At 42.0% G+C, this 72,089-nt stretch overlaps 1 protein-coding gene across 2 annotated transcripts; it reads left to right on the forward strand.

The window, feature by feature from the left end:
* The first annotated feature begins 1,378 nt into the window (after positions 1–1,378).
* On the forward strand, positions 1,379–57,442 carry NETO2 (neuropilin and tolloid like 2). 2 transcript variants are annotated; one of them, XM_084756014.1, is made up of 9 exons: positions 1,379–1,604; positions 21,608–21,664; positions 26,559–26,699; positions 27,496–27,744; positions 33,567–33,611; positions 33,693–33,820; positions 43,765–43,993; positions 51,738–51,851; positions 52,882–57,442. In XM_084756014.1, exons 1-9 carry the CDS (start codon positions 1,571–1,573, stop codon positions 53,460–53,462), a joined length of 1,578 nt encoding a protein of 525 aa, XP_084612140.1. In that variant the 5' UTR covers positions 1,379–1,570; the 3' UTR covers positions 53,463–57,442. The 2 variants fall into 2 exon arrangements, with proteins under 2 accessions (XP_084612140.1, XP_084612141.1); XM_084756015.1 differs by having other exon boundaries at positions 33,567–33,590.
* Positions 57,443–72,089: the final 14,647 nt, after the last annotated feature.

The raw sequence follows: 72,089 nt of genomic DNA on the forward strand, positions 1-72,089 counted from the left end.
CCTAACACAATCTCTCCTCTTCACTTGCCATCCAAAGCTTTACATTCTTTTTCCCCCCTCTCTTTCCTGGAGCATTCTCTGATGACGTCACACATGCTGGGTTGTTGTTGTTATTGTTGTTGTTTTTCTTCAGTCAACCACTATGCATCATCGATCCAGAAACTCAAAGGGTTTCCCCATTCTTTGTCCACTGTTACCCAGAACTTATCCTGAATTATTACTTACCATTATCCTATTTGTGGGAAAGGTTCCAAGATGCCTTATTCGTTTGTTCTTGGGTGCAGTTTTAATTTAACTGTGGGTAATCACCCTAGAACCCCAAATCACACGTCTCTCATAACCACTGAAGCACACAGCAAAGGGCGAAACAACTTTATGCTAATTGGTGTGCGTTCTTTTTATTTATAAACTTGTAAGTTGCTTATACTTTTGTGCTTTTCTTAGAGAGAGCCAAGAAAAGCAAGAACTTGACACCCTTGGAATATTTTGTTCAGTTGCCGCACTCAGTTCTAACTTAGCTGTAATTTGCTAGATGAACGAACATCTATATATCAGGTCGATTGCGGTAGGGCCTTTGTATTGGTTTTCTCCCCAACACCAGTCATTGTTATGTGCACATAGCTCATACCGATGAATATGCGATGTGTGAAATATGCATTCAAGTAAGTAGTTTCTATTTCAATGCGATGGAGCTTAGGGAGCCCTGCCAGCAAGGCAATTTCAAAGCACAAGCGCTGGAGGAAAACGGGACAGTGCACAAACCATTCAGTTGTTTAGAGATGTGGAATTCTTTTCCAGTGGCGCCCAGCAGTCCGTCTATATGTCTGTGCTTTGGGGTGGCTTTGGGGTAACCCACCCTCTGGATTCAGTTCTGCCTCGGGTCTTAAGTGCAGCTAGGACACAAAGTTTCACTTCTCTGGCCGGCGCGTGGAGCTTCCAGCTTTGTGTGGTGATGACGACTTAGAAGTAATGATTCCTCAAGCATCGCTGCGCCTGGCAGCTGTTAAAGAAGTGTCAGCAACTGCAAGGACCCGTTACTGCTGGTCCAGTAAACTCACTGGGGCACATCCAGGGGTCCCCGCGGAGGTCTCCCCTCCACCGAGATCAGCGAGCCTGAGCAGACCGTTTTCAAGCACCTGGGCTTAAAGGTCCTCGGAGAGGGGACTTGGAAAGATGCGACCCCGGGAGGGAGGCCTCGAGGAGCCACCCGCAGGGAGGGGCCGCTGGGCCGCGCGTGCGAGGCCCCCGGTGGCGGCGGAGTGGGCGGGGCGGAGCGGGGCTGCGCGTGCGCAGTGGGCGCGCGGCCGGCACGCGGCGCTGCGCTCCCCGCTTAAATGAGCCGGGGCTCCCGGCGCGCGCCACTTCAAGGGAGCCCGCGGCGGGAGCGGCCACCGCCGGCTTGCCTCAGCGCGCCGGGGAGGCGGCGGCGGCCGTCGGGGACCCGCTGCGCCCGCTGCACGGAGGCGGCGGCGTCCGGCGATGGGGACCGAGCGGAGCCGCCGAGCCGAGCCGTGACCGCCGCGCCGCCGCCGCCGCCTCGGGCGCTCTCGGAGCGCCAACGCTGAGGACCATGGCCCTGGAGCAGCTCTGCGCGGTCCTCAAAGGTAAGCGCGGGAGCCGGCGCGGAGGGCGCCCCCTTGCGGGCCACGCTCCACTCCGCCGCCGCCTTCGCGCCCTTTGTCTGGCCCAGGCCGCCCGCCGCCCCTGCGAGCGAGCTCTAGGGGGAGCGGAGGCCGGGGGACGCCGGCCACTCTGCGCTGGCGCCGCGCGCACCGCAAAGTGCGCGGAGCCAAGGCCGGCGGTCCCCGGTGGCCACCGCAGAAAGTGATCGCGCACACACACACACGCACCACCCCAGCCCCAACTCCGACGCGGTGCAGCGGCTTCCGAGGAGCCCCGCGATGCTCGCGCCTCTGGCCGGTCCCACCTGCTGCGGCCGGGAGGCTGCGGCACCACTGCGGGCTCCGGGCTCCGGGCTCCGGGCTCCGGGCTGCGCGCGGCGGCCCCACGCACCCCACCCGCCCCGCGACGCCTTCCCCGGATCGCGGGATCCTGCTGCCCGAGAGTCCTGGGCGGAGGGATGACCGTGGTGTTCAGCTGGCCGGCCCGTTGGCTGACAGCATAAAGCTCGGAAAGCCACTCGGCGGGATGGCTGCCCCTCCGCGGAGGTGTTATTTCAGATAAATATTCCTAGATCGTTTACATTGAGAGGCAAAGTTTATTCCGGAGCTCGTCCTGGATTGATCCTTTTCTAAATCTCAAGGAAAAAGCACCGCCATTCAGTAAATGATTGTCTTTTCCCCTAATTGACTTAGTTGCAAATGGAATATATCCGAATGCTTCTTTTAAAACCCTCTTATATTGAGAGAGACGTTAAGACGATGTTAAATACTGGCGTGTACAGTTTTAGCACTGAATCTTAATATTTGCACAGTTACAAATGTTGGTGTTTTCCTGGTCCATGCTGACACCCTATTTTCAATTTTTGTTTTCCTTGAAAGTTCAATAGAACTTTACTTTTCATTGTTCCTGAACTAATGACTTTTTAGACAAACTTCGTAATTGGGCAGATATTCACAAATTCTTAATTGACATTACAGCCATAATTTTTAAATATTTACCTACCCAACTATATGTATCAATACTTGTATGTTCAGATTGTGCCAAAATAACCAATAAACTTCTAGCCAGTGAATGTTTCCGTTAACCTATACATTCTTAGTAATTCCCTTATTATAAAAAAAAATCAAAATTCTGTAGCTACTTGCAATTACTGGTTTGTGTAGTTATTTCCTTGGAAATTAGCATTTCGTTTCACTCTTTCATCATAAATGCACAGCTGGATTTCTGCTGCCTAGGGGGAATTTTCTTCATTCTAAATGTGAGCCCACCATGGTAGGGTTGCCAGCATCAAAATGAGAAATCCATCTGAGAGCGGTCCCATCCCCCGACCCCGCAAGAAATCGCTGGCATAGTGCACAGCCTCACCTTTACCTGGAGACCTGGACCAAGCTCCCTGAGTACTCAAGGAATTGCAGCTCGCCTGCCTGTGCCTTTTCAGTGGGTACACACTGCCCTCTCTGGCCAACGCCAAGGATCGCACCTATCCGAAAAAGATTCTGTGCTGATGCCTGAGCTCTAGTGAAAACAGTGTAGTATCTGGCTTTTTTTTATTATTTTTTTTTCAAATATTATTCAACCTGAACTATTTTTACATGCTGATGTATTTTTGCAGCTTGAGATAAATTGTGTTGTTGTGGGCTTACTAGGAAGAGAACAGTCCATTTTTAATTCTAATATACTATGATTTGTAAGCATTAGAATTTGGTCTAGAAAGACTTTTAAAAAAATGTTTAACAGAATTTGAACCAGAGAAGGTGGTATGGAGGTTGAAAGAAAAGGGAGGTTGGGTTTTACTACACATATTAAGTCTTTTGCTTTTTAAATCAAATGCACATATTTCCTACCTAAAATAATATTATTTAAAATGTACTTTAAGACAACTACTCTTTTCCAGGGCTGCTATTCATTTGTGTTCCAAGGCATGAAAAAGCGCCCCTTAAGTGTCTTATAAGTGAATGTTCCCACATCAAGAGGTTCTTCTCTTAAGTAGCCATTTAGCACTTGTGTAATTATGCCTGCTACTTACTCAGATCCTTGTTTTGGAATATAATAGTTTTCAGTTAAGTAAATACCAGAAATGACTGTGAGGTTTTGAGTGGAAAGTTATTTTTAAAATTGTCATCGTGTGTGTGTGTGTGTGTGTGTGTGTGTGTATGTGTGTGTGTGCGCGTGCATATGAGGTAGCATACATGCAGAGGTCAAGACATGTGGGAAGTTGGTCTTAGGGACTGAACTCAGATTGTCAGGTTTGGCAGCGAGTGCTTTTACTAACTATGACATCTTGCCAGTCCCAATTTTATTTTTAAATAAATAAATATTCTTTTTCTAGTTTGCAGCAATTAGGACAAAAGAGTAATTCTGTTAGGTAATTTAAGCCTTTCTAATATTAGTGAAAGTGAATATACTTCCCTTCTGTTTATGGTAGCTAGGCATTATAATCCTATGAAAATCTTACATTGAAATTATGAGCAATGGTTTCTTCTCAAATACTGCACATTTGCTTCAGAGAAATTCTCTTAGACCCGTTGGCATCCAAAGCTATATAATCTGAGGTTAAGCTTACAACATATGAGGCTCAACTATGCCTTAGCCTTATTTAAAAGTCTCGTCTGAACTGAGTATTGGCTTAGTCTTAGACTTCATCAAGGAAAGATACAGGAAGCCATCCCTTTAACAGGTAAGCTTCTTCTTAACACGGCCTTCTTTAAACTTGGCTGTCAGAGGGAGAGAGAGATTGGGAAAAAATGTTTAATTATCAATTGAAAATTTATATCAAACAATGGTTTTATTATAATAAATCTTGAACTAGAAGCCAATTTACATTTTAAAACCACAGTGTTCCTTAAGGAGGGGAGATTGGGTACATTACAAAGCCAGCTTAAATCAAAGCCACTTTCGCCCTTTGGGAATAAGGTAGGAAAATAATTGACTATAAATTTAACAACTATTTTTCAAACAACATTTCAAATTTTATAGGCGTTACCTGTTCGGCATAATCTATCACCTTCCTATTTATTCTCCTTCAGAATAATTATTAATGTGTTTTAATGTGTTTCTGGAGTACTTTAAGGTTGGGTTAGGAACGAGGCTCTTAAGGAGTAATCTAACCCTGAGTCCTAAAGTGCCCTTAATAGCAGAGGCAACAACAAACCCAGAACAGCAGTCAGGAGCAGGGGGGTTGCTGTAACTGCGGTGGAGGCCACCACTTCTCAGCATGTTCAGCATACCTTCTTACTGAATGACAAAGTAGCATACACTAATCTGAAAGTTTCATTCTGTTCTGGTTAAACTAGCTTGGCTCAAGTATGCATTGAGTAATATATTAGAAATCATCCTGGTGATAGCAGTCATTCTTTCAGATGTGGCTTCTTCACATGAACATTTGGTGGCAGTTTCTTTAGATGTGGAGAGTTGACTCCTTTAATCAAGATGCATACATACAAAACTGCCCTCCGAGCACTCACTAGCATCATTGTGTCCATGGAGCAGGAAAGAGGAAACACTCCCGCTGCAGTCACTTTCTCACAAATGTGCCTGGAGGGACGATCAGCATCTGCAGGCTGCAGGGATGTAACGCCCGCCAACCATCTTAATTGTCCACTAAGAATATATGAGATTTTAGTTTGGGAATTTTTGTGTGTGTGTGTGCTTTGGAATATAGTTGTTGTTGTTGTTGTTGTTTTTTTAAGCCATCATTCTGTCATCTTGTGTTAAATTTAACAAACCTAGTTTACTGCCTAGATGCTTACAACAGGAATACCTAGAAAGAGACGTGTTTAGTTGCTAGCAAAGATACGTTGAGCTAGGTTGATAAACCAAGAGTAGTCTCTGGCGTCTGACCAGAAGGAAGGGAAAAGACTGCTCTTTTCATAGCCTCTCTGATTTATGCTCAAATAAAAAGCTGGGCTGTGTACGTGCTACTTTTTAAGTGGACTGTGAATCTATCGACCAGTACAGCTCTTTCAGTGCTGTGGGCAATCAGATTCCTGCTTAGTCACTTCGAGTATTCATCTAATTTGTATGGAGTGCTATTATGGGCCAGGCCAATCTTCCAGGCAGTGAAGATACGCCAGTGAACTAGACAAACATAGCCTTTCTTTTTAGTAAGAAGAAACTAAATAAGCACACATACACGCGTGGAAAAAAAAAATCAGGCACTATGTATAATAGTGACGATTGAGTAAGATGATAAAGAGAACAGAGAGAGCTTCTTTAGAAACTGGAGAAGGCTCACAAAATCAGAAGGAATCAGCCGTGCCGTGACTGATTTGAGACAGACAACACGGGTTAGTCCCTAAGACGAGAGATTCAAGTTTGGGACACTGAAGTAATGAGAAGGCTGAGAGGTGGCAATCAGGAAACGGGAGAAGTAATCAGGTGTCAGGTTGCACTGGGCCTCAGAAGAGCATGGCTGGTGGATTTAATTTACGTAAAACGGGAGTCTTTTGGAAGATTTTATGAAAAGCTATGGTGTGATCTGAATTACACTTTGAAAAGATAATTGGCTGCTGTATGCACAGTAGTCCACAGAGGACTATAGCATAAACTTCAGACTGTCACCAGATAGCCATTTTACTCTTCTTCAGTAATTCGCTGAGTTTTAGTTAAAAGCACAGTTATAATAAAAATTGTTCTCAGATTCTCTTAGGGTTAGATATGGTCATGTGATTCTGTCTAGCTGGTAGATATAAAATGTGTACATCTTAAGGAAACTGCTACTTTGTTATTTATAATAAAGTTTACAATAATTTTAGATTCTGGGCAAGTGTTTTGTTTTGTTTTGTTTAAGGAAGAGGGATATTCTGTGCCGTGTCTTCCTGCATGCTGAGTATGATGCGGGCATGGTAAATACGAAAGTTGTAATGGCTAGCAATCTGATATTTACTTACATTGAGTCATGAGGGCCTTTGGAAAGAGAAAATAGCCTTCACTTTGCTTTGACTGTTTATCTCAGTGTTTGTTTCATGTCAGAAATATGATAGTAGCTTGCTTAAAGAGTTGGTATTTCTGATTTTTCTACATGCAGAAAGATTCATAGCAAGCATGGATAGTCAGAAACAATGAGAAATGTTTGTAGGGGCATAAGAAAAGAGTTAAGCAAGTCACCCAATCAACATTACAGAACCAGCTCAGCCCACCACTGCCTCATCTGTTATTGGCCCAGACTTGTCTCTGTCAGTATCAAAGAAGAGGAAAAGCAACTTCTCTGTTTCTTTCAGGAAATTATACTCACCCTAATGCAGTGGTCCTCACAGTATGGTATCAGGTCCAGCAGCACCAGCATCAGTAGGTGATTGGTTGATACAGACTCCTGAATCCTACTCTATACCTCTAGATAGCTAAAAGTAAACCCCATTCACCCATCACTGTGTAATCTGATAACCTTAGAGGTGACTGGTGCACATTGAACTTTGAAAAATACTGTCTTACTCATTCCTTTTCTCAAACCTGAAATAAAATGACAGGGTAGGACCTGCACATTTTTAAAACCATAACGTGTTATCAGATGTAACATCCAAAAAGTTGTACCGCTCAACATTCCAATGGCGGAATATAATATATCCTTTCTAATAGTCTCAGCAACACCTAGGTGTGCTTCCTAAAAAGCTAATTATTGTAGAAGCATCCCAGTAAGATAACACAACTTAAATTCAAAGTGGATCTCGTAACCATTTGTTGCAGGTATAGGGTGCTCATCTTTAGTCTATGCTTAGAAGAACCACATGCTGGGTTTTTTGGTCCTTGCCTGAGTACGTTGCTGTTACAGCTGTCGAGATAGATAACCCCAAGGCTGTGAGACGCTCAGTGGTTAGGAGGACTTGTTCTTGCAGAGGCTTGAGTTCAGTTTCTGGCACCAATATGGTGGCTCACAAACATCTGCATATCCAGGGGGTCTGATGAAGACACCAGGCACACATGTGGTACACATACATGCATGAAAGCAAAACACACATAAAGTAAGTAATTTTTAAAAAGATAGCCCCTAAAATAATTCTTGGTTTTACTTGCCAGGACTAACCAATTAACTGTGACTGAAAACAAGTTTAAAACCAGCCAGTCAAGCCTAGCACTGCCTTCATGCTGCCATTCTTCATCTGTGTTTTGTTTTGTTTTGAAGGCAGGATTTCTCTGAAGCCTTGACTGTCCTGGACTCACTTTGTAGACCAGGCTGGCCGCAAACTCACAGAGATCCACCTGCCTCTGCCTCCCGAGTGCTGGGATTAAAGGCGTGCGCCTCCACGCCCGGCTGGCAGTCATCATCTATTCAGGACTAGAGCCAAAGCTTTGTCTCTACCACTCAGCTCTGTCTTTGTCCTTTTAAATTGTACCAAAGGCTGCTGTTTCCTCCGTTTGCAAAATATTGAAATACAACCCCCTTATAGGTTTAAAATATTTTTTTAGCAAATTTGTATTGACATTCAATAGTATCAGAATTGAGATCCAAAGGGTTCTCCCAGTTTTCATACAGTATTCTGGACCAACACATATGCAAAAACAAGGCCACATCTGTTCAGCTGTCTCCGCGGCTGGAGCACGCATACTGGGCATGTCCCTCTTGTTTCATATCTTCTCTGATTCGTGCAGAGGTCTCCACTGTGTGCACACAGGATGGGTAAGCCAGGGTTTGAGCCCTCTGCTGGCCAGTCACCTGTAGCCGCTCCAGCTTACGTCATGACTAAAAGTTATATCCAGAAAAGCAGTTGGTTAGGTCTCTGGATCTAGATAACCCACAGGAACTGAAACTTTTCTATTTGCACGCCCAGCAAAAAAAAAAGATAAAAAATAGTAAACCTAAAGCACTGAGAAGCATTTTAATGCATTTAAGTATAACAAGTCTTACAGACCTAACAAGAGTCCACTGCTGCTTGTCTCAGAATAATTTCAAACCAAAGCTCAACAAGTTTAACAAAGAAACCGACACCACCAAGGTTAAAGCCTTGAATGCTGCTAAGGCAGATAAACCCACAGTTGCTTCTGCTTGACAACAGTCTACATTTTTTTCCAGCCACCTCCTTTCTACCTTCCACTCCCCTCTTCACACAATCCCTTTATTCCCCAGGATTTTTTTTTTTCATTTTCCTCCCTGATATCCCACTCCTTTGCACAGACATTGAAGACTTCTTCTTTTTGGTACCCTTTAAAATTTGGATAACTAGAAGCATATTGCAGACATGCTTTGTACTAACATGTATGTTCAGCAATTGTCCAACATTCCCCAGCCCCCCGAACTGATATTTCTAAATTCCAAATACACTTTACCACCTCTTATTTGTAGGAAATGGACAAACTCAGGAGTAGAAGCTAGCTGCCTAAAAAGATTTTAAGCTAATAAGAACCTGAGATTTGATAATTCACAGGGAAAAGAAGAAGGGGGAAAGCAGTTATAAGACCTTCCCAGAAAGCCATATAGCACTGTGCCCTTAATTTGGAACACACCTTTTGTCGAAACTTAGAAGTTAAGGAATTGTGAAGAGACTGTAATCTTGTTTAACTTGATCTTTGCTTAGATTCAGAAGCCATCGACAAACACCCTGGTCAAACAACAGGCTTTCAACAGGGCAGCAAAACACCCCCATGAAACATCCTCTTTTAACCAACCAAAATTCTGTCGAAGAGGTTAAGAAGCATAAAACCACTCAAGCCTTTTCTAGGAGAAAACAAATCAAATTAAGGACCCTCCAGTTAAAAATTCCCAATGGCCTCCACATCTCAGTTAAAAGACCTGGTTTTGACATTCTGTTTGCTTGGGTTCTGTAAACTGACTGTTTTACCATCAATTGCCTCAAAATACAAACAGTTGACCCCTGATAATGCTGCTTCACTCACCTTCAAGCAAAACTAGGGATGTTTCATGGTCAGTTTCCTTATTTAAAACCAACCGACTAGGGAAATAGGAGAGGAAATTGTATGGTGGTTTGGATGTAAACCCAGGGCTGATGGGATGGCTCAGTGAGTACTGTGCTTGCCATATATGGTACAGGGAAGTATACCTCTAATCCTGGCACTGGAAAGGCTGAGACAGTGGGATCACTGGGGCTTGCTGGCCAGCCAGTCTAATTGAGGGACCTTTCAAAAAGTAAGGTACACAACTCATTTCTTGATAAGCTATACCATTGAAGAAAATGCTGTCCCCCTCCCTCAGCATCCGTTAACTGCTCACAGTCCCTCAGGAAGAGGTATGTCTTTATGAACCCTTTCCCCGTGCATGATGAAACAGTGGTGGGCCCAGTCTTGTGCAGGTAACCCCAGCTGTGGTGAGTTCATGAGTGGCCGTGTCCAGAAGACTCTTTCACAGTACTCCTTCCTAACCTCAGGCTCTCCTGTCCTTTCACCTCCTTTTCTGTGGTGTTCCCGAAGCCTTAGAGGGGGTGCTATAGATGTCCTCTTTAGACGCAGACATTCCACAGTCACTTATTTCCCACAGTTTGGCCAGTTGTGAGTCTCTGCACTAATGAGTTGCAGCATTCATGACCACCCACTTCACATGAAGCGTCTCTAGTAAAGGCTGAGAGCAGCACTGAGCTATGGGTGTAAACAGACGTGTTTAGAAGGTTTAACACAACAACCCCTACTCATGCTTTTACAAACAACGGTATTTAAGCTCATTCCCCACCCCCCAAAAATAGAAGACATTTTAAAAAAAAAAAAACATCACAGTAGGAGGAGGCTTATTAGGAGAACCAGGGTTTCAGCACTGTGGTATATATGAGTGTGTGAGAGTAACAACCTAAAACTCAGTTTATACACACGTGAAGTTATCAAAGAGTTATATATACCATATTTTCTGGCATATAAGATGACTTTTTAACCCCGAAAAATCTGTGCCAACGTCAGGGTCATCTTAGGCCACTGGGTACTTAGTTGCAGCTTGCTTCCCCTTGCTTCATAAGTCCGGTGCATACAGTGAGGAGTGCTGTGGCCAATTCCTCGCTCTTTGCAGGGAGGAGCAAGCTGCACACATCTTCCTGTACCTCAAGGAAGAGGAGAGCGTGAGCATGGATTGGCTCTCCACCAGAACCCGCCCACTTGACTCAGAGGACTGCACATCTTCAGGTTGAGTGTGGAGTGTGCCTTAAAGAGGCTGTGTAGGCTGGCATTGGCTGTCTGCTTGCATTTAATTAAAGTGCTTGATTGTCTGTGCCCTGCCTACAAATAGATACATGCCTGCTGCACAGGGTGTGTATTGGAAGAGGGGTAGCCTTATATGGAGAGTATATTCCAAATTCTTTATTTTAACTGGAAAAGTTGGGGGTTGTCTTATATGCTCAGTTGTCCTGTATGCTGGAAAATAACACACACACACACACACACACACATGAGTGAGAAAGACACCTGGCATCATGCACTTACACAAAAATAAATTGTATTCCTATACACAAAGACACATACATACACAAACTTACATTATGGCGCTCATGAGAGGTAATTGAATAATAAAGTGTCTTATTTAGGTTTTTATTACAGTGAAAGTACACCATGACCACAGCAAGGAAATGTTTTCCTTATAAAGCATTTCCTTATAAAGAAAAACATTTAATTGAGGCTGGCTTACAGTTTCAGAGGTTTAGTTTATTATCACCATGGCAGGAAACATGACCACATGTAGGTAGATATGGTGCTAGAAAAGAGCAGAGGGTTCCACATCTTGATCTACAGGCAATGAGAGGAGACTGTGTGCTACACGGGGCATAGCTTGAACATATAAGACCTCAAAGCCCGCCTCCACAGTGACATACTTCCTCCAACAAGGTCACACCTCCTAGTAGTGCCACTCCCTGTGGCCAGGCATTCACACACATGAGCCTATGGGGACCATTCCTACTCAAAGCACCACATAAAGGCATTAACTTTACCAATGAGTGATTGTTTACTAGGCTTATTCTGAATGAGCTATGGAGAAAATAGTGCGTGAGCAGTGCCTGGTTGGAGGAAGGAGGCCACTGGGGTTGGCCTTTCAGGGATATATGCTATCTTAGCCCCTTACTCTGTTTCTTCTGCTGCCTCACTGCTGTGAGGTGAACAACTCAACCATACCCTCTCTACCATTCTGTGCACCAGTCCAAAAGCAATGGACCAGTCTACCCATGGACTGAAGTCATTGAAACCATGATCCATAAGAAATCTTTCTTTTTTCTCAGGTATTTGTCAAAAAATCTGACTTCTGAAGCTAATTAGATCTCTGTTTGACATAGTGTTTTAGTTACTATCCTAATTCCTTGAAGAAATAACATGACCAAAGCAACTTATAGAAGGAAGCCTTTAATTGGGGACCTCCTTAACAGTGTCAGAGGGCTAGCCCGTGATCATTATGATGGGCACTGTGGCATCAGGCAGGCAGGCATGGTGCTAGAGCAGTAGCTGGGCCTTAATTCTGATCCACAAGCTCCAGACAAGAGAGGAAGCAAGACTGAGCCTGGTGTACGTTTGGAAACTTCACAGCCCACCTCCTGTGACATAATTCCTCCAGCAAGGTCACACTTCCTAATCCTTCCTAAACAGGCCAGCAACTGGAAACCAAACATTTAAAAAATATGTGCCTTTGGGAGCTATTCTCGCTCAAACCACAATACACAGCATATTCTGGTCCTTATTAACTTTCATGTCTCTTCCCTAGAGTTCCATGTTTCTTCAGATGAGATTCTTCCAAATCTTAACACTTTTCTCTCTAGTAATACTCCCTCTTGGAACGTGACTATGCAGCTTACTGATTGCTACAACCCCCGTGCACCTTTAGGGAGTGTTTTTATGGACACATAATCAAACTCTTTCTTCCCAGAGAAACAGTAATATAATTAATCCTACCAGAAAGCCATGTTCTTATACCACCACACCTGCCTACATGCCAATAATTGACCAAGAATCTCTGGACTCATTCCAACACTGATGTTGGTCATGACCCTTCAGCACCTTCAGTTACAATTTATCTCATGTTGAGCAGCAGCCATTAAGTCTCTTGGTGGCATACAACCCATAATAGATGACTTCACACATAAGAAATGTGTTTCCTCTACCAGCTCTTGGAGGATTTTTATCCTCCCTGTACACTAACCTAATAGAAAAAGATGGGAGATTTCTTCAAGATCTGATGGCTGTTAAGAAAAAGTTATTTCTCAACAGCCAGTGATTTCTGGCTTTCATACTTTGTTGTCCAGTGTTTCCTCTGAGAAGCTATTGGCTTCTGTGCTGCTTTTTTGTTTGTGTTAGCATAAGCTTATTGTGTAGTTCAAATGCTGATTTTTTTATCCCCCATATCTGGTTGCAAGCCTTGTTCTGAGAACCTCCTGTCTCAATGTAGTATAAACTCTGCTCCCCGGTTGTACCCTTATATGCCAATAGAGCAGCTTACAGCTAATTAATGAGCAGGGGAGAGAATAGGGCTGGACTTCCTGCCAGGTATGGGAGGAGGAGTTAGAAGAGGAAGTAGAGGACTCAGCCACAGGCAGAGGTGCAGGAGACATGAAGAGTCAGCTGAGCAAAGAAAGAACTAAAAAGCAAGTAACTTGGGGGTTTTGGCAAAGATGGAGTCAGTATAACATGGAGGGTAAAGAACAGACTTAAACTGCTCAAGATTGTGTTGTAAAGCCTTATAAACAAATATAAAGGAGTCTCTCAATTAGTTGTGTGATAGCTGGTTAAGAGAGAAACTAAGAAAAACAAACCGAGTTTAATAAAAATAACCTTCAACATTTTTGTTTCTGTTTTGCACGTCCTCATAGCCAGTATGTCTCCACTTGAACATGAAAGGATCTGCAATCTACCTAGGAAGGTAGACGGAAAGCCCCACCGAATTCTTTGAGGTAGTTCAGGCTGGATTAGTTAATATATCCTTCCAATGTAGTTCACATTTTACTTCAATATTAACATAATCTGTTTTTCTATGCTTCATCCCAAGGAGCCTGTACTGAAAACCTCCATTTCTGCCCCCAGCCTGCCCTCTAGGAGGTTTAAGGACTTCAGTTCTGTCAAGCCTCTGTCATGTGTGGGAGTTATCTCCTCACGCATAAGGAAGGACTCAACCTTAGTGCCTTAAGACGTTTACCTTCTCCTCCTCCCTGCACCAGAAGACAACTCTGGGTATTTTTAGAACTTTCTAGTTAGTTCCGAAACTGGTCACTAAACCTATCTGTGGTCTCCTAATCTCTCTACAATTTGCTGAAAAATCCCATCTCTAGTCACCTAGGTAAATTGCTCACACAATGGAAAGATGTAGTTGGTAAGAATTCCTGAGATATTTAGTCTGCCACTGCCCAAGGCCCTTTCCTTAGTTCCCCCTCCCTCCACTCTCCCCCCCTTTGTCTTCCCCCCCTCTCTTTCCCTCTCTTCTCTCTCTCCCTCTCTCTCCCCCCCCTCTCTCCCCCCTCTCTCTCCCTCCCTCCCTCTCTATCCCTCCTTCCCCCTCTCTCTCTCCCGCCCCCCTCTCTTTTTTTTTTTTTTTTTTTTTGGTTTTTTGAGATAGGGTTTCTCTGTGTAGCCTTGGTGTCCTGTACTCGCTTTGTAGTCCAAGCTGGCCTCGAACTCACCATGATCTGCCTGCCTCTGCCTCCCGAGTGCTGGGATTAAAGGCGTGCACCACCACCATGCCCAGCCCAGTTTATCCCTCCACTCTTACAGGAAAACATTTTTATCTCCTTTTGAAGTCATCACTCAGTATTCAATGCACTTAGCATCTAAGTGTTAGACAAAGTACTTCACCGGCCTGCGCTCATTAGAGGATATGAGCATTTACTACAAAGGGTCACTTAACGTCCAGCAATGTACAGCCACCTTTGCTAAATATTACCTCAACTGCATGCTTCCAGGAGACAAAGCTCACTTTCATGTCCTAGAGCCTAGAGAGTATATTAGAAAACGCATCAGTAGCTTACATTCCGTCTAGTCCCAAGTACAACTGCCTAACCTGTGTCTCTCCCTCTGGGGAAGCTTTTTCCAGGCTGGGTACAGTTAATCTGAAGAGCATAGCATAGGGTCGTTTTCTAGGGTTGTGCTGCTTAAACAGCCTCCTGACCCTCTGCTCTCAGCCGACAGTCACCAACTCCTGCCTCTAGAACCAAAATCAAGTTCAAAAGAAAGCCAGCATTCCACAAGAAATGAGATGGAATCGGAGAGAATAGCCTCTCCCAAGAACCAGAACAAGAACAGCCGAACCTCAAAATGACTTTGCATCCAGCTGGAAACTTGTGGGTTTCCTGTACACTTCTTCCCGGTGGCGTATTATTTTCTTTCTTCATAGTCCTCTAATAACAGAGCAGTGGCTCTGTTTATCACGTTGACTGGCGTCCCTACCAGTTCTTTAATCCCCTTGCTACCTCTCTTCCCTAAACGTCTTTCCTACCTAGACTAGCTTGACTCGCCATGAGAGGAAGTCATAAACAACCTCTAGCATCTACTTGGTCCTTACGTCTTCCCCACTCAGTTTCTCCGGCACTGAAATATACTGGTGACTTTGGTTAGTGCTCTGGCTTTGTCCTAGCCATGCCTACTGCCCTGCACAGATCACATCTTCCACCTCCCAGGCCTTGTCCACGGACAGAAACTGAATAGGATATTGGCTATGCCGTCACACCTCTGCTGAGGCCTTGGGTATGAGCAGCCTGGTGATGCTCTGTTCTCTACAACTGCACCACAGCCTGTTGTACAGTGCCCTGTCCTGAAGCCTTTCGGGAATAAGTCTGCTTAACACGATCTGTGCCTTATTTCTTCCTTTTTTCCTGCCTCTAGATTTAACTTTGTATCTTGAGCAGATCTTTAAAAAAAAAAAAAAGGAAAGGAAAAGAAAATCTATTACAAGGTAAACTTTGCTGTTACCAACATGAACCCTCTCCCTTGTCCTGGTCAGCTAGAAAACCAACCCCCACCCATTACAAGCCAAATGCATTACTGCCTGGATTTCTTCCTCACTAGCTTGGTGTTCTTTTCTTCTCACCTCCCTCTCTACCAAAAGTCATCTTAACCTAAAAATCATGCCAGGGCTCATTTGTGAGGATTATTTTCATTTGTGCTACTAGAACAAGTCTTGCTTGGCAATTAGAGACTGGCTATTTGGCCACATACGTCCATCTTAAAAATAGACTGCTATCCCCAGCCTGGATAACAGTGTGGAGAGAAGCTTTCCGAAGTTATTTTAGAGTAATTCCCCTGATGCCAACCAACCCTTCATTGTAAGAATAATCACTGTGGGCATTCTTCAGGGTATGATTTACCTGGAGGAACCACCCTGTGGTTGGGCTAGACATGGAGGAATATTAGACTCTTTGCTGGGGATTTTGTTTTTACTTTGCTTTTTCTTTTTGTGTGTGAGTAAAGGTACACATGTGCACCAATATACACATGGAGATCAGAGGACAATCTGTTCTGGAGATTAACTTTGCATTATTCAGAAAGCACTTTTACCACGAGTCATCACACGGGCCCTTCCTCTGCTGTTAGCCGTCACCAGTTCCATGCCTAAGACCACGAAGCCCCACCAGAGCTCTTTGCAATCCTGAGTTGATACACTCCTAAAACATAGTCCTTGTCCCCCAGGGCGGTGTCTGTGCTGTGGCAAGTTCCTCAACTTGGACCTGGATGCTTTGGGCCCAGTTGAACTGGAAACTTTCTTAAAGTTGGCTCAATCTCTAAAGGTGTCTTACCCAGCGCACTAGTTTCCTCGTGCATTTTTCCCTACCACTTTCAGTGATTCTCGTGAAGATCACCGTGACCTATTTTAACAGATACTGCAAAAGACTATCTCACCAGACTCAGGGTAATGTTAAAAACCTTTAAGACTTGTTGGATTCATCCCAACAAGAACAGTACCAGGTGCCTGGCTACATTAAAAACGAAGTCTGGTAAAAATTTGCTGACGAAGGGGTGGGTTGGTGTCACATATGTACTTTTTTCATGAACAAACCGGAAGCTGAACTTTTGGAGTCCTATGCCTAGTCATGTTCCTATTTCAGGTACAAAGATAAACCTAACCAATGAGCTGTTTGACCTACAGTAAACTATGTTTGGTTTGGTTTGATTTTATGACAGAGTCTCACTATGTAGTCCTATATTGCCTGGAGCTCACTAGGTAGACCAGGCTGGCATGGAACTCACACAGAGACCCAGCTGTTTCTACCTCCTGAGTACTGGGGTAACAAGTATACACCACAACACCCTGCTGTAAATTCTAAATATTAACCAATCAGTACTGAACACTTGAGCCAACTTGAGAACCTGAGCGGGAACTTTATACAGGCCAAGCCTTCTTTGTTCCTTTGTATCACATCAACAATTTATTCCAATGGCTGTCTCCCCAGTTTGCCTACTACTCGATGGAAGTCTTTCTTTTAGCTGTAATTTTTTTTCCTAGTGAGGCTGGAGAGATGGCTCAGCAGTTAAGAGCACTGGCTGTTCTTCCAAAGGCCCAGATTCAATTCCCAGCATCTGCATGGCCATGTGTAACTCCAGTTACAGGGGATCCAACACCCTCACAGAGACATACATGCAGGCAAAGCAACTGCACACAAAATAAAGATAAACACATCTTTTTAAAAATCTTAGTGATTTTTTTTTGTTCTCATTAAAATCTACAGTTCATTTAACTATTTTTTAGAGTGTGTGTGAGAGGGAGCAAAGAGAGGGAGAGATTGAAATCTATATTTAATTATTTATTAGAGTATGTGTGAGAGATGGAGGGGAGAAGAAGGGGGAGAGTGAGAGTATGCCATGTGTGTACAGATGTCCCAGGAGGCTGTAATAAGGTGTGAGATCCCTGTGTTTACCGGCAGGCAGTTTAGAGTCACTAGCTTTGAATGCTGAAAACTCTGGTCTTCTGAAAGAACAGCAACTGTGCCTAACCTCTCAGCCTGCACTGTAGTCCCAACTCTACATTGTTTGATATTAATAAAGTTGGATTCCTTTTGCTGATGGCATAACCACTTATCCCATTTGTATATATTTTAATAAAATGTGACAAATATTTGTTTCTGTCTTTATTAAAATTATTCACACATACAAAAATCTGGGACTTATTTCTGTGATTAATATACTATACCAGAACCATTTGTTTTAAATTTTATTTTATATGTATGAGTGTTTATTGCCTATTATGTTTTTAGTTTTCTGACACTTCTTTTTTTTTATCGTTGTTGTACTATTGGTCTCTTGGCTTCTGTTGTTAATGTCCTAAGCTTATTTACTTTTATTCCATATGTATGAATGTTTTACCTACATGTATGTGTGTGCACTACATATGTGCCTGGTCCCCTTGGAAGCCAGAAGAGGGCATTGCATCCACCGGAACTGGAGTCACAGATGGTTTTGAGCCACCATGTCAGGTCCTCTGCAAGAGCAGTGTGTGCCTTTACCCCGTTCTCCAGCCCATTTGTTGGTTTCTTCCCCTGTCTACTGGCTTTGTGGCACTTTAATGTTATGAGTTATGTATTTGAAAACTGATAAATAGTTATATCTGTGATTCTAGAAGTAAAGGAACAAAAAATTCTGACCATTTGTGTATCTTCTGAATGATTACCATGGGACATATCGTCCCTCTGACAGGATAATCAACATAAATAGATGTTGTATTTGTTGAATTTCAAATTCCTTATGTTTTGGGGTTGAGGTTTGTTTTGTTTTTTAACCATAAATCTTCTGTAATGGAAGTTTTGGGTTCTTTGTAAGTCTAGTTAAGTTATGTAAATATGTTTTTGTTTTAATCCCAAGTGTGGTTATATTAGTTTGGGCTTTAGTTTGTCCACAGCTGATAATTTTTTCCTGTGGGGCTTGGTTTTGCCAGCCTGTAATGCCTACCTATTGCGGCACAAAGAGGGGCACAGTCTATTACACTGAAGAAAAGAAATAGGCAACCAAGAGAAGGTGTGTGGTGCGGTGGTGGTGTGGCAGCTTGTAACAGTTTGGAGAGACCAGAAAGAAACGTTTCAATGCAGCGGCTTGGAGGAGACTGCTTGCAGCATTTGCTGTTGGCGGAGATTGGTATCACCCCGAAAGAACCTGTTGACCCTAAACAGCCGGAAGAAGTAAAGGTGTCTGTGTCCCCTCTTCCCACTAACCTTTCTTTCTTACCCAGGGTTAAGGGGTTGGAAGAGAGGTAGAGGCTTCAGTACCCCCAAATAAAATAGAGTTTAAAAAACAAGCATCAATGATCTTCTTGTTTCCTTGTGGTGGTCTTTTGTTTTTGTTTTTTTAGTTCCAGACTCTGTTCCTCTAATTCAGTTCCAGTATAAAGATGGGAAATGTTTTGTTCTCTTTTGAGCTCAGCTCTCACCATGTAATTCTGGCTGTCCTAGAACTCACCCAGACTCCCTGCCTCTTGAGTTCTGGGATTAAAGACATGTGCCACCACACCTAAGACAGGATTTCTTTTTTTTTTTTTTTAAGGATTGTACCTTTTTACATGAGAGCTTTAAAACTGTCTGTAACCAACAAAAGGGAAAGGCAATTAATACAGTTAAGAAGACAAAGGACTCAGGAGGGTAAGGATTTGAGATGAGGAGGTCAGATATTTATATTTTAAGACAAGAACTAAGTGACAAGAACTGTATCGTTGTACACTGATGGACTTGATAACAGATACAGAGGCGCATGCTATTAAATAAGCCCGCGCTGTTGACTCGGTCGTGTGGCAAAGGCTCCAGCCATTCTGTCTCCTTCTCCCTCAGCATCTTGTAAGTTATACCTTGCAGTTCCCCTTGAGTCTTAACTATGTCATTAGTCTCCCTCCCTTCCAATCCCACAGTCGTGGCTGTGCTTCAGCTCATCCTCGTTACTGCTCAGATGGTAAGCTTAGCCTGCACACAACTATCACAAGTATTGGTCTGAAACTTAGCTGCAGTTATGCACTCTCTTGGTTTAAAAAGTAGTAGTGAGTAGCTTGGCTGTGGTGGTGCACATCTTGCTGAATTCTAGGCCAGCCTGGGATACCAAGCAGTTCCAGGCCAGCCAAGGCTACATTATAAAATCCTGTCTACAAAGCAAACAAGCAAAAAGTACATTTAAGAAAATAAAACCCTATAGTGAAGAGCTAGAAATATAGCTAAATGGCACTGCACTTGGCTACCATGCACAAGGCTGTGGGTTCATTCCCTGGCACCACAAGAAATAGATAAACAAATGCCTGTGGTGGCAGCGGCGGCAGCGGTTGTAATTGAAAGTCCAAATCCATCAACATGGTATATAAGAAATTGTACTCTCATCAAGGCTGGCAGATCTGGACCCAGGGGTGGGGGGGCTGCACAATCTGTTGCACCAACCAGGGACAATGCATGCAGTAAACCTAGACCTCCCCCATTCAGATCTAGCCAATAAATAGCTCATTCTCCACAGTTATGGGGAGAGTGGGGACTGCCTCTGACATGAACTCCGGTGCCCCCGAATTGACCACTTCCGCTTGGTGGGGAGGCCTGGCAGCACACAGAGGAAGGGGAAGCAGGCTATCTGGATGAGACCTGATAGGCTGCAATCATATGGTGGGGAAAGAGGTCCCCTTCTGTCGGAGGTTGGGCGGTGGGGGAATAGGGCTGAAGAGAGAGGGGTAAGTGGGAATGGCAAGATAGAAGCAAGGGGATAACATTCAGATGTAATCTTAAAAAATTATAATTAGAAAAAAAATTTTAAGTTTTTACTCTCTAGCCTTATTCTTCCTTTTTCTAACCTGCTACCCACCATATTTTTCCTCATGAGTACAATGAGGTCCGACAGAATACGCTGCTCCTCTGTATGGTTTCACTCCATTCTCTATCTCCAAAAAGAGAATACGGACTATCAGCCCCGCTCTCCATGTTTTCACTTACAGTCTGCAAGCTGCTTTCACCTGTAGTATAGGTAGACTTCGACAGGTGACTCTGGGAAGATGCTAATTGTCCTAACATCTACCACTAATTTAGCAGAACGCTTGGTAATATGCTCAGTAGTGAGACTGGTACCATAATATTAATACTTCTTCCTGATTTTGCGAGTAAGTGAAACAAGCTAAAAAGACTTCACAGCTAGCACGGTGGCTGAGATTCACCTATTAGCTGAGGTCAGTGCTGTTAGGCATTTTGCTGGCTTCTGTAGCCCTCTGGCCCTCACAGAACTTGCCCTTCAGGAGATAGATGCTATTGACTAAATGAATACCTACTCCAGGTCACACAGGAGTTTGGGGACTGTAGGCTGGTGTGTGTTTTCCACTCAGTGGAAGAAGCCAGCATTCATTAAAAATGTCTTTAAAATCTCCAAAACACACAAAAATATATATTGTTCATTGGATCTCAAATATTGGGGGTGAGGAGTGAAGTAGCTTTAGTGTCTTAAGTGTGGCTTCCTGCCACAGCACAAACCTCAGCACAGTGGTATACAATAGCAGTTTCAAATTTACTCTACTTCAGGTGGAGTAAATGCAGTAGTTAGGCTTAGCAAAGTTCTGCACAGCATGTGTTCGTGGACTTGCTTTCATATTGAAAAAAATGTTCTAAATGCCACATAGTCTTTATTAGTGCTTATATAAACAAGTATAACATCAGTTGTTTTAGGAGTCAAATGGCAAATCAGAATACAGCATTTATGTATTTACTTTGTAAATATGTGTGTGGATGTATGTTCGATATTCAAGCTTTTACACACTCTCACCATGGTATTCATGAGAGGTCAGAGGACAACGTTCAGGAGTCTTTCTCCCACACTATGGACTCTAGAGATCAAACTCAGGCCATTAACTAAGTGACAAGCACCTTTACCCAGTGAGCCAACTATCTCCTCAGCCCAGGGACATTACAATTAACATCTTAAAGACTCAGTAGTGAGTGTTGTCAGAAATGGTGGTGTTAGGCCAATTGTGGTAGCACATGTTTATAATCCTTGGAAGATAAGGGAACGGAGTTCAAAGTCAGCTTGGCCTCCATAACACTCCCAGTCTAAAACTGATTTTAGTTACTTTATTGTTATCAGATTTTCCTTGTAGACTTAGTAAAATGTAGTATAAATTCAATTTCTTAACTGTTCTTTCCTGTTTTCTCTCTAGTGTTGCTAATAACGGTACTTGTAGTGGAAGGGATTGCTGTGGCCCAAAAGACCCAAGGTAAAGTATGGACAGTGGTACATGGCATGTTCAGGGTAGGCTGAAAGAATAAAATTTTTGAATGATATTTCATAATCTTTTGTCTTAGTTTGCTCTCTATTACTGTGATAAAATACCATGACTAGCTGGGTGTGGTGATGCATGCCTTTAATCCCAGCACTCAGGGTGGCAGAGGCAGGTGAATTGCTGTGAGTTTGAGGCCAGCCTGGCCTACAAAGCAAGTCTAGGACAGCCAAGGCTACACAGAGAAACACTGTGTACAAAAAGCAATATATGGACCATGACCAAAATCAGCTTGGAAAAGGAAAGGATGTGTTTGGCCTCCAGTCCCACATACATCACAGTGCATTATCAAGGGAAGTCAGCGCAGGAGTCAGAGAAGAACTGAGCAGAGGCCATGGAGGTAAGCTGCTTACTGGCTTGTCCCAGCCGCACCACCGCCCCTCAACCCCCATGGCTTGCTCAGCCTACTTTCTTACAGCACCCAGGACCAACTGCGCAGGGTTGCCCTACCCACAGTAGGCTGGACCATCCCACATCAGTCAGTCAAGAAAATGTCTCACAGACTTGCCTACAGGCCTGTCCTCTGGTAGAGGCATATTTTTTTTTTTCAGTTGAGGTGCCTTCTTAGATGCCCCTAGTTTAGCACACTCCTCCTAGGTATTGCAATGACCTAAAGCTTCCTGTCAACCTATGGGCCTCAGTTTAACCAGAATCAGGTATAGCTCACTAAATCGTCTACGCAAAGCTTGCCCTGTAAACTTTTTTAAAGCTACCATTCACTTGCAGCTATCAACACACTGTTAATTATATCTAAAAATTAAGTGAAATTCAGTTTTATCACAAAAATAAAAAGTGCCTTTTCTAGTGTGAACAAGTAAAGTCTTTCAGTACAGTCTTCAAAGCCCTTTGGTCCTATTATGATTGTCCAGCTTCGAAGAAGATTATCTCGGATGATTTTAGAAGGAAATTTTCATGTCAGAGTTGAGTGCATTTTCTGTACAATTTTATTTTTTATTTTCATCAAAGTTACATGTTTACACGATAAAGAAATTAAAGTATACTAGAGAATTAGAAAAAAAACAGTTTTTCATCCTATTCCTGTTCCCTGCTTTATGAGAATAACTATTACTTTAAACTTTGTTTTTATTTTGTATGGAGAAAGATAGCCACACATGCACCACAGTGCACATCTGTAAGGCAGAGCAGCTTTGGAGAGTGGATTCTCCTGCTGTCCGCGCCATGAGGTACGACGGAGTCTGAAGCCATGTCTTGCGAAGCCTGAGCTTTTACCCTCTAAGTCAGCAGTTGTCAACCTGTGGTTCGCAACCCCTTTGTCAAACTTCTGTCTCCAAAACACTTATATTAAAAAATTATAACAGTAGCAAAATTACAGTTATGAAGAAGCAACAAAAATAAATTTATGGTTGGAATCACCAGAACATGAGGAGCTGTACTGAGGGGCCACAGCATCAGGGAGGTTGAGAGCCACTGCTCTACGCCATCTTAACCTATAAAAGCTACTTTTTTTTTTCTTCAATTTTCAGAATCTTTAAATAACATACTTTAAATAGCTGCTGCTTTTTGGTCATTTCAGTTTTAAACATTAGGTACTGATTCCCCACTATGAAACATGAGAATTTGGTTCATTTACATAGCTACTGTTCACCCCTTTGCACAGTATAAGCATTCTCTTTTTTTCCCTGGTGGACCATTCTTGTAGATATATGTAAATGTTGTCTTATATCCTCAGATGAGAGCCAATCCCATATTTTTCTAGCTTCGCTGGCTGGTTCAGCTCAGCTGTTCTGGCCCAAACTTCTCTCCAAGCTGACTGATTCAAACTGGTTGCTGTTGGCTTCTGACTGACTTGTCTGTCTGCCCTCAAACTAATTCTGGCAATATGTGTTATGTTGTAGAAAATAAAAGGCTATAAGTGTTTATTGTTAATAACATCATTATCGCAGTGGTTGATTATTTAACCCACTATCATATCAATAAAAGACACAGACACTTGTTAAATTTGTAATATGCCTATACCCTGGATCTGGGCAGAAGCTAACCCCCTAACTGCCTTTTCTCTCCCAGCCCCACATCTGATGCCAACTGCTCTAATAATTCCTAGCTGAGCTACTTCCTATCCGGTAACCAAAAAATACTTGGGCATTTTTCTCATCCTGGCTGTTTCTCTCCAGCACTGATGCTCAGAGTAAACTCCTCCAGGCCATGTGGGTTCTTCTTTACCTAACCCATGGCACTGTTTGCTTACCCTGCCCCCTGCTCCTTCTTATTCTGTGGCTTGTTCTGTCTTCACCTGTTTCTAGAAGCTTTCTCTCTCTGCCACCTGTCTCTGAAAAACTGTCCTTTAAAAAAAAAAAAAAAATCTCCACCAAGCGTGGTGGCACACACCTTTAATCCCAGCACTTGGGAGGCAGAGGCAGGCGGATCGATGTGAGTTCGAGGTCAGCCTGGTCTATAAAGTGATTCCAAGACAGCCAAGGCTACACAGAGAAACTCTGTCTCGAAAAACCAAACCAACCAAACCACAAAAAAAAATCTCCTCTTCCCCCCCCCCCCCACTGCTCTTAAGTGGCCTCTCTGTCCTGCCCTGTTCTCTTGAGAGTTGGGCACAGCCCATCCTTGACTACTCCATCTGTCAGTTCTTTCATTCATCACTTTGCCCCTCACTTAGAAGTCATTTTCAAACGTGGCTGCTCCCTTCTACAAACTAATTTACCTTCACTGTTTGGGATTAAAGGTTTATACTAAGGGAGTATCTGTATTCCAGCCAGGTCACATAGACCTAGAAGGCCTTTGATGTGACCCCTTGCCAGATCAGCCATGTAGCTAGATTAAAACTCCTCTATAGATATAATTGCATCATAATTCGGGTTAAATCAACATTCAGACCCAGGCCGTGAAGTGCATTCCTTTAATCCAAGCCACTTGTGAGGTTGAGACAGGGGGATTATAAATTCAAAGCTGGCCTGTTCTAGTCTAGGTAACTTTTCAAGACTTGTCTCACAATGAAAGAAAAAGAAAGAAAGAAAGAAAGAAAGAAAGAAAGAAAGAAAGAAAGAAAAAAAGAAAGAAAGAAAAGAAAAGAAACATCAGCACTCAGGATTTAAGCTCCTGTGTATAATGTGTGAAGGACTTAAAAGTCGTCAGAGTTTTTCAATATGATTTTTTTTTTTAGGTTTGGGAATTTTTGTTGTTCAAGTTTTAAATTTTCTTCCTTCACTTTCTCTATTCTGTCTTTTCAGGAATCACTATTATTCACTTACAGCCTTCTTGAGTTTTTATTACTGTTACTTTTGGGGGGGTGTTTTGTTTGTTGTGTTTGTTTTTGAGACAGGGTTTCTCAGAGTAGTCCTGGCTGGCCTAGAACTTACAGAGATCGGCCTGCCACTGCCTCCCTGAGTGTTAGGTTTACAGGTGTGCGCCACCACGCCCGGCTGCTTTTCCTTTTTAAGTTAGCATACAAAGTTGTGGATTTAATATGAAGTTGAATATAATTAATTAAATATAAATTTAATTCCTGTATATTTTTGCACATGTTTTGTTCCAATCTGGAGACACTTCCCCAATTTTTATTCTATAAATTGAGAATTATAAAACTTTTCTATGGAAAGAGCCAATAAATAAGTCTCTACGAGCCTGTCTCTGAAGCAGTGACTCAGCTGTGTGAGAGCAGCCAAATAAGCAGTTCAAGAGCACTGATGCACTCCTGTAACACTTAACACATCTCACAGGCATCTGATCTCTACCATAACCTTCCTAATTTTTTCATTTTCTCTGTTTAGTGAAGCTTGCTTGCTTGCTTGATTTACTTATTTATTTTAATCTGCTTCTTAGCCAGGTGATGGCAGTGTATACCTATAATCCCAGTAGAGGCAGGTAGATCTCTGTGATTTGGAGGCCAGCACGGTCTACAGAGCAAGTTTTAGGACAGCCAAGGCTACACAGAAACTCTGTCTCAAAAAAACAAACAAACAAAAATAATGTGCTTCTTTTTTTTTTAATGAATATATTTGCTTTTCTGTCTCTGAGGAAATTGCATAAAACCCTATTGTTACGGGTTGTTTGGTTGGTTGATAACTTGGGTTTTGTTTGCTTTAATTTCCTTGCATAAGCTTTCTTTACTTAGGGTTGCTTTATTCCATGTGTCCCAACCCCTTTTCATAATAGAAGCTTTCTTCAGATTCCTGCTTGTCCTTATGTGTGTTTATATTTTAACTTCTGTGTACTTAAACTTCAACAGCAGCACCACAGCTGATCATGAATTGTCCACAGGCCTTGGTAGGATGGGTTTACCATGGTTCTCACCGTGGGTTTGAACTGAAGTTTGGGCCCCTCTGAGCTGTATGATTTACCCATTCTTAGATAAAGATTGGAGTCCTCAAAAATAAATCTGTTTCCTGTCATAGTCTCTGTCACTTCAGCAAACCAAGTGGGAGGAACCTGGGGCTGCCGTTGAGTTTGTTTACGTTCGCCAGCCTCCCAGTGTTCAAGTTGCTATTTCCAACCTTAGCTGCACCTGCCTGTCCCCAGTTCCTAGCCCTGTTTTTCCTTCACCAAAGAGATGTGTGTGGGGGTCAGGGGACAGCTCGCAGGCTCTCTTCCTTCACCCTATGTCTTCTGACGATCTAACTCAGGCTGTCAAACGTGGTGGCAGCTGACTCATGTGGCAAACGTATCCTACTAATCAAGCTTCGAAAATAAGTAGAATATACAGAATCTTTTTGCACTTCTCCTATACTCAGCTGCGTGTATTTGGCAGTGGTTCTTACGAAGTTGTACATGCAACAGAGTAGGCAATTGTCTAGAGGGTTGGGTGTGGAGAAAAGAATGCTGTTTATGGTGTGCTGTAATGCTATTTAAATTTCTGTTAAAGATGGACAAAATATTGGAATCAAGCACATTCCTGCAACCCAGTGCGGTATTTGGGTTCGAACCAGCAACGGAGGCCATTTTGCTTCACCAAATTACCCTGATTCATATCCGCCGAACAAGGAGTGTATCTATATTTTGGAAGGTATTTCACAAATCCTTTTCTTTTACTGGATGAACTTTTTTAACCTCTCTGTAAAACTGAGGGCATTTGCTAAATGTCCTGTTTAGATCAGTTGGAACAGCTGGGCGTGGTGGCGCACACCTTTAATCCCAGCACTCGGGAGGCAGAGGCAGGTGGATCACTGTGAGTTCAAGGCCAGCCTGGTCTACAAAGCGAGTCCAGGACAGCCTAGGCTAACACGGAGAGACCCTGTCTCAAAAAAAAAAAAAATCAGTTGGAACAAAATTTGAATTAAACTAAAATAAAGATAAATATTTGTAAATATTTAATATATTAACAAAATGATAGCTGAATTTTAATGAGAATTTGTAATTGTTTAAAATACAGTTCAATTAAGTGTGTCTCTGTGTGTGAGAAGCCTCTCTGGTAAGGAATGTGAGTTCACTGGTGCACCTTCCTGGGCCTTTCCTGCTCAGTTCTTTTGTTTTTCTCTATGTCACATCTGATACACTGCATATGGCACATTGTTTTTTATGAAGTAAGCAAGATTTGGCCTTCACTTCGCCAGATTTTAATCAACCAAGTATATTTAACTAACTCAATAAATGGCACAATACTGCAGGGAAACATTATTGTATTCTACAACAGAGAATGATTATTCCTGTGAGAGAGCTTTTACTGTGGCTTTTACATGCGTAGTTGCCAGCTCACATCACTCTCACGTGAAGCACTAGCGTGATTAATGTGCTTGCCTTGTCTGTACCCATACATGTATGCCTTGTTCATGCTGCCCTGTTTGCTTTCTCTTCCTTTATAGCTGCTCCTCGCCAACGAATCGAGCTGAGCTTTGACGAACGCTATTATATTGAGCCGTCATTTGAATGCCGGTTTGATCACCTGGAAGTTCGAGATGGACCATTTGGTTTCTCTCCTCTTATAGATCGTTACTGTGGCATGAAAAGCCCTGCATTAATTAGGTCAACAGGAAGATTCATGTGGATTAAATTTAGTTCTGATGAAGAACTTGAAGGACTAGGATTTCGAGCAAAATACTCATTCATCCCAGGTAAAAAATTAAGTGTCCTTAAAAAAAAAAAAGTTACCTTTCAGTACTTGAGCATATTGTAGAATCTTAAGGTTAGAGAAGGGTACTTTAGGCTGGAGAGATGGCTCAGCAGTTAAGCGCACTGGCTGCTCCTTCAGAGGTTCTGAATTCAATTTCTAGCAACCACATGGTGCCTCATAACCATCTATAGTGTGATCTGATATCTTCCTCTGTCATGTAGGCACATAGGCAAATAGAGCACTCGTATACATTCATACATTCATACATACATATATAAAATTTTTAAAAAGAAAAGGATAATTTGATCAAGGTAATTAGAATAAGACCAAATAAATTGTCGTAGTCGAAAGAAAATCAGTCAAGGAGCCGCAAATAAAACTTTTTGAAAATAGGGAACAATAGGCCACATACCATTCTGATTTTGTGGTTTAACAAATAACGTCACATTTTCTTCTTAATTTTGAGCACACATTTAAGACCAATAACATCAAAATAAATATAATTTTAAAAATAATTTAATCCATTGTCTTTTCACAATTTCCACAATTTATTTTGCAGGTTCTTTTAATTGTACTTATTAATGAGTCATAAATACTCCAGAAACTGTTTAACAACAGAATTAATGCTGCACCTGCGTTGAGAGGGCTAGATCTGGGTTTGAGTGTTTTCCCCTACCCCCAATAGCTATAATATTTAAGCACAAAGCTGTGCCTAAGACTTGGCAATAGTAAAGTAGTAATAATACCTTCTATATTCATTTCCTGGGGCTGACTTAACTAATTAATGAAAATCTAATAACTTAAGGAAAGAAAAAAATTTGTTGTAGTTCTGGAGGCCAAAAATTCCAAAATCCAGTAAATCCTCACTCCCTCTAGGAACTGAATGTGGTACATTTTGTTGGGAGGGAGCAGGGTTGAGACAGGGTCTCTCTGTGTAGCCCTAAGCTGTCCTAGAACTCTATGTAGACGGTGCTAGCCATGAACACTGCCTGCCTCTGCTGAGGCATGTACTATCACAGCCAGCTAGAATCTGTTCCTTAATTCTTCCATTGTCTGGAAGACTATCCCAGCATTCTGTGTTTGTTGTAGACCATATTGCTCTAAACTTCTGACTTCAGTTTTTCTCTTCTTAAAATTCTTTTTCTCTTCTCTTCTATTCATTCATTCATTTAGTGTGTGTGTGTGTGTGTGTGTGTGTGTGTGTGTGTGTGTGTGTTGGTCTGTCTGCCTGTCTGTGTCTGTGTCTGCATGTACATATGCACAGAGTGCCCACTGAGGCCTGAAAAGGGCATCTTGTCCCTGAAGCTAGTTACAGGTGGTTGTGAGATGCCCTGTGGGTGCTGGGAACAGAACTCGAATTCTCCCTGCAAATAGCACCAAGTGCTCTTAATTGCTGCTCCATCTTCTTACAGTTCTTATTGACATGTTTGGTATTATAATAAAATTCATAACCATATAAAGTAAAATGCACAGGGATTTGGGTGTGGCTATGTCTGGGCATTACTACACGTCAGCCTACAGTGTGGAGGCCTTACCCACACCTGGTAGATAAGCATACTGATCACATCCTGTGAGAATTCTAAAGCCCCATCCAGTGAAAAGCACACATACTCTGATGTGAAAACTCAGAAATCAGTATGTTATTGTGCCCAAGGAGCTAAAAAATCTTAACAGAGTGAAAAAACAACCTTGTGCAGCAAGGGTATAATCTTTTTTTTTCCCCCTTAGGGTATAATCTTTTTTGTTTTGTTTTGTTTTTTTCTGGAAGAAATTTGTTAATTTAAAAATATACAAATGAAACTAATTATAATTTTATCACTTCATGTTTAAAATCCTTTCTAACAATTTGGTAGTTACCTCTTAAGATGGATTTCTTTATTCAATCTGCTTTTACAAAACTGGTTATGCTACGCATAAAGCTCCATTACCAGCTTTTTTTCCCTTAAAACTAAAGCCACTTTGTATCTGAGTCAGTAAGCATTATGGAAGTTATTTGCATCACTATCATCCATCTGATACTGAAAGGACAATTGCAAACAGCAAAACTTGCCTAACAGACTTTAATAACAGTTTTAGGGTCACAGCAAACCTTAAGCAAGAAGTAGTTATCAGGGACATCCCTCCACTCCCCGTGTCCACATCTTGCCAAGAGTAGTATATTTGGTATCAGTACATCAACTTAGGTGCATCATAATTATCCAAAGTCTTTAGCTCACAACATAGTTCACCCTTGGTATTAGGAGTCTGATATATAGGAGTTTAAGAATAGCGTATATCCACTGTTATTATACAGAGCAGTTTCGCTGCCTAATGATTTCCTGTGTTCCACTGCACATCCCTTCCTTCCCCTAAACTGCTGCAACCACTGGGCTCTTTATTGTTTTCCCATTTCTGTGTCATGTACAGTTAGGATCATGAAGTATGTTGACTCTTCAGATTGCTCCTTTCACTTAATTGTATAAACATCGGGTTTTCCCATGCTTTGGTAGGTGATAGAGGGTTTGTGTGTGTGTGTGTGTGTGTGTGTGTGTGTGTGTGTGTGTGTGTGTGTGTGATTTACTGTATATGTGTGTGCCACAGTACATGGGTGGAGGTTGGTAGACAACTTGTAGCAATCAGTTCCCTACCACGTGGGCTCTGAGATGAACTGAGATATGTACTAAGGAAAATTATTTAGACCCACAAGGCAACTGCTGTCAGTCCAGGGCGTAAGTTGTTATCTAAGGTTGGTTACTGCTCTACTAGGCAGCAGGAACCTGGGAGAGCGGGGCCTAGAAATGAGGTGGATTAAAGTCTCATGCAATGGCCAGCTTTATTGAGAGCATCAGGCAGTCTATACTGAGTGCTAGGGAGTCACATAAGTAAGGTGTGCAATTACAAGGACAAGCCACACATGGCACAAACATGTTTTCCATAGAGGCACATGAGTAACAACAGCTGAAGTAAACTCACTGCTATCCGTTACACCTAGGAAGAACACGAAAACACATCCCAAGAACAATTCTGTGTTTGGAAGAAACGGAGGTCATGTTTTCCTGATGTTTCCTCACAAGCACTCAGAATTCTCACATGACCCTGTTCTTGGACTGTGTTCCAATATCAAATAAGAAAATGTATGGGAATAGGAAATAGAAAGTTAGTACTTTAATGTGTACAGACTTTCCTTTTTTGATGATGAGAACTGTTGTCAATGTACTAAAACCACTGGCCTGTACACCAAGAGATGGTTAGCATAGCTAGGGATGGTGCCACGTGCTTATGGTCCCAGCTACTCAGGAGGTTGAGGTAGGAAGATAGCACATTTGACGACAGCCTGGGCTATAGACAAGACTGTCTCAAAAAGCATAGTTAATATGCTATGTTTTATTTGGAATCTATTACAACAAATATGTCGTAACTTGCTTTCTCAAAATGGTGGAGGTAAGGAGATGACTGACTGGGAGGCACACAGGGCATCCTGTTCTGTAGAGAACCAGTCATTTGTATCACAATAAGTGATCTGTTTAATTGGTCAGGTATTTAATGTTCATTGTCCATATTAACTGAAGTAATTGATTATTTTAATGTTATAAAGTGCTATTGCAAAATCTTATATATGATTCACATCTTTACAAATTTAGAGGGTTTTTTTTATATGTATACAGTGCTCTGCCTGCATGTATTAGAGCACATTATAGATGGTGGTGAGCCACCATGTGGTTGCTGGGAATTGAACTCAGGACCTTTGGAAGAGCAGTCAGTGCGCTTAACCACTGAGCCATCTCTCCAGCCCCCAAATTTAGAGTTCTTGAAACAAAAAAATAGACAATAAAAACATGTTTTTCAGGGTCTGCGAAGATGTACTATTAAAACTGATTGATGTACACCTAAAGGCCTATACTCCCATGTTTAAAAAAAAAAAAAACATTTAAAAATGAAAAACTGTGTGCTGGCTACACCTGTGACCCTGTGACCCAGCAGTGAGAAGCAGAGACCAAGTGGATCGTAGAGGCTCTGACCCACTGGCCCAGACAAAAATTTCATAGACTCTAAGTTCAGTCAGAGACTCTTAAAGTTCAATAAGAGATCCTGTTTCTAATTTTAAAAAAAAAAAAGAAAGAAAAGAAAAGAAAAAGTGGAGCATGGTAGAGGACGATCCCCAAATAGACCTCTGACCTACATACATACACAAAATTAAGAAAAGCATTTAAATATCTTTTAAATAATCAACCAAATTTAGGGCAGGAAAGAAGGCTCACAGGGTAGAAGCATTTGCACATAGGCCAGGCAACCTGAATTTAATGCCCAGATTCCCACCAGGTGGCAGGAGAGAACTCGCTTGTGCGACTTGTCCTCTGACCTCCACACAACCCCTGATTAACTAACTTAAAATCAGCCAACTCCCTGTGTAAGTACACTCACTTTGAGCAACAGTAGCTTAGGAACTAAGTGCTTTTCCTATACAGTAGCTAATCCAGGACTATATTAAGTTTTCTAGATTACTTTTTCTACTGTGTCATTTCTTTTTTTACCTGTTGCACAGGAATTCCCCAACAATAATAACAGTGTAGAGTGTTGTTATCTCTAAACTAAGAAAACCAATTCATATCAATAAATGTGTGGGGCTAGAGAGATGGTTCAGAGGTTAAGAGCACTGGCTGCTCTTCCCAAGGTCCTGAGTTCAATTCCCAGCAACCACATGGTGGCTCACAACCATCTATAATGAGATCTGGTGACCTCTTCTGGTGTGCAGGTGTTACATGTGAACACAACATTGTATACATAATAAATAAATAAAACTTTAAATAAATAAATAAATGTGTGATACATAATGGGCTAAAATACAACTTTTTCTGCTATTATTTAAAGACATTTTCCAGTTACACGTTACATATTGAGTGTATGTGCATGTCAGTAGCAAAGTGGGTCTCTTAAAAGTTCAAGGCCAGTCTGATCTACATAGTGAGCTCCAAAAGAGGCAGAGCTATGATTAAAGATCCTATCTAAAAATAACAAATTAATAAAAATAATAATAAAATAAATTTTTAAAGAAAAAAGAAATATTAAATTTGATTAATTTTCCAAATAACTCATAGCTTTTCTCTAGTGCAGTTTATAATTCTTTGATTTTTTTTTTCAAAAGAACTGGTGTCCACTAGTTGACTCTTTAAACAAGTTTAAAAAGAACAGCCACTGAATTGTATTTGAAATTAAACTAATGGCTTACTTCTCTATGGTAAAGCATCTTCAATTAAAGACAGTATTAATAAGAATTGAGTGTCCTCTTACTTGGTATAAGCCATGTATATGAAATAGGTTTACCAGATTATGTTACAGTCTTATATTTGTGGTTTCTATTTTAACTGAAAAATAATTGTTGAGGCATCTGAATAATATTTTTTAAATTGGGCTGTGATTAAATATGAACTATTTATAAGTGAGTAGCACTGGGTATGTTTATATCATTTTGAAAATATCACCACTACCCATTGAAGCAGACATTTTAGAAAACAGTTAATGTAGATCAACACAAAGGAAATATACTCCTTTTAAGGCTAAATAGTATTCCATTATATTAAATATTTCTATCCATGTGTTAGTGGACTAGCTACTATATTTGACAGTTAATGTTTTCAACAGCATAAAGCATTCATGTTGAAATAAAAAATATACAAATTCTCATTACATTTTGATCCCATAATTATTCTGTTTAATGACTAGTGGTAAGCAGTATCTACCGATGAAAGCGCCTCTTAGGTTGCTATGTACTAAAGCTTTAAATAGAACTTTACATTAGGTCTGGAAAGCTCGGTACCAATAACTTTCTTCTCTTTTCTGTTACAGATCCAGACTTTACTTACCTTGGAGGTATTTTAAATCCCATCCCAGGTTTAGTATATTACCTCTTTCTTCCTGTGACATTTTTTATTAGTTTTATTTTTCTTTGAATATCTCTCTTTTTCCCCCTAGATTGCCAATTTGAGCTCTCGGGAGCTGATGGAATAGTACGTTCTAGCCAGGTAGAACAAGAAGAAAAAACAAAGCCTGGCCAAGCAGTTGATTGCATATGGACAATTAAAGCTACCCCCAAAGCTAAGGTATTGTTTGTGACAGATTGACTGACTTCAGAGAGGCACCTAAGAAGACATGATGTCTGTAGTGCACTGTTTGATTCCTGTAAATGTTTGATACTTTAAGTTTTTCATTTCATTTACTCTTTTGCGCACCTACTAAGACCATAATGTTTTTGTAGTTAAATAAACGGAGATAGAAATAATTTAAAATATTTACATATGTTAAAGTTCTTTTCTAATTTTTAAGTGTGTACACACATGAAGGCAAACATGTGGAAGTCAGAGGACAGCTTCATGGAGTTGGTTTTCTCCTTCCACCTTTCATGGGTTTCAGGGGTTAAATTCAGGTCAGTGGGACTGCACAGCAACGTTTTACTTGCTGAGGCATCTTACCAACGCCATATTAAGATTATTAATCTGGAAAGATTATGGTTTTTAAAAATCTATGGAGTTGGCTTGGTGCAGTAGCATAGTCCTATAATCCCAGCACTCGGGGAAGCACAGGCAGGTTGATCTCTGTGAGTTCAAGGCCAGCCTTGTCTACAGAGTAAGTTCAGAAAAGCCAAGGCTACAGAGAAAAATCCTGTCGTGGGGAAGGGGGGGGGGCTGATTCTATAAATTCCTAACTGGTGAACACAAGTATCGATCAAACACTTGTTGGGTTTGGTTTTCTGTTACTGTTGTTTTTATTCTTTGGTCTTCTTTGTTACTGTTTTGGGTTTGTTGGTGGTGGTGGTGGTGGTTTTGTTGTTGTTGTTCTGTTTAAGTGCTTTAGGGGTCTGGGAAGATGGCTTGGTGAGTAGACTGCTTGCTGTGCAAGCCTGAGAACCTGCATTCAGACACCAGCACCCACAGAAAAGCAGGGCTGTAGCACCAGCACCCACAGAAAAGCAGGGCTGCAGCACCAGCACAAAGGGGGAGGGGAGGCGGGCAGGGCTGGAGGCTCGCTGCTCAGCCAGTCCAGCTGAAATGGGGAGTTGAAGGTTCAGTGAGAAACCCTTTCAGAAACTAACCAGGTAGAGAGGAAGATGCTCCGTGTCCATGTCTGGTCTACACACATACACAGAGTGTCTTCAGAAGATGCCCCTTTTTCTGATGAGGACCATTAGGCGACAAGAAGTTAGTATGTCTTAAAGGATCAGTCATATCAATGTGAAATATAAGCATTGAATCTCACTTCTGTATTAGCACTCTGCTGCCCTCTGCTGATCATGTGACACTGTTATGCAAAACAGTATGCAAAAAAGCAGGTGGTATGGTGCTGCAAAAGAGAATGCTTTTAAATAACTCTTGAGATTGACTGATGACTTTTGCTTTTTAATTTATAATTCTAGGAATATCGACAGATAAAATCAGACTTAATTTATATTTATGTATAGGTAGAAAAAGGGAAAGAATGAAAGAGGGCTGGAAGAACATATCATGATTTGAGGACCAACCTGGGCTACATAACTGAGACCCTGACCCTCACCCCCCCAAAAGAATGAAAATGAGATTTATATTTGTGGAAAACAATAAACAACTTGAAAACACTTTTTAAAAACTTGCAGGTATTCCTCAAAAAGCAAATATAAGTTCAAAATAGATCCAGTGAGTCTTATGAAGACAGACAGCTGTAGTCCAATAAAATAGAACTGATATTATAAATGCCTCTGGAGGTTTCAGTTACCTGTTACTGCTAGAGTGGACATTCTGACGTTTGTTTTTAACTGCCTCTGAAAAAACAGTAGAGCAAGGGATCATGTGACCGTCATGCGGCCCCTTATACAACCAGAACCCTTACCGGAGGGTGACTAACATCGGAGAGTAAACAAGAAGCATGTCATAGGGCTTTGTTCTCTGGTGAGATGAAGTGGGATCTCTCCTGTGATTTCACACCTAGAAAATTACCTTTGGTCAATCCAAAAATCAGAACTCAAAAACATTAACAAGAGCTGAGTCCTGAACTCACAACAGCTTTAAGCACTTGTCAAAAATTAATCAAAAACAGCCAAACATACTACAGAACTTGCATCCTTAAAAAAGCCCCCTCCGATCCCACATTAGTTAACCTCTCTGCTCATAGCCCATCGTGAGCTAAGAGCAGACAAAACAAAAAGGAAGTTTAATCTCCTAGCTTTTAGATTTCCAAGAACTATATCCTACAACAATGATCAGAAAGATGAGAAAGAAAGATGGCCAGGACTACTTGTACAGAACTTCAGTAATAAAAGGAATTGTGATTCAAAGAGCTGAGAAGACTTATTAACAGGTGTGTGTAGCAATGTTTTAAGAAATTTTTTTTTAAATGGGTGAGATGCCAAGCGTGGTGGTGCATGCCTTTAATGCCAGCACTTGGAGGCAGCCGGATTACTGTGAGTTCGAGGCCAGCTTGGTCTACAAAGTGAGTCCAGAACAGCCTGGCTAACATAGAGAGACCCTGTCTCAAAAAACAAAACAAAACAAAAAAGAAAAAGGAAAGAAATGGGCGATGTATAACATAGTGACTCTGAAAAAGAAAAAAATGCTGTTTAAATGATATGTAGATTGAGCCCAAAAGACAAGGGGAAAAAAATTAAGCAACCTGAGTTTAGGAAGATTGCCTTCAAAGGGATATTTATTCATTTTTTGATTGCATGTGTTTATTATATATGTGAGGACACATACTTTATATATAATACATGTGTGCTATGGCCCACACAAGGAGGACAGAAGACAGCATTCTAGAGTTAATTCTCTCATTTTCCCTCTTGGAACCAAGGAATCAAACTTAGATTCACAGTAGGCTCCTTTACCCACTGAGCCTCGTGCTGGCCTGATGCTATTTACATTGAGCCTGGAAACCTTCCACAGTAAAGCAGAAGCTCAAAGACATAGGTGTCTTAAAGTAAGAAAACAATAGCTGGTAGCCTATATGTCTGTATCTGAACTGATTTAAGAATGAAGGCAAAGCTAAGGGGTTTCAGGCTAAAAATAATAAATGTACTAAGTGCTACACTGAAATGCAAATAAGTCCTGTTTATAGGCAAACTATATACATACCCACTCGGCTCAGTGGGTAAAGGGCTTTCTGCGTGAGCACTAGGGCAGCTAGTTAGGACTGGGCACTTTTATGACCAAGCACTGGGACAGGCAGATCCAAGTAGACAGTCACTCTAGGTGAGTGAGCCCCAGATTTAGTGAGAGACACTGATTTGAAAAATAAAAGAGAGACAGGAAGACACGCAGCATCAACCTCTGGCCTCTATATCAACACACAGGCGAACATACCTGTACACATAGGAATGTATGCATCACACACACACATATATCCGCACACACACACAAATAAGTAAGGACTGCCAGCAAATACTAAAAGTCGATGGATATTGTTTATTAAAGCAGAAATCCAGGCTCACTAATTCACAAAAGAAACATAATTTAAAATGTTAAAGATTATAGCCTCAAAGTACACAAAACAGAAAATAAAAATTAAAAAATCCCATTTACAGTAATTTTCACCTCAATAATTAATAGACCGAAGATTTTTAAAAATGTATTAAGGCTCTTAATATTTAAACAACATGTGGGGTCATAATCACAACATGTAGAGAGCAAGTGGTTTTTGTTAGCATAGATTTATGAAAGTTGATGTATGTTTGAGACCAGTGGCTCCCAGCCTGTGGGTCATGACTGCTCTGGAGGTTAAAAGACCCTTTCCCAGGGGTCACCTAAGACCATCTGAAAACACAGATATTTATGTCATGATTCATAACAGCAGCAACATTAAGGTTACAGAGGAGCAACAGAAATAATTGTAGAGTTGGGGTCACCACAGCAGGAGTAACTGTATTAACAGTCCCAGCGTCAGAAGGTTGAGATCCACTGCATTAGGCTAGCCTACATACAAGGTCAGATGTTTGGAAGTGGAACACTATGCTACTTAGTAATTCATGTAGAATAGAAGAAATCAGGACGGAAGTTTGAATGCATGCAAAACTCAGCAATTAAAATACTCATAACCAAACACTGTTAGGTGCATTTAAAGCAATAATTTGAGAATATTTATGACTATACGTACTTCCTTTAGAAAAGAAAGTACTTGAGTTTAATGAGCTAAAACTCATCTTGTCAAGTAAAGATGTCAAATTTAACCAAAGGATAATGTTAAAAACAAAACAAAATAAAACCTGATGTCCTGGTTAGCCATAATTGCCAACTTGACACAACCTAGAGGGATCTGAGAGAAGTGTAGAGGACTTGCCTACATCCGGCTGGCCTATAGGCATGCCTGTGAAAGCAGCTCTTGATTTTTAACAGATGCAGGAGGGCCCAGCCCACTGTGCATTCCCTAGGAAGGTGGTACTGGACGGTGTTAAAGACAAAAAAAAAAAAAAGATAGCCAAGAGAGATTGCTCACAGGCTTCATAATAGGATCAGTAAAGAACATTCCCACAAGGCCTTAGGTCCTAGACTCAGTCCCTAGATCACACATGAAAAGATCGGTGTGCTGTTGTGAGCTTGTAATCTCAGCACTGGGAAACAGAACATCCCTGAGGCTAGCCAGGCAGCCTATCCTACTCTGCAAATTCCAGAGCCCAGGGAGAAATGCTCTTGAAAACCAAGGCAGGTGGCACTTAAGTAGTGACACCGAAGGTTGACTTTGCATCCACACTGTGACTTCCCCCACCATGTGGGGAGGGGTGTCTAGCGAGACGGTTAAGTCACTAACGTGCTTGCTGCACAGGAGTGAGAACCTGGGTGTAATTGTCACTGCCCACAGAAGCCAGGTGCAGCAGTGCCCTTCAGATTTCCCAGCACTGGAGAGGCAGAGGCAGATCTCAGGAGCTGACAAAATTCAATGGCAAAAACGGTCTCAGAAATAATGTACAGAGTAATTCAGAAGACACCCAGTGCTGACTTCTGGCAAGGACATGCATATATGCAATTTTTTTATTACCTTATTGTGTTATCTAATAAATGTCACACCATATTCACATACACATTTGCTTACTTATACATGTATACATTATAGGCTAGTGGCCTCAATGGAGATTTCTCAAAAGAAAATATATAAATGCATATCAACCAAAATTAAAGCCAGAAGATAAAAATTACTCACACAGACACATTATATAAAGCAACAAGATTGGAGACTAATCAAAACTTTCCCCTCAAAAGCCTAGGACTAGCCAGCGTCACCACTGAATTCTATCAGACTTTCGAGGAAAATCTCATGCCAATTCTTAGCTTGTTCACAGAGTGCAGAGTGAAGGGAACACTACCACAGTCATTCCGGGAAGCCAGTATTATCTTGATACAAAAACCAGGTAAAGACAGCAAGAAAGCTATAAATACATGTCTCTGCTAAGTACAGATTCAGAACTTCTCAACAGAGTACTTGGAAACCAAATCCAAGAACACATGACATTTTGACCAGGTGAGTGAGTTTGATCCCCAAAAGGCAAAGTTGGTTCAACAAAAGAAAATCAGTAAATGTAATGGGGCCATATAAGCAGACTTGATTGATCCCACAGAAGCATTCAACGAAGTTCAACATACCTCCTGCTAAAAGTCATGGAGCTGTTGGAATAGGTGGAATATACCTCATCGATCTTATATTAAATGGGGACAAACTGAGCATTTCCTGTAAAATCACGAGTGAAACAGGGACAGCCATTCTACCCTCACATTTGATGTGGTGCTTGAAGTTTGGGCTATAGCAAGAGAAAGTTACAGAGGGAATGAAAATAGGAAATGAAGTCACATGATCCCTATTTGCAAATAACATGACTCTATACTTAACATTTCCTACAGAATCTGTTACTAAAGAACTAGATTTAAATGGGGCGGTGGTGGCGCACACCTGTAATCCCAGCACCTAGGGAGGCAGCAGCAGGTGGATCTCTGTGAGTTCAAGGCCAGCCTGGTCTACAAAGCAAGTCCAGGATAGCCAGTGCTACACAAAGGAAGCCTGTCTGGAAAAAAACAAACAAACTAGATTTATAAGTACAGTAAAGTTGGAGCATATAAAATAAATACTTTTAAACAGTAGCTTTTATATATGCCAACAAAGAACTTAGGAAAATACACAGTTCAAAAAAAAGTTAAGTAACCAGGAATACACCTAACTAAAGAAGAGAACACCTACAATGAAAACTTCCAAGATACTGAGAAGGAAATCAAAAAGGACAAGACAGTGGAAAGCCTCTTCATGCTCCGGAGTTGGCAGAATCAATATTGTGAAATGGCTACACTAACAAAATGAGTCATTAAGTTAACAGATTTAGAGCAATATCTACCAAAATTCCAATGGCATATTTCATAGACATAGAAAAAATAATCCAAGAATCGATATGGACCCACAGAAGACATGAAATAGAGCATGAGGTATTACAATACCAAGCCTCAAATTATGCTGTATAGCTATAGTGATGAAAACAGCCTTGTACTGATAGAGACAGGTCAGTCAGTGAGGCAGAACTGAGGACCAGGGACTAAACAAAGCTCTGCCCACCTAATTCTTGACAAAGGAAGCAGAAACATACACTGAAGGGGAAAAAACAGATAGTGTATCCAAGAAAAGATACTGGCAAAACTGGACATCTACCTGCCAAAGTGCCAAAATTTAATGAAATTAAATTTATTATCATCTACGTAAAAAAATAGAAAATGGACAAAAAAACTTAACTCAAAATCTGAAGTACTGAGACAATTAGAAGAAACCACGGGGAGCCTTCCTTAAGACCTGTACCTACCGCAGGGACTTCCCAAGAAGAGCTTCCATCATACAGGAAGTAGCCCCACATGTCAACAGGTAGGTCTACATGAAAAACTTACTGCACAGCAAAGGAAACCATCAGAGCAGACAGCATACAGAATGGGAGAGAATTTTTACCTCAGATAGATAATATGCAAAAAAAGAACTGCTGAAATTAAATACTAAGTAAATAAAACTCAGCAAAATGGGTAAAGTGAACAGAATAGGCAGTTTTCAAATAAATACAAATGGATAATAACTTTTTTTTTTTAATGTTCAGGCTTCCTAGTCATCAGGTAATTGCAATTTAAAACTGCTTTTAAGGTGCCACCTCTCCCCAGTTAGGATAGATACCATCAATAAATTTAACAAATGTTGGAGAGGATGTGGATAAAGGGGGATCTACCATGGTTCATAGGAGTCCAAGTTAATACAACCGTTACGGAAACCAGTTTGGAGCAAGGGAACTAAAAATAGAACTACCATCTGACCCAGTTATTTTACTCCTGGACCTATACCCAAAGAACTTTATGCCTACTAAAGAGATATTTGCATCCCCATGTTTATTGCTGCTCTCCTCACTATAGCAAAGAAACAGAACTAACCCAGTTGCCCAGCAACAGATGAAGGATAATGTAAATATGCTGCGTATATAAAGTGGAGCATTCAGCCTAAAATACAAATAAAATCACAAATTTTGAAGGAAAACGGATAGACTTAGAACATACAATCTTAATCATTATTACCCTGTCTCATAAAAGTCCTCATGACCTCCCTTATTTGCAGATCCTAGCTTATAATGTACACATGTATATAAGTAAAACATGTTATAAAAAAAGAAAAATGCTTACTGCTGATTTTATTTATATAGTACACTTTATATAAATCCTTTTAATGCTGTCATAGGGTGTAATACAATTTCAGTACAAAATAAGTTCTTAAATGGGCAGTGTCCATGTGTGATTCTATGAGGGGCTATTACTGAGAGGCCTAGAATTTAAATTATGTTTTTCTTTGAATATTCCTGTAAAGTGTAGTTCTTTACAAGATATTTGAATTATAGTATAAAGGTTGTTGAGCATATGTTTAATAATAATTCTGAAATCACTGAAAATACCTGGAAATATTGATTTATTGTCCATGAATCTCAAAGAGCAACATTCCAGGTATTTGCTCTTTTCTCTATATGTTTTAATTTTAAATTGTGTCATTATTGATGAATACCATACATTGAGTTTTTAATAGAGAAAGAAGCATACAAATAACCAATAGATTTGAAAAACAGCTAAGCGTCACTGTTAATCACAAAAACACAAATCAAAATTTGACCAATTAGAATGGCTGTTAGCTAAAATTCAGTAGCAAATACTGAGGAGGCTGAAGAAAGGGAAACTCCTATACCTTGTTTATGGGAATTTACCTCAGTTGTAACCACTCTGGTAAACACTGTAGAACAGCCTCAGAACACTAGAAATAGCACTGCCATGTGATTTAGCTCCTTTGTTACCAGATATCCAAAAGGAACACAAACCAGTGTTCAAATAGATATCCCACCTAGCACCTCTTCCTCCTCCTTCCTCCTCCTCCTTCTCCTTTCTCCTTGCTCCTCCTCCTCCATCCTCCTTTTTTTCTTCTTTCCTCTTCCTCCTCCTTTTTTCCCTTCTCCTCCTCCTTTGGGGAGAGAGAAGTCACTGGCTTGGGGGGCCTATACCTGGGAGGACTGGAAAGTAAGTATGATCCAGGCACATGATGTGAAATTCCCAAATAATTAATAAAATATTACATAACTTAAAAGTTCTTATTGTATCTTGACTTTTCACTTGGAGGAAGTACCACGTGGCTGCCCCTTGCATATATGAAGTGTCAGCACCGTTGCTCTCACAGTTAGCAAGCATTATTTTGTATAATAAAGAGCCTGAGCAGTGCTGGGATACAATGACAGTTGGTAACTGAGAAGAGAACTCAGTGAGTGACAAGTGATTAATATATAAACTGCTGACATGCACGCCAGAGAGGGATGACTCATTCCCAGGCATGATGTAGTGGGCCAGTGTGAATAGTCACACACTACTCAGAATGGCATATAATTTAAAACTGATGATTTATTTATTTCTTTTCACCCATTATTTTAAGATTATAAGAAGAAATTGTGGCTATTAAACCTTTGAAATTTTAAATGCACATAATGGACTGTGGTTTGGGCCATTTTTATATCATATATATATATATATATATATTCTTTACCTATTTTTTATGTCTTGGGTAACTTTTAACAATAATAGTCAGAGGCTTTCATATTAGATATACATGAGGGATTGAGTAACTAAACAGATGAAAAAGAAAAAAGAGATAAGACAAACCAACCAGATTTAACAGTTATCCATATAATTATCTATTTCTCCCTCCACTTCTGCCAATTACTACATTTTCCTAATGGTTCAATACTTTAATTATAATAAATATGCCTATGATGAGTTAAGAACAAGAAAAGATGGGATACAGCTTTGCTGTCAAGGTACTTGTCTCCTGTGCACGCAGCCGAGTGACAGAAGAAGGATCCAGTCCCCAAGGTCAGCTTTGACCAGAGTTCAAAGTCAGCCTAGGCCACATAAAATGCTGCCTTGAACATAGGTATATTAGAATGTATAGAGGACTGAAAGCACCAACTAATAACACTGACTGTTAGACCAATAAAATTGTGAGCTGTTATTCTTCTATTTCCTTCATCTGTTAATACCATAGAATTATCATCATAATGAGACTCTATTATATAAGCATCTCAGCTGGATGGTGGTGGCGCACGCCTTTAATCCAGCACTCGGGAGGCAGAGGCAGGCAGATCATTGTGAGTTCGAGGCCAGCCTGGTCTACAAAGCAAGTCCAGGACAGTCAAGGCTACACAGAGAAACCCTGTCTCAAAAAAAATTGTGTGTGTGTGTGTGTGTGTGTATATATATACATATATATATATATATATATATATATATATATATATATATACATACATACATACACACACACACCTCTTTGTAAATAAGCTATAAGCTCTAAACTTTTTAATGTTCAGTTCCACGATTAAAACAATCGGAAAACGAGACTGTTACTCTTAGATCTCTAACCATTGAGCCATCCTCCTTCCATCACGCTGTTTCTGAATCAGCTGTTACAATGCAGTGTAACATAGTGACTGTGGCTCTTCACATAGAAACATCCAGTATCGGTTTTAAAACTCTGTGTTTCGGTGTTGCAGATCTATTTGAGGTTCTTGGATTACCAAATGGAGCACTCCAACGAATGCAAGAGGAACTTCGTGGCGGTCTATGATGGAAGCAGTGCTATCGAGAACCTGAAGGCCAAGTTCTGCAGCACCGTGGCCAACGATGTAATGCTGAGGACAGGCGTGGGCGTGATCCGGATGTGGGCGGACGAAGGCAGCCGGCTGAGCAGGTTTAGGATGCTCTTCACTTCCTTTGTGGAACGTAAGTAAACAACGCAACTCTCTTACACAGTTTCCACTGATCCACACTATGCTTACTTCCCTGAGAGAGAAAGAATTTATTTTATAACATCATCTTATAAACTGTCACAATGCACTTTTTAACCTAATAGGAACGATTTTTCCCCACCGGCTCACAGCAAACCCTACGCTAAGTCAGTGAGTTATTACAAGAGTGAAGATGGTCAGGGCAGAATCTGGGGGTCAGATCAGAGCGCTTGATAGAAAGACAAATACTGATCTGTAACATGACATAAAATCCTAATTTATGCTTTTAAATACATAGCAAAACATGTTTACTTAAAAAGCATAAACATTAATTTTATTACAAACCAGTGAATTATCCAGATGAATTGTTTCTAACTTTTTTTTTTTTTGGTCTGTGCATGTGAGTGCTTTTAGCATGTTGAATATTTTGGTTTAGTTGACTTTTATTCTTAAATAGTTTTGAATCTGCAGAGATTTACAAAAATAGTAAAAAAAAATTACACTTGTATTCAGACTTATTTTTAGCATATTTAAAAATAAGCTAATGGGGCTGGAGAGATGGCTCAGAGGTTAAGAGCACTGACTGTGCCTCAAGAGGTCCTGAGTTCAATTCCTAACCACATGGTGGCTCACAACCATCTGTAATGTGATCTGGTGCCCTCTTCTGGCATGTGGGCAGAGCAATGTATACATAATAATAAATAAATCTTTAAAAAAAAAAGGCTGAAAACTAGCATTGATATACCATTAGCTGGTCTGTAGACCTTCACATATCACTAATTTTGCCATTAGTGGCTTTTCTATTTTACTTCGGGGTATTTGTTTTGTGTGTGTGTGTGTGTGTGTGTGTGTGTGTGTGTGTGTGTGTGTGTGTTTTGGTTTTTCTAGTTTCCCACGTTGCTTTCAGTTACCAAGTACCCTTGCTCTTCCCTGACAGCTCCTCAATCTTTACGTGTCATGATCTGGACGCATAGAACGTACTAGTTAGTGTTTAATAAACTGTCCTCCAATTTGAGTTTATGTGATGTTTCCAAACGATTCGCTAAGAGCAAGCATTTCATCTAGAATGCTAATGTGCTTTCTCGGTGCATCATGTCGATGAAGTGTGGACTGAAAGACTGCTTGTCTTATTAATGCTGATTGGCTACTGCAGTAAGTCCACCATTTTCCTAATGTTATGCCAGTTTTCCCCAATTACAGAATTACTTTTTTTTTTTTTCATTACTGGTCTTTTGGAAACTGAGAAAATATCTTTCCACAACTAATTTTAGCATCCATTGAAACTGTCTGTAACTTGCAGTAGTTATTTGTTCAGTGTTTACCTAATGATAACTTTGAATTTTCATCATTCCTTGTGCATAGTCTAATTAGAATTTTGCTGTGAGTGGAAACTGGTGTAGGCTTTCCCTCAATTATATATTCAGTTATTGTGTGCACTATTCCTAGGAAGACATGGACCAATGTCTATTCATTCCAAACAAAAATCAGTGATAGACCAAAGTCAGAACACTACCGAAGCCCGGCTTTGTGACGCGGTGAGTTTACTGTGGTTACAAGAGCAGGAGTGAATCAAAGACAGCTGGATCAGCAGGGCCACTGCACCACGGGGGACAGCTCCACCATGGGGGGGGGGGGGACAGCTCCACCACGGGGGTGGGGGACAGCTCCACCACGGGGGGGGGGGGACAGCTCCACCACGGGGGGGGGGGGGACAGCTCCACCACGGGGGGGGGGGGACAGCTCCACCATGGGGGAGGATAGCTCCACCATGGTGGGGGGGACAGCTCCACCACGGGGACAGCTCCACCACGGGGGACAGCTCTACCACGAGGGACAGCTCCACCACGGGGGGGGGGGGGACAGCTCCACCACGGGGGGGGGGACAGCTCCACCACGGGGGGGGACAGCTCCACCACGGGGGGGGGGGACAGCTCCACCACGGGGGGGGGGGACAGCTCCACCACGGGGGGGGGACAGCTCCACCACGGGGGGGACAGCTCCACCACGGGGGGGACAGCTCCACCACGGGGGGGACAGCTCCACCACGGGGGGGGGGGGGACAGCTCCACCACGGGGGGGGGGACAGCTCCACCACGGGGGGGGGGGACAGCTCCACCACGGGGGGGGGGACAGCTCCACCACGGGGGGGACAGCTCCACCACGGGGGACAGCTCCACCATGGGGGGCAGCTCCACCATGGGGAACAGCTCACGGAAGCTGGGAACCTGGGGCACACTGCACAACTTGGAAGCAGTTCAGCTGGTTGGAAAGTGTCACTTTTAAGCAACTCAGGTGGCCTGAGAGCCTCTCAAGCAGTCCTTACTGTTTACATAACCTTGGGGAGGGAGGGACCTAGTGTCTGTTCAGTTTCAAGGACTTCCTCAAGTCTTTGAGTTGTTTACTTTCCGAGCTTTAAGAGCTTCCCTGCAGGATAGAGGTTTTATCCCAGAAGAAATTGATACACAGCGATTGTATATGCATCAGTGAGTTTATGTTTATTCTATTATTATATAGTAAAATACTACTATTATTATTCTAAAATTGTAGGATTTTTGTTGTATAAAGTCCCAGCGTTACACCGCGAGTGTCTGAGTTTGCCTGGCTCCTTCAGTGTCCAGCACTTAAGGACATTACTTGGTGAAACAGGCCCACTGTAATTTCCCAGCCCTAGAACTAACCACATTTCTAGGAACTCACTTCCTTTTCTTACTATGAAAAACCTATCAAGTTTTCAAAAATATATTGATTTCTTCAACCCCAGTATACACATAATTTCAAAACTGCTTGCCTGTGAGCAATGTCCTAGCAAAGTATTTCATTTGTGTATAGTTATTTTTAACATATAATAATAAAACATACATCAAACTTATCATCAGCTGTTTTACATGGTTGTATAAATTAATAGTGCTTAACATTCATCTTATTATACAATTATTACCATTGTCAGTCACTGTCCTACTCCTGTAAAGAGACATCATGACCAAGGCAAATCTTAATAAAAGAAGGTATTTAATTGAAGGCTTGCTTACAATTTCAGAGAGTGAGTTCATTACAATCATGGTGGGGGGCATGACAGCACACGTGGTGCTGGAGCCGTAGCTGAGAGAGAGCTACATCCTGGTCCACAGGCTGGGAGACCAGGCCTGGCCCTATCCAGAGACGCATCCTTCAACACGGCCACACCTCCTAATCCTTCTCAAATAGTGCCACTCCCCGATAACAAGATATTGAAATATGCGAGCCTAAGGGAGTTATTCTTATTCAAACTAGCACACCATTGTCCATCTCCAGAGATATCTCCTAATCCTGGTAAGCGCCCTTGCTGTTTCTGTTAATAACAGTTAACTCACATAAGTGTAATCGTGCAATGCTTGCCCTTATATTTCTGGTCTACTTTACTTCGTTTAATATTTTAAAGATTTACCATATATCAGAATTTTGTTCTTTTTAAGACCTAATAATAGTCCATAATAATGTGGTTTACCTCCTTGTTGCCTCCTTATGACGAATGCCAGGCAGAAACAACCTAAGAAGGAACAACATTTGTTGTTTGTACTTGTTGGCTACTGTGAATAATGATGCTGCAGTTAGTAGGGTTCGGGTACCACAGTTCCTGCTGTCAATTTTTGCTGGCTCCTATGGTAAATACATGTTCAAATTTCTGAGGCACCAGCACACTTTTCCACAGTAGCTATACCATTCTGTTCCACCACCAGTGAGTTCCAGTTTCTCCACAGCCTAGCAACACTTAAGTAGTTTTTTAATTTTTATTTTTTAATAATAACCTCTCACTGTCTACAGAGTGGAATCACATTGGAGGTTTGATTCGTGGACATTTTTTCCTGGGCGCTTTAGTATAGGCTTTCTCAGAAAAGATGCCTGTTCAAGCCTTATCACGCATTTTTAATTGGGTGTTACCAAATTGTAGAAATTATATGTATCATCCCTTTATCAGATGAATGCTTTTCACATTTTGTGTGTTCTCTCAGGATTTTGACATGGTTGTAGGGTTTGTTTTCGTCGTTTTGAGAAGACCTCACTGTTCAGCCCTGGTTTGCCTGAAACTCACCACATAAACCAGGCTGACCTCTAACTCAAGAGCTCTGAGAACTGCCCTTCTTCTGCCTTGAGAATGCTGCCATGAGCGCTTTCTCTTTATCTAATGCTCAGATTGAGGCAGGCACCACCACACCCAGCAATATAAATTAGTTTTTAATTTAAATGAAGCAGTTTGTCTGTTTTTTTCTTTTGATACCTGTGCTCTCATTGTCATACCTAGGAAAATCATTAACAAAAAATCAATGTCATCAAGTTTTTTTCATACATTTCTACTGAGTTATTATTAGTTCTTATGTTGAGGTCTTTGATACATTTGAAAATAATTCTTGTATTTATACAAGGTAAAGATCCAGTTTATTCATTTTCAAGTAGACAGCCAGTTTTACCAGAGCTTTTTGCTGAAAGAGCCTGCCAGCACTCTTACCCAGTCAGTTGGCTTTTATGAGAGCACGTGCTTCTGGCATTCTGTTCTGGTCTGCTTTTAGGCACTTTCAGCTGTTTTGGTTTGTGGTGTTGTATAGTAAGTTATAAAATCGGAAAGTGTAGGTCTTCCAACTCTTTCTTTTTCAAGGTAACTAAGTATTCTAACTTCCTTCAAGTTTCATGAAGTTTAGAATAGATTTTCTTTTTTAAATTTTAGCAAAAAACTGTTAGAATTCTGATAGGGTCACTCAAAAGTTGTGGATCAATTCAAGTAATACCTAAATACATTTTCTAATCAACAAACATAGACTGTCTTTCATAAATATAGACTGTCATTTTAGTATCTATTTTAATAATATCTTATCATTTTCAGTTTCTAAGTGTTTTGTTACCCTTATGAAGTTTACTTATAATTTATTTTAGTGCATATTTATTATGGTAAAAATAAATTCTATTCATTATACTAGTTATTTTTCTGCTGTTGTGATAAAACATCAAAACCAAGACAATTTGTAGAAAAAAAGAGTTCATTTGCTCTATGGTTCCAGAGAGTGAGAGTCCATAACGGCGTCCCTGATTTCATGGGACGGTCCAACGGGAAGCCCTTACAGACAGTGGAGAGCAAGCCACAGCCTGACTCAGACAGCTGCTGAAGCTTGATTTCTTCCCCTGCTCCTTCAGATTTGTAAGCATTTGCTACTGAGAAGCAAGAGGTCAGCCTGGCTCAGATCATTTTTTCATTTCCAATGAGAATAATAGTCTGTCGTTTCATTAATATCAGTGGCAGGCTGGTTCTTCTAAGAAAGTGCTTTTGCTGGCCAGAGGATCCCCTTACAGTGGTGTTTTGTTTTGTTTTCCTTTTTGGCAAAGTCTTATGTATTCCAGCCTGGCCTGTAGCCGAAAATGACCTTGAACTCCTGATCCTAGAGGCTTGCGCCACACCCAGTTTATTCAGTGCTAAGGACAGAACCCAAGTCTTAAATAGCTGTGCTTATGCAGTGAGAAGCCATAAAGCTTAGCAGATTTGCAATTATAAATAACTCAGTAAATATGTTCAAAGGCAGTGATGGCACTTGAGAGGCAGATGAAGACAGATATCCGAGTTTGAGGCCAGCCTGGTCTGCAAAGAGAGTTCCAGGCCACCAGGGCTACACAAAAAAAGCCTGTCTCAGGGAAAGTGTGTGTGTGTGTGTGTGTGTGTGTGTGTGTGTGTGTGTGTGTGAGTGATATCAAAGTATATTATATGCACATATGAAAGGATCACAAACATTATTTATATAATTGATATATACTAATTTAAAAATATGCAACTCACGTTTTTATACGAAGCAGTCTGGTTACTTTAAATATTATACAGAACAGCTGTAAGAACATCTGTAGTAATGGGCTGGCAAGACGACTCAGCAGGTGCCTACTATCAAATCTGATGGCCTGAATTTGATGCCCAGGATCCACATAGAAATAAGAGAACCAGCTCCTGCAAGTTGTTCTGTGATGTCACGCCTGTGCTGTGACACAAATACCACGTCCATGAATTAAAATGTAATTTAAAAAACTAAAGACTCTACAATAAAAACTAAAAAAAAAAGTGTTCAATAGATAAGGAACAAAACACACTTTTACAATACCTTTGAAGTTAGAAAGAGCCATAAAATATGGTCACGTGATGTTCTGAAGTAAATCAGAATACCCAGGAGCCATAATGATCCTTACAGCTTCATTCAACTTGTCTTTTAAAAGTGACTTATCTCCTCTGGATCTCCAGTTGTGAACTATATAAAATAGACTGTAGAAATAGAATATAATTTCTATCATGTATAATATAGTTTGTGACAATTGTTGTTTCTTTATATTTAAAGTGCATTCATCTTCATTGATAATCTCATAATATCCATGACAAATGAAATTATGTGCACTAGCAAATTTTACAAAGTAAATAAAATGCCACTGTTCTCTTCCCCCAGTACCTGATAAGCACAGTTCTAATTCTGATCTCTGCATTTGCTCAGGTACCTCATATAAATGAAATCGTATGTATCTGTCATACAATACAATGCAATCTGTCTAATTGTGGGAACTGAAATAGCTGCCTTATTTTGTTTAGCATTATGTTATCAGTTCTCAGCCATGTATGCAGCAATTTCTTTTCTTGTCTTAATATTTGTCATTTTTTTTAGCCATTGATGGACATAGCGGTAGCTTCTGCCTATTGACTAATGTGGTTAATGCTGCCCTCCACTAGTATTCAAGTACACTTTGAGCACCTACAGCATCCTTGGGATATATAGCTAGCAGTAGCATTTCTCGATCACGGGGTAATTCTGTGTCCAGCTTTTTGAGAAGAACCAGTTCTTCACAACATCTTACAGCTTATTTTCCCTCCTGAAACACATAGAAGGTTCTAGTGTCTGCATGTGCTCTGCATTAGTTACTTTTCTCATCGCTGTGACAGTGCCTGACAAAAGCAACTTAAGGAGACATATATAGGTTTATTTTGCCTCATTGTTGAAGGAGACGGTCATCACAGAAGGAAATGTCTATGGTCGAGAAGCAGAGACTGGGCACTAATGCTAGGGCTATGCTCACCTTCTTTTCACTCAATATGAAATATAATTGGCTAAGAATATTCACTATGGGCTCCAGCCAGTGACATCTCAGTTAGACCTTCTAAAAGCACCTCACAACACGCCGAGAGGTCTATCTCCTAGGCAATGCTAAGTCTCATCAGCTCAAAATTGACCCTGATAACACTGTCTGTTAAGGTTTTGAAAAAATTGACTCACGTGTATAGAAATTGTGTAGGAAGTATGAGGCACATACTATACTCATATTGTCATTACATTGAAAATAACTTTTTGGTGCCCAGCATCCAGTAAGTTGTATGAGCCAACATTATAAAATGTTGACCTTTGTCTAACTGGTTGTATGCAGTATGTTCATGGAAAGGGTTTGGTTTTTTGTCTTTTTGGTTGGTTAGTTGGTTTTTTGAGACAGGGGAAAGGTTTTTAAAGTAAGAAATTACTCTTACAAAGTCAAGTTATTTATTTATTTATTTATTTATTTATTTATTTATTTAGAGACAGGGTCTCTCTACATATCCCTGGCTGTTCTGGAACTTGCTCTGTAGACCAAGCTGGGCCTCCCAAGTGCCAGGATTAAAGATGTTTACCACCACACCTAGCTAAAGTGAAATTCTTAAGTACAAAATAAATGAACACCATTGCTCTTGGCAACATTAGTTTTCTTTTTCCCTACAGCTCCCTGTACAAGCAGCACTTTTTTTTGCCATAGCAACATGTGCATCAACAACTCTTTAGTCTGTAATGGTGTTCAGAACTGCGCGTACCCTTGGGATGAGAATCACTGCAAAGGTGAGTCTGAGGCAAAGGCCAGCCTTCCCGCGAGGAGATGGCACACAACTTCCTTTTCTACAGGGGTGCTTAGCATAGTTCCTTTAACAGAGCTAGACACATAGTGACATTCTTAAAGGAGTATTGACTTCTGGGGTGTTATAAAGAAATATTCAGCAAAAGCATTTGTTGTTTGTTTGTTTGTAGTGTATGTTTTCAAGTTATTCAGGAGTGTGTCTCTGAATATGCCCTGTTTTATGTTATTGCTGAACCTTGTAGTGTAAATATATTTTATGGCGTTAGCAGATAGTTTAGAGGACAGCCTTGCAAATGGAAGGACTAATAAGACCAGCTATAGGTGACTGCAGTGACATAAAAGCAATGCGTTATAGAATGCTTTTTCTTTCTTTTTTCTCTACATCAAGTTACTTCTACTTCTGACATAGACTTTGAAAGGTAAATACAATGATAGTAAGCGTTAGATACCTCTACCTCGGTTGTCACATGAGTTGGAGAAATAAAATTTAGCTGTCTCTGGTCTTCCTAAGAGTTGAATAAGTAAGTGCCTTATCGTGGGAAGCTGATGTAATCTGAGGGCCACATTAACTGACATACAAGCATTTATCATTCCAAAACAGTAGACCATGGTGGTGTACCTGGATTCTTAGTCTGATCCCACAGATGAGAGTCAACACAGCAGTTTGTTGAATCTGCCCTATAGCAGAAAGCTAAGCTTGATAGATCAACAGTGTCTGTTTTTGACACCTTCTATATTAATGTACTTTGCAAATTATAGACACTTGTGAACCTTTTGAGTAAAGGAACCAAGTACTTTAGTTTTTCTGTGCCTCAGCTAGCTATATCACATGCAGTTTGTTACTACTACCATGATTTCCAAGTCAACTATTTCTATTTGTTTAAAGAACAATTTTTCAGTTGCATTATCTCTGATATATTTGACACAAAGTTTATGTTTTACCTAAAAATGCCTAGTTGATCTATGCTGGAACTCCTATTAATGAGTTGTGAAAACCTCATTTCTTTCTTACAGAAAAGAAAAAAGCTGGACTATTTGAACAGATCACTAAAACTCACGGAACAATTATTGGCATTACATCAGGGATTGTCTTGGTTCTTCTCATTATTTCTATTTTAGTACAAGTAAAACAGCCCCGGAAAAAGGTTATGGCTTGCAAAACCACATTTAATAAAACTGGGTTCCAAGAAGTCTTCGACCCTCCTCATTATGAACTATTTTCCCTAAGAGAGAAAGAGATTTCTGCAGACCTGGCAGATCTGTCAGAGGAACTTGACAACTACCAGAAGATGCGACGCTCCTCCACGGCCTCCCGCTGCATTCACGACCACCACTGTGGATCTCAAGCGTCCAGCGTCAAACAAAGCAGGACCAACCTCAGTTCCATGGAACTTCCCTTCCGAAATGACTTTGCACAGCCACAGCCCATGAAAACGTTTAACAGCACCTTCAAAAAGAGCAGCTACACTTTCAAACAAGCGCATGAGTGCCCCGAGCAGGCGCTGGAGGACAGAGTGATGGAGGAGATCCCCTGTGAAATCTACGTCCGAGGGCGAGAAGACTCTGCGCAAGCTTCCATATCCATCGACTTTTAATTGCCAGCTAACGGTGTTAATTACTAAGTGTGTGTGTGTCGCCAACACCCGTTCTGTCCCAGCACCGCACCTGCTCTGCGGAACTAGAAAGCCCTTCATACTTTATCATACGGCTGATGGTTCTATTGTCTCAGGCAACCAAGGAACTTGGTATAGTCAGTGGGGAAAGCCATCATGTGTTGCTCGCTATTTTATCTACAAACCACCACCAGCTCAAGGACTGTTAACATCAGGGCATTGTTCCTGTTCTCACAGCTCCATCAAGTTGATCTCACAGTAAATTTAAAAGTCAGATTTTTGTTTATATTCTTTTTTCTTTTTCTTTTTCTTTTTTTTTTTTTTTTTTCTTTTTTCCTGATAGGTTTTATTTAGCCATAGTCTACCATTTCAGTTTCCTGCATAAGGGGATGATGTGTCACTTAATTCAGCATGGGCACATGTTTGCTCTTAACTGTGTATATGGCAGTACTGTGCAGAGTACCAGTGTGCAACGCAGTCATTGCCTTTCTTCTTGACTCATTGCTACAGTGTTGTCTTAACAACTGCATCATTTGTCCTGTTTTCTGTGGCAGGTGGCAGGTGACATGATTTATCCACTTTAAGGCACGTTCCATCTTGGTTGCACCAGGAAGGTAATAATCCTGGCGTATATTATAACCAATTACACATGAGTGGAATTTGAGGAAGATTAAAAACTTGCAGCAACCTCTGACGTGTCCCTGGTTGGGTGTCATTCAGTGAGAGACGTTCACCCCGCAGTCAGGGTCCTAGGAGTCACCCGTGCTCAGGCCTTTAATTATGGCTCCATGCAGGGCTTCTCCTCAGATCTTGGTCCCTGTCATCTTTCAAACAAACAAACAAAAAAAAAACTCTTTGTTCTCTTGGTATTGGTTTGTCTTTGGCACATGGTAGCCATGGCTGGTGGAAGCTTAAAGAACTCTGAAGAACGGTGTGAGCTTTTACATAGCTTCTGCTTGGAACAGTGCATTTTTCTAGCCACCATCATCAAAAATAGCAACTTCAACTTTTTTTTAAACTGCACTTTTGACCTTATGTTTTGTAAAGTATATAAAACAATAATTTATAAACATGATATCCAAACTCATTGTGATTTTTTTAGACTTTTGATATTATTTGATACTGTATAAACTTTATTAGATCAAGACTTAAGACACACAGGACAGATTTCTTTCAGTTTCACAGTAGTGACTTTGGGTAGAAGTACACTGTGACAGAACTGTGCTGTAATTGATTTTAAGGACCTTGGCCATGGTGATGTATACATAAGTTTTTCTTTCTTTGGCTGCTGTGTTTAGTTGGTGGTAAGTTTTTCACTGTGTAGTATTTATTGTTCTAAATTGCAACAGAAATCTTACATTAAAGTATACATTATTACATGATCCTTTGGTTAGGTATTTATAGCAGGAACTCTTTGAATAAGATGTGGCTGGGGGAAAAAATCCATATATTTAATGATAACCAATATAGATAATATATTTTCTGTATTGAACTAAATTCTCAATGAAAAGTTCAGGTTTCAGTAGATTTTATTAATTCTTTTTTCTTTCTTTCTTTCTTTTTTTGGTTTTTCAAGACAGGGTTTCTCTGTGTGTACCCCTGGCTGTCCTGGACTCACTTTGTAGACCAGCCTGGCCTTGAACTCACAAGGATCCACCTGCCTCTGCCTCCAGGATTTAAGGCATGCACCACCACACCAGCTTATTAATTCTTTTAAGTACTATATAAATCTGATCTCTCAGATTGCTAAAAACTGTGACTTTTAGTGTGATGTATTTTCTGCCCAAAGTGTGTTCTCTGTATGGCATTTTTATTTTTAAAAAATTATATCCAAAATATGGGAAAACTTACAGTTGGCATAAGCATTATTTAATTTTTTTAAATCAGTAGACACTCTTGCTTTGTAAAATAGAACTTGGAAAAGGAAAAGGAATTTCAAAACATAGTAGTCACTGAACTATCCAGAGGAAGATTAGAAAACTATGTTCTTTCAGAAACTATTAAATAAGCATTTTATTAGGTGGCTTAGGCCAGGCCACATTCCAAAAGCATAGCAAACACTTAAATTGATAGCTGTGATACCGTGAGAAAGAAAAATTAACATACTTTCTGTATAAATTAGATTATTGAGCTTATAGTAGGCTTTCACACACCATTGTCACTTGCAGCTGTATTTTTATTTTTAACACTATACCCTATTTTAAAGGAACTTGAAGAGGCTTACAAAACAGGTTTTGTAGAAAACCCTGGACGTTACACACGTGCAGATCTGCATGACGTCTTGCAGCTCAGCAAGAGGGGCTTGGGTGATCATTTTTTCCTTAAGTCTAACAGCAGATCGGAAAGTTGTTCCTTATCACAGTAGAAAACACTTATATTCAGAGGCTAAAGTGAAAACCATAAGTTTAGTAATGGCAGACATGAAGTGTAGCCATCTTAGGTGAGCTATTACACCCTACAGAGTTAAACATGCCTTCTGGCGAAAAAATGTGAAGCAGGGGGTGGTGAAAATCTGCAGCACAAGAAAGGCTGAGCAGCACCAGCGATATGACACCACGCGTTGCTGGCTTCCATCCCGAGCCCAACACAGGCTGTCAGCTCCCCGGTGGAATTTCAACATGGCCGTCACTGAACTAACTATCCAGAGAAAGATTAGAGCACTGTGTTTTTCGGTTACTAGTAGGTACGCATTTTATTAGGTGACTTAGGCCAGGCCACGTTCCAACGGCGTAGTAACTGCACAACAGACCACAGCCTACGCATCCCACCATCTCAAAGACAGAGGGATTAAGTGTTGCTCCTTTTGCAGAGGAGGAATATTCAATGTAAAAAAAAAAAAAAAAACCAAAGCATATTCACATTTCACATCACAAATCTATCAGGCCCCTTGAGCTTTGACTTAGGAGAGCCTTTGTCACTACCCCAGTTGTGGTTTGTATAATTGCTAAGCGTTAAGGAACCTCCAACACTACCTAATGAGGCCCGTTTCGTGTCAGCTGCTGAGAGAAGATGGGAGAAAAGCCTGGCTGTGGCTCCAGCAGTAATTAGCAGCCAGGGACTACACTTTGTTGCACGGTGGTGTCTGCTGTATGTCCACGGTTCTGTATTACACATACTAAACGAAATGCGCCTGAATCGTAGTGATTGTGGACAGAAGGATCTTCAGCTACTGCTCTTCTTAAAGACCCAAAAGAGATGATCTCGTCTGGTTTTGTTAGCAAGAGGACTAAGCCCTGAAGGTGAAGGGGCTCCCTGAGTCTCCAGACTCCCAGCCAGGGTTCTGCCTTGGCTTCTTGTCCTTGCCCTGCTTAGCTTTTAAAAGTCACACAGTTCTAAACACCAGCCTACGTGTCCTCCCTTTTTAATTTATATAGCACTGTCATCTTACTGTTTTTTGTTTTTTTTTAACCAGGCTTCCTTGGCATCTGCAAAATATGTAATGACTGAATTCTTAGTAAGCAGTGCTGGTCCACAGCACATGGGGTGACGGCCGAAAGGAAGCAAGGCTGCTTTCACTTCTGTAATGTTGTTTAAGTTAAAAGAAACAATGTACATTATAGAAATTAAATATTGGGCTACTATATCTTGAGTTTTGAGAATGATTTGGATTTAGGCCACTGTAAGGAAACAAGCTGACCTGGGATCTCACTTTAGCGTCCTACGCCATCAGTTGCCTGCCATAGACCTCTCCCAGTAACATGTTCTTCTTTACTAAGCTCTTTAACATACTTTTGTTTATATTTCTGCAATTGGTTTACTGGCTCAAAAAGCCACCAAGCTAATGATGAGGGTGCACGTATAGTAAGTACTACCTAAATTTATTTGTTTTTTTTTAAAGCAGTAGATTTTTATTAGAGATGAACTTTCAGATCATGTAAGAATTTTCATGTGCTTAATCCAGATTTGGCACTTTAAAGTATTTAACCCTTGAAATGCAAATAAAAACTCCTGTTTTGATTTTCTTCCTTGCCTCAGTTTCTGAAGTGTATAAGAGCAGAGCATTCCCAGCCACTTTGGGCATCAGCATTTACATGCCCTTCCTAGGACAGAGTTGGCGTTTCCCTGTTTGCTACTTTCTAGATAAAATAGTCACAGTTGAGATTTATTTGTTAAAGCAACTTTAGATTATTATTATTATTGTTATTATTATTATTATTATTATTATTATTATTATACTTAAGAACCATTTTTTTTTTACTTTCAAATTAAGAGAAGATGAACTTTACAAAAAAAAAAGTTACGGGGTTGGACTTAAGGCCCACTCAGCAAGAGGGGACCATGCCTGGTTCCAGAAACCTAGCCAACTACCCAGGGCCAGTGATGTCATGGACCTTGACTAAACCAGCACAAGCCCCAGCGACATTCTAAACATTTGTCCTTATACCCACAGACAAGTGTAGTCCTCACCCTCATCAAGGAAACTTCTCGTTATAATGGAAGGAGACCATTACAGAAGACCACAAGTGATCGGGCATTGGAGTTGTGGAGGTCAGGCACAGCAGAGACCTCTGCAACACAACTCCCGCACCTAAGGCTTAGGGATCTGTGTGGAAGAGAGAAAGACTAGAAGAGCCACTTTGAACAGGGAGTTCGCTGTGCCACTGCGTCTCTTTGAAATGTCAGAAAAGTTATATCCATGAGGTCTCAACAACATGGCTACCTAAACATGACCTGATAAGGATGACATCAGTAGACATGCTTGAGCATGTCTCAAGAGACCTCAACCCTAGACAAAAAAAAAAAAAATCACATGCAACTAAGGAATGCTGAAAGGTGGAGAAGTAGCCGCCGCCTTCAGGGACGAGCACAGCAATGGGTTGGTTATCCAATACTACACAGTCAGCACTGAAAGCAAACATACGAGTAGCATCATCCAGGTGCAGCAGATTCTATTTATGTATTTAGGGAGGTAGGTCGGTAGGTAAGGTAGGTAGAATAATCCGTGGAGACAGACAGCATACACTCACACACGTACACAAACACACAAGGAAAAGAGGATGGTGAATTTGAGTGAGAGCAAGACAGGATACATGGGAGGAGTTGGAGGGTGGAAAGGGGGAATGATAGAATTAAAATCTCAAAAAAAAAGTAAAAATTTAAAAGGTTTAAAGATTCTCTGAATCTGGAGAAATGGTTCAGCAGTGCAGGCAAGAGCTCTTGCTGGCCTTCAAAGGCTCCTTACTCAGAGCTCCCAGCCACCTGTAACTCCTGCTCCAGGAGAGCGAATGCCCTCTCCTGGCTTCTGAGACGCGTGTGGTAAGCCTTCACATATAGACGTAAATAAAAAGTGAATCTTTAAAAAAATATTCAGAGGCTGGAGAGGTGGCTCAGAGGTTAAGAGCACTGACTGCTCTTCCAAAGGTCATGAGAGTCAATTCCCAGCAACCACATGGTGGCTCACAACCATCTATAACAAGATCTGGATCCATAATAAATAAATCTTTTAAAAAATATTCAGCTTTATTTTTATTTTATATGTACTTGTGTTCTGCTTTGTATGTCCACATACCACATGTGTGCAGTGCCTGTAGAGCCCGGAAGGTGGCGTTGGATCCCCTAGGGCAGTGGCTTTCAACCTTCCTAATGCTGCAACCCTTTTTGATACAGTTCCTCATGTTGTGGTGACCCCAACCATAAAGTTATTTCATTGCTACTAAATAACTGCAATTTTACTACTCTTATGGGTCATAATATAAATATCTGATGTGCAGGATATCTAGAATTATGACCCATTGCGGTGGAGACCTCAGGACTAGAGTCAATTCTGAGCTTTCATGTGGGGTGCTGGGAATCAAGCCTGGGTCCTTTGGAAGAGTAACTAGTGCTCTTAACTGCTGAGCTATCTCGCCAGTCACTGGATCACTTCTTAAAGTTACATATTTGTTGTAGATTGCTAGCAGGGTTTAATATTTCCCATGATACCCTCTAAGTCATTAAGTTCCTAAGGCTACTTTGAGCCCAAATCCAGTTTATGACTCACTAGAGATGGAACCCAGGGCATGATGCTCTACCCACTGAGGCATCCCCAACCAACGCTATTCTTTTGGGATGCAGGGTGCATCTTTTGCCCAATCACTTAGTGGAGGTGAATGGGTAGATCTCTAGACAGTACATGTACATTGAAGAGAGGTCAAAGAAAGCAACACCCTTCCTCCAGCTGTTACAGTCATCAGACACACCCAGGAACAGTGAGTTAAAGCTGGGTTTTCTGTGTACAGAGCAATTGTGCTTCTTGCATTATTTGGAATCAAGAAACAGGTTTCATTTGTCTTCCTCTGTCTTCGATGCTGTCAGTTTTCCCAGCCAGCAAGCACATCATTGAAACATTTCTTCATTTTTTTTTCATTTTTGAGACTAGATGCTAATTGCTGAAAGGAAGTTTCATCCGAAACATAGGTGTTGAAGCATGTTTTCTTTTCATAGCTTTTACTCTTCAATAACATTGGTATTGTGTTAAGTGGTATCTCAGAGAATTATGGTCACATTTTGAAAGTGCACACTCGTGTGTGTGTGTGTGTGTGTGTGTGTGTGTGAGAGAGAGAGAGAGAGAGAGAGAGAGAGAGAGAGAGAGAGAGATGGGGGGGTGTTCTTCCTGGCCCCTGGAGTTGTCACTCTGTTATGTGCACACCTCATAAGATAATTTAGCTCTGAAGCAAGATAGGTTAACTGACTCAGCCCTAAACCCAATGCCTTTTAAATTCAGTTACGGAATTCCTGAGCTATTAGCCTTTAATGTGCAGAAACACTTACAATTGGAAACTTGTAAGACGATCTTCTGTGATGCTGGTGGCCTGTCTGCTTATAATCAGCTTTTCTGTAGTCTTCTGTCCTTCAGTAAGACCTAGCAACAAGTGTCCTTTCAGGATAAGGTGACAGACAAACCTCTAGCTACCCTGAGCAGTCTTACTGTTGGGCTTCTGCCGGAAGAAACCAGTTGCTGTGTTGTAAGAGAGGCCTGTGTGATGAGTGGAGATTTCTGTCCGGCTAAACTGGACTAAGGCCCGCACTGCCATACCCTATAATGAACAGACTCTGTGTCCTGGTGTGGTGGTGCACACCTTTAGTCCCAACACTCAGGGAGGCAGAGGCAGACAGATCTCTATGAGTTCAAGGTCAGCCTGTTATGTATATTGAGTTTCAGGCTAGCCAAGGTTACATAGTGAAACACTGTCTCAAGAGAAGGGAGGAATTTTTGTTTTATCATCATTATCATCATCATCATCATCATCATCATATTTGGAACCATGGAGTGGCTTAAGCCAATACCTTACTTGTAGGTTTGTAAGGGAATCAACCTCACCCAGGTTACTGACTCCAAAAAACAAAGCTGTTTGCTGTTTAAAACAACTACTAGATTTGGAAATTGTGATCTTTCTATGCAGCCATGGATAACCAATATAAAACTAAAAGGGGCCGGAAAGGTCTAGAGAGATGACCCCAGTGGTTAAGAACACGCTGTGGACCCAGGTTCAGTTCCTAGCACCCACATGGCAGCTCACAACTGCCTCTAACTCCAGTTCCAGGAGACCTGACCTCTTCTGGCCTCTGCAGGTCCCTGTGTGGTGCACAGGCATGCAAGCACGCATACAAACACATAAAATAAAGATCTTTAAACAGGGTGCTGGGGTGCAGGAGAGATGGCTCAGTGTTTAAGAGCAACTCTTGCTCTTCCTGAGGACACAGCACACACAAAGTGGCTCAAAACCATCTGTAATTCTTGGCGCCATTTTGTTTCACTGCACACCCTTTTGATGTGCCTAACTGGGGCCCGGTGTGGAACCATGGACTCTCCGACTGATCTACGCCCCCAGGGCCCATCCTGACACGTTCAATTTCTAGATGTCAATCAACTGCCATGTGTCCTGGTTATGGTTTCCGCTGCGGTGATGAAGCACCATGACCAAAATCAAATTGGGAAGGAAAGAGTTTACTTGGCTAATATGGTCACATTGTAGTCCATCATTAAAAGGAGGTCAGGACAAGAACTCAAGCAGCACTGGAACCTGGAGGCAGAAGCTGGTGGGGGGGTGCTGCTTACTGGCTTGCTCCTCATGCCACTCCCAGCCTGCTTTCTTACAGAACCCAGAACTACCAGCCCAGTCAGTGAGGGCACCACCCACAATGAGCTGGCGCCACCCCCCACACACACACATACACACACAATCACTAAGAAAATGTCCTATAGGTGGTTTTTTTAAGTGTATACAGTGTTCTGTCTGCATGTGTGCCTGCCCACCAGAAGAGGGCACCAGATCACACTAAAGATGACTATGAGCCACCGTATGGTTAGTGGGAATTGAACTCAGGACCTCTGGAAGAGCAGCCAGTGCTCTTAACCTCCGAGCCATCTCTCCAGCCCCTGTAGGTGGATCTTATGTAAGCATTTTCTCAATTAGGTTTCCCTCCGTTCAGATGACACTAGCTTGTGTCAAGTTGACATACAGCTAGCCAGGGCATCATGGTGGTGGTTGTGGCTTTGTTGTTTTTTAAAAGGGCTGGCCTCAGATTTCCAGAAATACCACTTGAGCCTCCGCTGGGCTGGTGTTACACACCCAGCAGTGGCTGCATTCCTGAAGTACCTCAGTTTGTTTTATACAGAGTTGGAAGGATGCCCTTCTAGACAGAACCTTCTGTGTGCCCGGTCACTTTTAAATAAGAAATCTCTCACTGTTGAACCCTTCTTTTTATTACTTCCTCTCTTAAAAATCTAGTTTGGTTTCTTTCTCACACACAACTCAGACTCCACACAAGCCAGGGTCTCTGGAGAGACAGGCCTGTGGTGTGAAAAGGAAAGAACTAGCAATCAGCTGGTCAGCAGTAGGCATAAACCACACAGAGAAGTCAGCTTTACCAAAAGTCACATCTTAAAAGACTGTGCCACAGGATGCTTCTCTCTTAAGCGCCATCCTTAGAAAAGATACAGCTTGCTGCACTTCCCTTACCAATTAGGTAGGTGTCTTAACCGGAGGGTTACATACACTAAAACCTAAGAGCACTGATTGGTTGGACTGTAACCGACATTCCAAGTGTATACAGTGGGGACGTAATCATGGCCTCACAGTAACAGCTGCAGAATTTAGTCCACTACTGAACGCTAATGTGCTGCAGCAGGAAAGCACAGCCTGCTCTTCTCACCTGCTCTTTCCACCTGTCCCCTGAAGAGAGGGAAACAGGACACAGCCGGCCGTCCATCCCTGGGGCTTCACCTCACAAGAGATCCCAACCAGAGGCTACTCAGCAATTCAGCCTATGTATATGATACTTTGCAAGTACTAAGATTTTTGTTTTTTAGTGCCGTGCCAAGGGTCAGCTGTGGGTCCTTACACACGCTGGGCAAGTGCTCAGCGCTAAGATGTGGTTACAGATGTGTGCCACTACACTGATGCAAGGGTTGATTTTGTTTGTTTTTCTTTTTTTTTTTTTTTCTTTTTTTTCTTTTTTTTCTTTTTTTGGTTTTTCGAGACAGGGTTTCTCTGTGTAGCCTTGGCTGTCCTGGACTCACTTTGTAGTCCAGGCTGGCCTCGAACTCACAGCAATCGGGCTGCCTCTGCCTCCCTTAGAGCTGGGATTAGAGGTGGGCACTACCAAGCCTGGCTGCAAAGGTAAATTTTTAAAGCTTTAAAATATGCTTCCTGTTCACTGGGGTGTTTTTCCTGATGGCTTAGGCCAGCACTCTTACTTTCTGAAGAAGTTTATATACTCAAGAAATATTGTGAGCCGGGAGTGGTGGCTTTAATCCCAGCACATGGGAGGGAGAGTCAGATGGATCTCTGTGAGTTCGAGGCCAGCCTGGTCTACAAAGAGAGTTCCAGGACAGCCAGGGTGATTACCCAGAGAACCCCTGTCTTGAAATATCAAAAAGAAAAGAAAAGAGAAATATTGTGAACAGAGTTGTCAAGTGATAACAGTTTGGTTCCATGCCTTTTTAAAGAAGGAAAGAAGGAAACCTGACTTTTGGAAAGCTTTACGTTCTTGCACTACGGAACGGCTTCTTGACCTCATCACTGTGCGCCTGTTTCCTGCTCAGCAACCTCTGGCAGTGAGGAGACTGGGGTGTGCATTGTAAGCAGGACTGGGCAGCCTCCCTGACTACATGCCTGCAGACCCGCCCCCAGTGGCGACCACTGAAGCAGGCGATGTCCCTACTGGAGGGCGAGAGATAAATACAGAACCTAGTTGAGAAACACTATTACTATAGGAAGGTGTGGGGGTTTAAACACACACACACACACACACACACACACACACACACACACACACACACGACGTTGAATCCTTTTTTTTTAACTAGTTCAGACATAATTATTTATAAAGAGCAGTGAGCAACCCCATACACAGAATCCTGCTTTAAAAAGATGGCACTAGGCTACTGAGATGGCTCAGCAGATTTCAAAAGTGGCTGCCAAGCTGGCTGATCCGAATCTGATGCCCAAAACCAACATATTGGAATCCAGTTCCCAGAAGTTGCCTACTGATCTCCGCATGCATGCTGTGAGGTATGTGCAAGTGCACACGTTATATGTGCACAACATCGAAAAGACTGCCCCCCCCCCTCCAGCAGTCAAGCTGCACTCATAACCCCAGTCCATAGGAGGCTGAGGCAGGTCACAGGCTCAGCTCCATTCTGGACTTCATAGCAAGATACTGCTTTGAAGGGAGAAGGATAGCCCTCAAAAAATGATGTCTGTCTCATTTCCTTCCTCCCACTCCACTTCCAAGAGGGTCCAATCTTGGCATTCTTTTTGGTTTTGATTTTGGTTTTTGGTGGGGGGTTTGTTTGTTTTTTCTTTTATCTTTTTTCCAAGACAGGGTTTCTCTGTACAGCCCTGGCTATCCTGGACTCTCTTTGTAGACCAGGCTGGCCTCAAACTCTGTGATCTGCCTGCCTCTGCCTCCCGAGTGCTGGGATTACAGGTGTGCGGCACCACGCCCGGGGTCAATCTTGGCATTTGTAATTGCCATGCACGTGCTACTTAGAAGTCATAAATATTTTGCTTGCTTTCTTAGCTGACTTTCTGATTTTCTCACATGTAATTAATATTTCTACGCTCCAATAAAAAATTATATAAAGCCTTACCTCTAGTAATGTCATCTTGTATTTCTTTCTTTCTTTCTTTTTTACTCTTAATTCTATCTTTTTGAGCTCTTGGCAGGCTGGCTGTTTTGTTTTGTTTGTGGTGCTAACTGTTCTAGGGTTTATTTGCTTATCAGTTTATTGTCGTGTGCTTGCCTCTCTCCCTCGGCCGGGAGCACGCGCGGGCTCTCTGGGGATCTGGCTGTTCTGAGATTCTCCTCATAGTCATTGCTCGAGCCCTCTGCTTGTGATTGCCTCCACCGGCCGTTCTGCTTTCTCCAGACTCAATTTGGGATCATCTGGCTGCTTCTGTGAATCTGAGTCCAGGAGCCCACGGCCTGCTTCGGCCTGCTTCTCCCTGCTTCTCCCTCTTTATTGATTTACAGTTCTGTTTTGCAATGAATGTCTCTAAATCTAGGGTGTGATAGTCTCATGACTTCATGATTCTTAAATCTGAGAGTACATATCTTTTGTCAGTTCTAGAACATTCTTTCTTGTCTCAGTCTTTCAGCATTCCTATCTGTTCTTATTTTCATTGTGACTCACATTCTCTTAGCCACAGCTTGGCTTTAACTCTTTAACTGTACAATTACTACATATTTTGGATGATTATATTGCTTATTTCTAGATTTTCTAATTAGGAGACCCCCGGTTCAGCTCTCAGCAACCCTATTAGGTGGCTCTCCATTTCCTGAAACCCCAGGTCCAGGTCCAGAAAGTCTGGTGTCCACATGGACTCTGAACACCTTGCACTCACACATGCACATAATTTAAAATAATTTATTAAATTCAGCTCTTAGTGACAGAGGCCAAGACGATGTGCTCTGATTATTACAGACTCACCCATTTGATCCCCAGCAACATTTTTTCACTCTGAAGTTTGATTTTTCTAATCAGTATATTCAGTCGAGCCTTATGAAATTATTGCTTTATAGAATAAACGTTCATCTTTATAATATTAACCTTCCATCGTGGAGTGTCCACTTTTCACGTTTGAAGAAATTGTCAGTCATTTTTTTTTGTTTATTGTTGGTGTGTGTGTGTGTCAGTCATTTTTTTGTTTATTGTTTGTGTGTGTGTGTGTGTGTGTGTGTGTGTGTGTGTGTGTGTTATAACTAAGCCTGGCTTCACCCTCTCTCACAGCTAGGACTGTAGGCATATGTGGCCATCCAAGCCAGTTCTAGCCTATCTTCGTTTTGTAAATTTTGTTTTGAATAATTTATAAACTCATAAACAGTATTCAGAATAGTTCAGAGCACTGCCCTTTGCCCTTCTTCCAGCACACACTGGAAATCTACTCAGGAATTTTCAAGCCTATGAGATGGTGCTGTTACCTGTACTCACAGTGTACAGTGTTTATAATTTTATGCCACTTGAGTGCCCATTTTTAAATAGAAGTTTAACTTTTTAAAAAAAGAATTATTTATTATTATGTATACAGTGCTCTGCCTGCAGGCCAGAAGAGGGCATCAGATCTCATTATAGATGGTTGTGAACCACCATGTGGTTGCTGGGAATTGAACTCAGGACCTTTGGAGGAGCAGTCAGTGCCCCTAACCTCTGAGCCATCTCTCCAGCCCAGAAATTTAACTTTTTATACTGGAAGCTGTCACCCTGGATATATTTCCAGTATTGTCTGTACCTCATCCTGACAGCTGCAGCTGGTGACCTAGAGACCTCTGTCTTACCCTGACTAGGCCTCCAGCTCTCTAGCCACCTCCTTTTAATGGACATGCACACATTTGCGTGGGAACGTCAAATGGCCTCCTGGAACTAGTGTCGCCTCCCTTAAACCAGCCAACTGGAGCTGCCTGTACACAACAAAGCAAGCGAGCATGTTGGCACAGGGCCCTGTGTCCCTGCACCCATGACCCCCCGGGGCTGGATGCACCACATCCCTGCTCAGGTCTGTGCATATCGTGGCTGTGCTGTTAAAATCATGCCTGAAATTTGAAGCCAGAACTCTAAAGCCTGAAAATGAGGCCAGTTCAGGAGACCATGCAGGGAGATTCTCTATTCATGTCTTTGCTAGGCTTCTGACGGCTCCTGGGAGGAACTCAAATTTGTTTGATTTCACCAGGGTGTGGTCTACCTGGGCTGCTCTACATAGTAAGCTCCAGGACAGCCAAGGCTACATAGTGAAACCTTGTACCAAGTAAATGAATAAATAAATGCTGAAATCTGTTGGGTTTAGTTCTGCTGTTCTGAAACAGATCCTGTTTATTTGGAGTCATAAATGCCTCTAATTTGGCTCTTTCTCTAAATTTGAGGGTGTTTGTTTATTTGTTTGTTTGTTTTGTATTTCAAGACAGGGTTTCTCTGTGTAACCTTGGCTGTCCTAGACTCACTTTGTAGACCAGGCTGGCCTCAAACTCACAGAGATCCACCTGCCTCTGCCTCCCAAGTGCTGGGATTAAAGGCGTTCGCCACCACGCCCGGCTGTATCATTCGTTTCAACCTAGCATAACTCGTAACTATAATCATAAGTGTTCTTTGTGTGTGAATTTGGACGTCGAACCCAGGACCTTGCCAGGATTACATTTTTTAAAAAAACAAAAAACAAAAACAAAAACAAACAAACAAAAAACCCAACTATCTCAGCTGGCCGTGGTGGCGCACACCTGTAAGCCCAGCTCTCAGGAGGCAGAGGCAGGCGGATCGCTGTGAGTTCGAGGCCAGCCTGGTCTACAAAGTGAGTCCACGACAGCCAAGGCTACACAGAGAAACCCTATCTCAAAAGAATCACAAAAGGAAGAGGAGGAGGAAGGAAGGAAAAAAAGAAAAATACTATCTCAAAAAAACAAGGGAGGGAAGAAGGAAGCAGGAAAGATGCAGTGTGAGGGGTAATATATAAAAGAGGAAGCTCTGCTTGTTGTAGGCACAGGAGAGAGAGTCAGTCACGGCCGTCACTTGTGGCTGTAAAGATGCAGTGGGTTAATAGTATTCAGAATTGTAGGCGGGTGAGAGACTGGGGAAAGGGATTATTGAAAGTGGTTGCCGCATGGGCCGGGCGGTGGTGGCGCACGCCTTTAATTCCAGCACTTGGGAGGCAGAGGCAGGCGGATCGCTGTGAGTTCGAGGCCAGCCTGGTCTACAAAGTGAGTCCAGGATAGTCAAGGCTACACAGAGAGACCCTGTCTCGGAAAAAAAAAAAAAGTGGTTGCCGCTCTTACAAAGGACAGGAGTTCGATTCAGCATTCAAAACGACTGCATGTAACTCTAGCTCCCAGCAACTCAAAGTTCCTTTTCCGCCTCAGTGGTCATACCTGCACATGTGTGCACGCTCGTGTGCACACTCTTAAAAAATAATGACATTCAACTATATGTATTCTTTTTTTGTAAGAGAATAAAATAAACTAGTACTAAAATGTGATGCACAACAGCTACAACAACAACAAAAACAAAAAACTACAACTCTACAATAAATTAGAAACAAGCAAATAAATATATAATAAAATTACACAAACACACAGATGAACTACCCAGACAACCAGCCAGCAAAAAACCAGGCCAACAATGAAGAAAAAAAAAAGAAAAACTGCAACAATACCCCTCTCTTCTGGTCTGCATCCATCTGCTGCATTTTCATGAAGTTCATGAAGGCATTCTCCCCTGTGCAGCTCCGCCCTGACGATGCGGGATGCTGAGTCTCCATCTGAGGCAGCGCCCTGTCCTGTGGGTGTCGGACCCTCCCTCCCCTGGGAGGGATGAGGATTGTGATCAGACACTGAGTGAGCAGAGAGAGAGAGAGAGACCCTGAACTGATTTGGCAAGGCTGCTGCGGCTGAGTGCTGTGGGCCCAGCAGGAACAGATGCCCCATGGAGAATCAGTGTTCCCAACAAGCACTGAACACCGGTTTCCCTTCAGTGCACAAAGAACATACTTAAGGTTAGACTACATTGCGCTGAGAAACAAATTATAACTCAAAGATTGAAACAGGAAGTGTCTTTTCCAGCAGCAACAGGACGAAAATGGAGACAGGAGCTGGGGTGCAGGAAACAGTACCCCATCATCTGCCAGATGACCTCCCCCACCCCCAGATTCCCAGTGGAATCCTGGAGCCAGAGTGCCAAAGCCTACACCTGCCCTTTCCCTGTGTGCCCTACACATTGTCACACAGTACCAGTTAACCCATGCCTCACTGGTTTTGGTCATAGTACCACGTTTGCATGATTGCCTTTGAACTTTAGGGACATCGTGAAGTAAAATGGGGCTTACCCGAACACAAATACCATGACATGTAGCCATCAGCTTGGTAACTTATTAGTAAGAGATGTCTGAGTTAGGGTGTCTATTACTGTAACGAAACACCAGGACCAAAAAGCAAGTTGAGAAGAAAGGGTTTACTTGGCTTACACTTCCCACATCACTGTTCATCACTGAAGGAAGTCAGGACAGGAACTCAAGCAGGGCAGGAACCCGGAGGCAGGAGCCGATGCAGAGGCCATGGAGGGTGCTGCTTACTGGCTTGTTCCTCATGGCTTGCTCAGCCTGCTGTCTTATAGAACCCAGGACCACCAGCCCAGCGATGGCTCCATGCACAGTGGACTGGGCCCTCCCCAACTGATCACTAATTGAGAAAATGCCTTACAGCTGGCTCTCATGGAGGTGTGTCGTCAACTGAGGCTCCTTCCCTCTCTCATGACTCTAGCTTGTGTCGAGCACAACTGACCCCTTGTCAGCTTGACACACAAACATATCACGACTAAGCCACAGCCCTTCCTTTTTTACTCATCCCTAGGACCCTAGTTAAACATAAGTAACTTTAAAATTCCCACAGTCCTTACAAATTCATACTCATTAAATTTTCAGTCCCTTTAAAATAGCCAATTTCTTTAAAATCCGAAGTCTTAAAGTTCAGAGTCTCTCGATTGTGGGCTCCAGTAAAATAAAAAATAAACTGTGGCACCTGCGCCACCGCGGTACCGAGTCAAGGACGAGGCACAATAAAACAGCGGGTCCTTCGTGCTAAGAGAGCAGCGGCCTTTATTCAGCACTCAAAGAGCCTTTTTATAGGCAGCAAAACAGGAATGCCACTCGCAGGTGAAATCCCTCAAGAGGTGATTGCGCACAAGAGGGACAGTACCAAGGAAGGGAGGGGCGCGTTCTCAAAGCTGTAACCATGACTAGCTGACCAACATAAGCACAGACACAGAAGCTGCTAAAAACAGGACATGCAACAGCAAGACAGGCACGCAGCCCAGCGGGGCCTGGTTCCCACAATAAACCAAATACTTTCTTATTTCAAAAGGGAAAAATCATGGGCTGGAGAGATGGCTCAGAGGTTAAGAGCACTGGCTGCTCTTCCAATAGGTCCTGAGTTCAATTCCCAGCAACCACATGGTGGCTCACAACAATCTATAATGTGATCTGATGCCCTCTTCTGGCCTGCAGGTGTACATACAGGCCAAACACTGTATGCATAATAAATAAATACACATTTTTTAAAAGGGAAAAATCAAGACACAAAGCAAATCAAACACCAACTGTCCAGTGTCTGGGATCCACTCACGATTTTCTGGACTCCTCCAAAGGGCTTGGGTCACTTCTCTGGCTCCACCCTCTGCAGCAGACACAGCTTGACTTCTAGGCTTCGGCTGGCTCCACTGCGCGTCTGCTGCTCCTGATGGTCTCCCATGGCACTGGCATCTCCAAACGCCGGGGTCTCTGCTGCAGCTGGGCTGCACATTCACCAAGAGCCTCTCGTAGGCCCTCTTCATGGTGCCAAACCTCAGCTTCTTTCCATGACCTCGTCAGTCCTGGGCCTCAAAACCAGTACCACCTGGGTGGCTCCTTCCACAGTGCCAAGTTCTGCTGCCAACATGAGCAAGGTCCCATAAAACGTCCACTGAGCTCTCAGCACTCAGTGGCTCTCCTAGCCCGATGTTCCCAAATCCTTCCACGGTACCCCCAAAACATGGTCAGGCCTGTCACAGCAATGCCCCACTCTGCTCGTACCAGCTTGTCTTAGTCAGGGTTTCTATTGCTGTGATGGAACACCATGACCAAAAGGCAAGCTGGGGAGGAAGGGGTTAATTCTGCTTACACTTCCAGATCACAGTCCATCATTGGGGGAAGTCGGGAGAGGCTGTCAAACAGGGCTGGAACCTGGAGGCAGGAGCTGCTGCACAGGCCACGGTTGGCTACTGGTTACTGGCTCCCTCCCTTCACGTGGCTTGCTCAGCCTGCTTTCTTATAGAACCCAGCACCACGAGCTCTGGCATGGCTCCACCCACCGCGGGCCTTACAGCTGGATCTAATGGAGGCATTTCCTCAACTGAGGCTCCTTTCTCTCTGATGACTCTAGCTCTGTCAAGTTGACAAAAACCAGCCAGTACAGAAGGGTGCTCATAGGTGTACGTTGCGCCTAGAGGGACAAGTTATGCCCTCAGTAGGGCTATTATTCTGACTGCTTGGGGTGTTCACAAATAAAACTGCAGAAATGGGATATATGGGGGAAATTTTTTTTTTTTCGGTTTTTGAGACAAGGTTTCTCTGTGTAGCCTTGGCTGTCCTGGACTCACTTTGTAGACCAGGCTGGCCTCGAACTCACAGTGATCCACCTGCCTCTTCCTCTCAGTGCTGGGGTTAAAGGCATGTGCTACCACGCCTGGCTAGACGTGGAAATTAAAGACACATTCTAGAAAAGATTGTGTGTGTGTGTGTGTGTGTGTGTGTGTGTGTGTGTGTGTGTGTGTGTGTGTGTGTGTTACAGGCAGTTATGAGCTGTCCAGTATGGGTGCTGAGAGACCAGCTTTGATCCTTTGGAAGAACACCAAGTTCTCTGAAGGGCTGCACCGTCTCTTCAGCCCCCTAAGCACACGCTTGACCAAAAAATTAAAGAAGAAAGCAAGAGAGAAGCTGTAAAGTTATCTTCAGCCCCTGGAAGTGAAAACACAGCAAACCAAAACTGTAATTGGAAGTGAACAGCAAAAATCAGGCCACGGAGAGGTCTGACACGGGCAACAACTCCGTTTAAAAGAGAAGGAAGATTTCAAATCAACTACCTAACTTGACTTAAGTCAACTAGAAAGAGGATAAATAGCAAGCTAAGCCCTAAGTCGTCAGGGAAGCACGGACGTGAGAGGAGACTACGCCATAGAGTATAGGACATGGGAGTCCCATGAAGTGAAAACCCCAAATGCACCACACCCTCTAAGTCTTTCTACCCCGGAGGTGTGCACCTCAAAGCCCAGTTCCATCCTTACCCACTGAGCTCGGCTGGTCCCGGCGTCCATGAAGGTCTACTTGAGTTTCCTCCCCCTTTTCTCCTGTGATCTTTTAAAAGCAAACCTAGGGCTACACTGTTACCTCCTCCAGTACTGCAGGGTAAGGCAGCTCAAACAAATAAAGGACATGAAAAACGATGAACAAGACGCCATGGTGCATCTCTGTAATCCCCGCCCCAATGAGGCAAAGACAGTAGGATCTCGGCGAGTGAGCCTAGCCTCCTGGTTTAGGTACTGAGTGCGGCCAAGCCAGGGCTACGTAACAAGATGCTGTCTACAAAAAAAAAAAAAAAGCCGGGCGTGGT

Source organism: Acomys minous, assembly GCF_964271855.1.
Source record: "Acomys minous genome assembly, chromosome: 14".
NCBI lineage: Eukaryota > Metazoa > Chordata > Mammalia > Rodentia > Muridae > Acomys > Acomys minous.

Excerpts from the sequence above, each read along its gene's own strand:
- NETO2 (XM_084756014.1), top strand. The coding sequence starts at position 1,571 with ATGGCCCTGGAGCAGCTCTGCGCGGTCCTCAAAG. Across the intron at positions 21,665-26,558 it reads TGTGGCCCAAAAGACCCAAG|ATGGACAAAATATTGGAATC; the intron begins GTAAAGTATGGA and ends TTTCTGTTAAAG. Across the intron at positions 33,612-33,692 it reads TATTTTAAATCCCATCCCAG|ATTGCCAATTTGAGCTCTCG; the intron begins GTTTAGTATATT and ends TTTTCCCCCTAG.